Source organism: Panthera uncia, chromosome X (genome assembly GCF_023721935.1).
Source record: "Panthera uncia isolate 11264 chromosome X, Puncia_PCG_1.0, whole genome shotgun sequence".
Lineage (NCBI taxonomy): Eukaryota > Metazoa > Chordata > Mammalia > Carnivora > Felidae > Panthera > Panthera uncia.
Genome location: NC_064817.1, coordinates 100,206,795 through 100,278,883, shown reverse-complemented (window position 1 = coordinate 100,278,883; position 72,089 = coordinate 100,206,795).

The window sequence follows — 72,089 nt, the reverse complement described above, 5'->3', positions numbered from 1 at the left end:
AAATAATTTAAGACTTGGAAATGTACATTTTATGTGAACTAGAAATAGTGAATCTTCAGAATTTGAAATAGGGATTCAGTCCCCAGAGGAATATTTGATTTTTTTAAAAAGTTCTTTTTTTGTGTTTCTATCTGGACTTTTATTTCCCACTGTAAACATAAAACAAATTTATGATTCATTTAAAGTATTAACAGATGAACCAGTGTCTCAATATTAAAATGGGCCACAGGAATTGTATTATTCTCTATAAAAATGACTCTGATAAAGTACTGTCTGGGGAAAATCATAAAGTATACAAATTATATCATTTTGTGTGGTGTATCCTTATTTTCTAGAGTAGAAAAATCATTTTAATTTCACTGGGAGCCTCTCATACTTGAAATAAAAGGTTCCATTCCTTTTGTTTTTGAGACAGAGTGTGTGAGCAGGAAAGAGGGGCAGCATGAGAGAGAATCTTAAGCAGGCTCCACACTCAGCATGGAACCTGATATGGAGCTAGATTCCACCACCTGGGATCATGACCTGAGCTCAAATCAAGAGTTGGAAGCTCAACCGACTGAGCCACCCAGGTGCCCTTATTTAAATTAAAAAAAACAAAACAAAACAAAACATATTTTTGTTGATATGTTCTATTGTTTTTCTGGTCTCTAATTATTACTGCTCTGATCTTTGTTATTTCCTTTCTTCTGTTTACTTTGTGTTTAATGTGTTCTTCTTTGCCTAGTGACTTGTGATGTAGTTAGGTTGTTTATTTGATTTTTTTTCCTCCTTAGTGCAAATGTTTATCACTATAATCTTCCATCTAGAACTGTTATTGCTGCATCACATTCAGTTATGTTGTGTTTTCATTTTCATTTGTTTTAACTTTTTCTAAATGTCCCCTTTGATTTCTTCTTTGATCCATTGATTGATCAGAGTGTATTTAATTCCCACACATTTGTAAATTGTCCTATTTTCCTGTAATTGATACAAGTTTCATACCATTGTGATCAGAAAAGAAACTTGGTAGGACTTAAATCTTCTTAAATTTGCTTTGAATTGTTTTGTGACCATTTCGTATAATACAGAGTATTTTTGCACAATTGAGAAGAATGTGTATTCTGCTGCTATTGGATAGAATGTTCTGTATATGTCCATTAGGTAGTCTAAAATATAGTCTAAAATATAGTTCAAGTCCACTGTTCCCTTATTGGCTTTCTCTCTGCACAATCTATCATGTATTCCTGAAAGTTAGATATTGAAGTCCCCTACTATTATTGTATCGTTATCTATTTCTTCCTTCAGATCTTTAAGTACTTGCTTAATATGTTTTAGTGCTCTGATGTTAGGTGCATATATATTTATAATTGTTATATCTTTCCCTTTGTCACTGTACAGTCTTCTTTGTCTCCCTTTACAGCTTTTGACTTAAAGTCTACTTTATTTGATATAACTGTCGCTGCTCTCTTTTGTTTCCATTTGTGTGAATATCTTGTTAGATTCCTTCAATTTGATCCTATGTGTGTTCCTAAAGCAAATGTGAATCTCTTGTAAGCAGCATACTTTTTTTTTTAATCCACTTAGCCATCTATGCCTTTACAGTTAAAACACTTATTGGTAGGTAAGGACTTACTGATACCATCTTATTGCCCCCCGACTCTTTCATAGTTCTTTTGTTCCTTTCTTTCTGAGCTAATTATTTTTTATAGTGGTATGGTTTAATTTCCTTCTCTTTGTCTTTTGTGTATGTACTGCAGGTTTTTGCTTTGTGGTTACCATGACACCTATGTAATATATCCTATAGTTACATTTACAGCAGCCTATTTTCAACTATAACAACATAATTTCAAGTGCATACAAAACCTTTTCTCTTCTTCCCCATATTTTATGTTTTTGATATCCTAAATTACATCTCTTTATATAATGTATACATTAACTAATTTAGTGATATTTATTTTTAATACTTTTGTCCTTTAATCTTCATATTAGAGTGAAGTGACTACTAAAGCACCATATTACAATATTGGAGAATTCTGGATTTGACTCCATATTTATCTTTACCACTCCATTTTACATTTTCCTATGTTTCCATGTTACCAATTTGTGTCATTTCATTTTAGCTTTAAGAATTTCTTTTAGTATTTCTTTTAAGGCAGGTCTAGTGGTGATATATTATTTCATCTTTTATTTGTCTGGGAATTCCTATATATTTCTCCTTTATTTTCAAAAGATGATTTTTCAGGATTAAAGTAATTTTTGTTTTTTGAGTTTTTTGTTTTTTGTTTTTTTAATTTTTTTTCTTCCAGCACTTTGAACATATCACCCCACTGTCTTCTGGCCTACAGGGTTTCTCTTGAGGAAACCACTGATAGTTTTCTGGGAGATTGCCTTGTATGTGAAGAATTATTTTTTCTCTTGCTGCTTTTAAAATTGTCTTTCTGGGGGCGCCTGGGTGGCTCATTCGGTTGAACTTCTGACTTCAGCTCAGGTCATGATCTCACGGTTCATGAGTTCGAGCGCCATGTCAGGCTCTGTGCTGATAGCTCAAGGCCTGGAGCCTGCCTCAGATTCTGTGTCTCCCTCTCTCTCTGCTCCTCCCCTACTCACACTGTGTCTCTCTCTCAAAAATAAATAAATATTTTAAAAATAAAAAATAAAAAATAATACATAATAAATAATAAATTCTCTTTCTGGGGCACCTGAGTGGCTCAGTTGGTTAAGTATCCAACTCTTGGTTTCCACTCAGGTCATGATCTAATCCTTTGTGAGTTCAAGCCCCTTGTAGGGCTCCGTGCTTACAGCATGAAGTCTGCCTGGGATTCTTTCTCTCCCTCTCTTTGCCCTTCCCTTGTTCTCTCTCTCTCTCTCTCTCTCTCTCTCTCTCAATAAACAAATAAAAGATTTAAAAAATAAATAACAATATAATTCTCTTTCTGTCATCAGTTTTATATAGTTTTATTATAATAGGACTGTCATCAATTTTATAGTTTTTTATAATAGGACTTAATTCTCTTTGTCATCAATTTTATACAGTTTTATTAAAATAGGACTTGGAGAAGATCTTTTTGAGTTGAAACATTTTGTGGACTTATGAGCTTCATAAACTTGGATGTCCAAATCTCTTCCCATATTTCAGAACTTGTCCACTATTATTTCTTTAAGATTTCTGACTGTTTCTCCATCTCTTCTCCTTCTGGAACTCCAATAATACATAGATTATTTTTTAATGCATAGATTCTTTTTTTAAAAAAAAATTAAACATTTATTTATTTTTGAGAGAGAGAGAACATGAGTGGGTGAGGGGCAGTGAGAGAAGGAGACAGAATCCAAAGCCGGCTCCAGGCTCTGAGCTGTCAGCACAAAGCCCAATGTGAGGTTCGAACCCATGAACTGTGAGATCATGACCTGAGTCAAAGTCGGATGCTTAAACGACTGAGCCACACTAGTTGCACACTAGGTGCATTAGGCGCACCTAATGCATAGATTCTTCTAAATGATATTCTATAATTTATGTAGGCTGTCTTCACTCTTTTTTCCTTTTTTATTCTTCATTCTTTTTTCTTCTATTACTTGGTAATTTCAAATGATATGCCTTCTTCCTTATCTTGATTGAGTTTGTTGTTGAAGCCCTTTATTAAATTCTTCAGTGCAGGCAATGTGTTTTTCCATTCTAGATCATTTTTTTTAAGGTTTCTATTTCTTTGTTGAGCTTCTCATTTTGTTCATGCGTGTTTTCGTAGTTTTACTTAGTTGTCTATCTGTGTTTTCTTTTAACGCACTGAATTTCTTTAAGATGATTATTCTGAGTTATTTGTCAGTCCATAAATCTCCATGTCTTAGGGTTCATTATTCAAGCTTTGTTAGTTTCCTCAGGTAGTGTCATATTTACCTGCTTCTTTGTTGTAATCCTTGTATACTTGCATTGGTATATGCATATTTGAAGAAGCAGTCTCCAATTTCAGCCTTTTTCAGCAATTGAGTGGGGTCATTTCCTTGCTTCCCTGCCCAGGTGTGCCTTACCATGTGCTCTGCAGTTTCCCTACATCTCTGGGCAGGCTTACTGGTTTGGTTGGGAATGGAGTCTATGCTCAGAAGTTGGGAGATGCCAGTGTCTTGCTTCCCTGACCAGGCCGAATCTGAGATGGTTCACCAGCAGGGGGACCCAAACCAGGCAGAACTGCTGATTGAGCTCCCTAGGCAGATGGGACCACCAACTCAGCTCTGCAGATGAGCAAAGATGTTAGTTGTAATCTGTTAGTTCGATGCTGTCACCGACAGGAGCTCTGTTTGTCATGATCCACATTCTTGTTGCTGCAGGCTCCATTGCCCCTCCAAGTGATCCCTGTGTGGTAACACGTAGGTGGGTCTCTCAGGAAGCATCTCTGAAATTTGAGACAGCTGAATGTCTACCTTGTAATCTTCTTTTCTCGCTGGAGAAACTGTAAGCCCAAAGTGAACCCTTCAGTATAGCACTGCACTGGTATAGGGGAGAGATGAGTTGCTTAAAGTAAAACCATTCCTCTTACCTTTCTAGTAGTTTTTTTTTTTCCCTCAATTTTTGTGGTTCCAAGGGGTTGAGCCAGGCTTACTCCTGTGTTCTGGGATCTTCGTAAAGTTGTTCTATGAATAGTTGCTAGTTCTTCTTTCTGTGAGGGAGACTAAAATTGGAAATCACCTGTTTGGCTATCTTGCTGGTGTTTTTCTTCCCAGAAAGATTAAACCCTTTAATATGGCACAAAGTCACCATTAATTCCACTGGTTCTCAGGTATGAGCCTGAGTCAGGATGAACTGATGAGTTTGTTTTTTTTTTAATAGAAATTGCTAGGCCCCACCATCAGAAGATATCACTTAGGTGAGCCTTGGTTATTCATTCCATGTGATCTTGTAGTGAGAGAGGAAGCCTGGGGTGGGTTTCAATGATTTTCATGTCTAACAAGTTTTCATGTGATGTGACTACTGTTGGTCTGGAAATCACATTTAGATCCACTTGTCTAGATCTGTCAGCAACTTCTTGGCTAGCAAAGCAATGTTGATTATTCTGGTTTCAAATCCTAGTCACTGAGTTGTTATACCTCTCACTGAGTTCTCACTTTCAATCTTTCATGATTCCTCTAATTCAGTTTTTTTCCTACAATTTTTCCTAAGATAAAAACACAGGTTTGTGCTTGTTACAACACAAAATACCAAGTCCATCTCTCTGATTCAGTAAGTCTAGGGTGGTCTCAGGAATTTGTATTTTTAAGGAAGGCTTTACGTGTTTCTTTTCCTCAAGTAAATTTTAGAAACACTAAGCAAATTTTAGTTTATTTAAAGCGTAAAGCAAAAGTGAAACGACACAAAACAAACAACATAAAGAGTGAAGTGATTCCTTTACTCTAAGCCATAGTGTGATGAAACAGTTTATTGATTTCTTCCCCTTCTTCTATAGGAGGAATCCTTAACCTCTTGTCACATCATTCATCTCTTAGGCTGCTTGGGAAAACTGATAGACCCCTTTTACAGAATAATATTTTAAGATGTATAAAATGAAATACAAATGATTACAAAGAAAACCAACTACATTCAAATGCAGTTATCAAAATATTCTAAAAATAAACATGTATTATGGCAATATATGCACTTCACTATTAACACATAAAACAAAACCTCTAGTAGTGGGACTAAGAGCTAACACAATTGAAAGTAATGATGAATATAATGATTTTGGTGACATTGACAAAAAGTGTGATGTTATATAATATTTATAGTTTATATTGGTGACCAAGTTGAGATTCTGGTAAAAGCACTTTGAATTATTGCCAACAATAACTTAGGGAAATGATGAATTTCAATGAAAGATTAGTGAAAATCAGATGTATTTTTTAATCCAAGTTCAAGGACTTATTAACCCTAACTTTAAGAAATTTCACTTTAGATTTTCTTCTTGTAATCATTCAGATTATCATAGAAAGGTAGGGCTACAGAACGTTAGTAGGATTTAGAAGAGAGATTGAGTAAATTAAACCATAACCTCAGGGAAGGATGTGTGGGCTTGTACCAAATACAGTGTCAATGACTGATAATTTTTTTGATTGTGCGTTCTCACTGGGTGTTTCTGGGGTCCAGTCACCTAGAGAAGGAAGAGTCTGGATTGGAATCAGGAACCACTAGCACCACTGTTTTCTTGAATTATTTGGTTCTGCCTGAATTTCTTTTTAAAGCTTTTGCAAATTTATTCCCATATTTTATCTTCTTTTTCTGGACCTGACTATCTTCTTCATAGCCTGAACTGCAAAGCTGTTTATGCGTTAAAGTGACATAGATTGGGGACTGTCCTCTAAGCTTATATATTTTCTTTGCCGAAGAAGGCAAATAAGTTCTAGCTGGATCGTCAATTTTTGAAATCACGGGTCAACTCAGGTGATCTTCCAGCTCATCCCTGGCCTACAAAAACGTAATTTCCGGGGAAGTTGGGGTAAATCTAGAATTCTCTCTCTTTATCTTTCTCCACTCATCCATGGGGCAATGCATTTATTTTCAGTCATAAATAAATTATAGAAACAGCAGATGAAGAAAATTTCCTAACTTACCATATATTATAATCATATTTTAAAAGTATTTGTAAGAATGAGGAAAGAACCATGATAATGAGCAAAACTGTTCCTGCATCTCTACATTTTATTCATAATACTACTCCTATACAAGGTGTTTTTTTGAATGAGAAGATTCAAAAGGTACTTTCTTTGTACATTTAGGATACTGACCCTTATCTAATATGCCATTTTCAAATATCTTCTCCCATTCATTAGCTTGACTTTTCATTGTTGGCGGTTTCCTTCACTCTAGAAAAGCTTTTTATTTTGGTGCAGTCACAGTAGTTCATTTTTGCTTCTGTTTCCTTTGCATGAGGAGACATATCTAGAAAAATGTTGCTAAGGTCAATAATAAAGAGATTACTGCCTATGTTTTGTTCTAGGAGTTGCATCGTTTCAGGTCTCACATAAAGACCTTTAAATCATTTTGAGTGTATTCTTGTGTATACTATAGAGATCAACACACCAAACCCACAAATAACCCAATTAAAAATGGGCAGAAGATCTGAATAGACATTTTTCCAAGAATATATACAAAAGACCACCTGACACATGAAAAGACACTCAACATTACTAATCATCAGGGAAATGCAAATCAAAACCACAAGGAGATGTCACCCTATACCTGTCAAAATGGCTAGAATCAAAAAGACAAGAAATAACAAGTGTTGGCAAGGATGTGGAGAAAAGGGAACCTTCATGTACTCTTGGTGGGAATTTAAATTGGTGCAGCCACTGTGAAAACCAGTATGGAGTCTCCTCAGGAAGTTAAAAATAGAATTACTATATGATCCCGTAATTCTACTTCAGGGCATTTACCCAAGGAAAATAAAAATACTAATTTAAAAAGATATATGCACCTGTATCTTCATTGCTGCATTATTTATAGTAGCCAAGATATGGAAGTAACTCAAGTGTTCATCCATAGTTTAATGGATAAAGAAGATGTGGTGTATATATATATATATATATATATCCAATGGAATATTATTGAGGCACAAAAAACAATGAGATCTTGGCATTTGCAACTAGACCTAGAAGGTGTTATGTTAAATAAGCCAGACAGAGAAAGGCAAATACCATATGATTTCACTTATATGTGGAATCTAGGAGAAAAAAAAAAACAAAACACCTGAACAAAGAATCAAAGAAAAACAGACTATTAAATACAGAGAAAAAAACTGCTTGTTGCCAGCAGGGAAATTGGTGGTGGGATGAGTGAAATAGACAAAGAGGATTAAGAGGTACAAACTTCGAGTTATAAAATAAGTAAGTCATGTATATAAAATGCCCAGCATAAGGAATATAGTCAATAATATTGTAATAATGTTATATGGTGACAGATGATGACTACAATTATCATGGTGAGCATTGAGTAATGTATAGAATTATTGAATCAATATGTTGTACACCTGAAGCTAATACAATATTATGTTCATTATATATCAATGAAAACAAAAACAAGACAAAACAAAAGACACTTTCTTGAGGCTCTTCACCAAAATAAATCTTTTTACATTATATTGCATCAATTATACAGAGACATCACCCTTTCAGATACAGGCAAATTTATTTTTTAAGTGTTCCCCCCACCAATATATGTATATTGGCATCTTAGGGACATCTTGAATAGGGAGTGTGTTCAATTTAGACCAAGGAGTGCATTTTGTTAAACTGTTGAAATAGAATGTGCATTCTTTTCTTCTAAGAGCCTGGCTGGGCAGTAATCCGACTGGAAACTGTCAACAAATGCTGCCCTGTAACATTCTACACAACTCGGTTGCCATGGCAACTGGATCTCTATTGACAAGAAAGACAGAGAAACATATGGTTGGGTAACAGTCTTACTTCACAAAACCTAAAACCTATTTTAGGGTCATCATTCTTTCTGACAGAAATAAGATACTCAAAACCAAAGGTAGCTTTAATCAAATATTCCAATGGACTGTTGAAAATGTTATTTTTTGCATTAATATAAAAAATAGCAACAAAAAGGTTGGACTGTAACATTATCAGAATGTTTTATTTATTTTCAAAAAACTACATAAACCAAGTAAAAGTCCATTTACAATCAAAATGCATTGCACATTACATACTTATTCTTATTGTCTATTAAAAAGTATTCATGTGACATTTATGAAGTATCCACCGTGTGTATTACAAGATACTAGGCTCTCTGGTTCAAAATAAAGTCCTTGTTATTCAATTGCTTATGAGTTATTAGAAGAGGTAAATGCATAAACAGATAACTACTGAAGATGAAGGATAAAGAATATGTGATATAATAAAGTGTAAAGAGTAATATAGCAGCACAGAAAAAGAACTATTAATTAGATGATCTTTTTTCTAAGTTTCCATTGAGCCTGGTCCACTCTTCCAGCAGCAGTTACTACACTGTATTACAGTGCCTTATACATGGCGTTTGACTATTAAATGTATGCTGCTTACTAACCATTTCATTGATCTTTTTATATATCTGTTTTTGCTCATTAGACTATAATCAAATTATACTCTAGGTATATGGAGCTAGGGCCTAGCATTGTGCCTAATACATCACAGACCTTCAGTTAAAAAAAAATTAAATGTGTGAATCATTTTCAAGGTTGAATTTTTATCTGGGACTTTAAGAATCAATACTTCTACCTGTATAAGTAGGATATAGATGGGGTGCCTGAGTGGCTCAGTTGGTCAAGCATCCAACTCTTGATTTCAGCTCAGGTCATGATCTCACAGTTCGTGAGATTGAGCCCCACATCGGGATCCACGTTGACAGCATGGATTCTGCTTGGGATTCTCTCTCTCTCTCTCTCTCTCTCCCCTGCCCCCACTGTCTCAAAATAAATAATTGCACTTTTAAAAAATAAAATAGAGGGACCTGGGTAGCTCAGTCAGATAAGCGTCCTACTTTTGATTTCAGCTCAGGTCATGATCTCACCCTTCATGAGATTGAACCCCGTGTCAGGCTCCATGTTGACAGTAAGGAGCCTGCTTGAGATTATCTCTTTCCCTCTCTCTCTATGTCTGCCCCACTCATGCTCTCTCTCTCTCAAAATAAATTAATAAACTTAAAAAAATAAAATAATCAGGATATAGATAGATTGTTAATTATTTTCTATTTCTTTTTTTTTTATTTTTTTTAACGTTTATTTATTTTTGAGATAGAGAGAGAGACAGAGCATGAATGGGGGAGGAGCAGAGACAGAGGGAGACACAGAATCGGAAGCAGCCTCCAGGCTCTGAGCCATCAGCCCAGAGCCGACGCGGGGCTCGAACTCACGGACCGCGAGATCGCGAGATCGTGACCTGAGCTGAAGTCGGACGCTCAACCGACTGAGCCACCCAGGAGCCCCATTTATTTTCTATTTCAATCAACTCTGAATTTTCCAACAGATTAAATGGGTAAATTTGTAAATTTCTATTCAAGTTCATTACTTCTTGTCAAAATTTTCAGCATATTTGAATATCCAAAGAATAGTGAAAATGATCCCTTTAATAAAAAGTCTAGCCACCTGAGTGGCTCAGTTGGTTAAATGTCCAACTTTGGATCCGGTCATGATCTCTCGGCCCGTGTGTTTGAGTCCCATGTCAGGCTCTGTGCTGATAACTCAGAGCCTGGACCCTGCTTTGGAATCTGTGTGTGTGTGTGTGTGTGTGTGTGTGTGTGTCTGCACCTCCTCCCCTCGCACTCTGTCTCTCTCTCTCAAAAATCAATAAATACTAAAAAAATAATAAAAAATAGAATTTCTAAAGGTTTTATCAACAAACTATACACAATATATTCATGGCATAGCTACTAACAAAATAAGTCTTTGGTGTCGTATGGGGAGAAACATAAGAATGGCAAGGATTTTACTAATTGATACCAAAATCAAGAATGAAACTAAGGTATTTCCGTTCTTGGTTCTATTAATAATATCAATAACATTTAAAATCCAAATTTTGTTTGCAAGACTTTCCTCACCTTTTAGCCTTAGTATCCTTTTTTTCCAAAATGGAAGTTTTGAATCACTAATGTTTTGCACAACTCTGATGGACTGTGGCTTAGATTCAAGTTAAACTTAAAAATTGTGTAGAATTAAAAAATTTAAAATGCATCATTTGTTTATGTGCCATCACTAAATGCTGCTATTTAATACACGTTTTTTTCTTTAAAGCATAATTACTGGATTAGAGCTTGGCTAGGTTTTAACACTGTGATATCTTTAAATAAACATTAAAAAAAGTGAGGACTCCTGGGTGGCTCAGTTGGTTAAGTGACTCTAGATTTCAGCACAGGTGATGATCTCACAGTCGTGAGAGCAAGCCCTGCATGGAGCATGCTTTGGATTCTCTCTCTGCCTCTCCCTCTCTGCCACTTCCCAGTTCATGCTCTCTCTCTCTCTCTCTCTCTCAAAATAAATAAACATTTATAAAAAGGCACTGTGATAACTATGAATAAAAGTTTTGCTAAATAAAGGTATAAATAAGTTTGTTGGGAGAACTAAGACTATTTAGAGTAGCACTGTCCAACAAAATCCCTCACCCCTATACTCATACATCCATGTGTTTTTTGACTGGTAAATTCACACACCTTTCAAGTTCCAACTGAAATGCTACCTTCTGTCTATACAGTAGCCCTGTACTGTAGAATTTTTTATGACATGGGAAATGTTCTATATCTCTACTGTAAAATTTAGTAGCCTGTAAAATAGAGTAGTACTGTAAAATAAAACATTGCTATCGAGCACTGGAAATGTAGTTAATATAAATGAAGAATTTAATTTTGTTCTTAAGTTTTATTAATTTTAATATAAGTAACCACATGTGGCAACCACAGCTCAATTTTAGACTTTCAAGAGGAGAAATATTTCAATGACCTTAATAAACATTTCCCTTTACAATGAAATGTTAATTATAAATTATTCTTAACCATTCATTATACTGGTCAATAAGGTGTAAACCTAGTGTGAATTACTTCCTACACTTGAAAATAATCAAATTGTATTACCTTAAAATTATTTAGAATTTATAACTTTTGCTATTTCTTAATTGTTTTCCCCAAATTCAATTAAAAATAATCTCATATTCAGGTATTTTACTTAACAGCTTTAAATACATGATTATATTTTGAATTTCATATGATGTTCATAACAACCTATGAAAACGGGCAAGTAAAACATTTTCTTGATTTTACATATGAGGAAATTAAGAACCAGGAAAGGTTGTGTCCTACAATAAGACTTCAATATGCAAAGCCCAAATCATACTTCAGGGCTTCCAAATTTTGAAACTCAGAATTTTTTGTATTACTATCTGAAAGTAAAGTAGTTAGTGTGTTGGTGAAACTCCACTTAAAATTCATTAGGACTTTCTTTCATTAAATTTCTATCAAGGGTGTTTGGATGTTAGGTAGCTGTTTGCCACACTAATCAGTAATTGCAAAATTGAGCTTCTCAGAGTAAAGAAAGAATGAGAGTGAGATATTTTAAATTATTCTAGCAGATATTTATTCCCATTAGTTATGAATGAGGTTGTTAGACAAAGCAAAATAGTGCAGTAACATCTTTGTGTTTTTTGATTTAGGCAATACTATATTTTTCAAGTACATTTTCAGAATGGCAGTAAGAATACTATGGGAAGTACTTATATTTTGCAATTGAGATTTTACAAGTTTTTAGACAGGATTTAACACCAAGTAGTGTTGCTTGCTACATTCATTTGCTTGGGAATGTGGAGGGTAGAAAAATAATATACTATTGAGTGGGTCAGAAGTACGTGTTTGCTCATTTTGAATTTCATATGGAAAACACACTACAGAAATCTAATTTTATTTCATTCATACAAATGGTACCTTCACTGACAGTTACAAAGCTTTGCATTATTATTAACCTGTGGAGTGCTCCCTTAGGAATCTGCTTCCCCAAGATGTGGTATTTTGGTTTCCCTTGATAGACTAAAGTGACAGATATGTCTTTGTACCACCTTCTGCTCCTGGAAGGATTTTTGAAAGTTATGTTGGTTCCTCACTCTTAGTGCAAGAATAGCATATGAAAGCAATGGATAGTTCAGAAAAGTACAGTTTTCTAGAGTTACTGATAGAAAATTTTTGAAATACAAGTGGACAAATTTCTAGAAAACAGAGGAGGCACAATTTCCAAAGTAGTTTAATTGATCAGAATTTCAAATTCCATTTTTAGAGGTATACCAATTAAAGAAATATTTGCTAAAATGATTAGATAAGACATAATTTCAAAGATGTGAAAAACAATCCTAGCTTAAGTCATTGGCATTAGTTTTATAACAATACTGTCCCCACATTTGTCTGAAATTCTTGTGAACTGCCACAAATGTTTAATTGGCGTGTTCAGGGTCTTTTTGGATTGGTGAGTTATGACACTTGTTCTGTAAAATGAAGATTTTAATACATTCTTAAACACTTGCTGTGAGGACTAATACATCCTTAAATACTTGCTAAATATGTTGTAGGTTCTTATTAGCTGTCATTATTCAGAGTAGCTCAACTGAAGTAGGTTTCATGAATAGATATTCAATAATAAAAATATGCTGCCATATAGAATATAAGGCAGAAAATTGACTTAATATATAGTTTTTAAAACATTTTGCCAAATGTTCAGATGCTTTTTATCATGTGCTTCATTGAAATTTTTATTCCCCAAGATTTTATTTACAGCCATTAGTGGGCCAAAAGCTTTACTGTATTTGTTTTTATAATTGTTGATGGAATCATTGGGTTAGACTCTCTTTCCTCTTACCTCCAGCTTAAATAATTGTGTCATTACTAAAAGCCAGAAGCACTGAAAAATATTGGAAAACAAGTCCCAGTAAATCATATAGAAAATTTCATTCTCCTACTGTCCTATGCAGATTTGGTACAAGATAATACTTTTCAATCTTGTGTTTTCTATTAATTGTGACTCTCATTGGTGTTTTTATTTTTCTTTTTAGATCAGGAGGCAGTTCAATGTGAAATCAGTCAGGCCCAGGTTCTGGTCGCTGCTGCATACATCTGCCTCCTGTATTGCCTTGGAAAGTTGCATATTAGTTGAACTTCAGTTTCCTAATCTAAAATAGAGGGAGGGTAATAAAACCTATCTCATAGGATTTTTGTGAAGATAAATATACATGTGAATCTCATAGCACAGTACCTGGCAATTGATAAGTGGTAACAGTTATTACTCAATGGAAAACAAACCATATGGTTCATATGTTGTAATTCATTTTTGTATAATATTTCAAGAAATAATCCCTTTTACTCAATCAGCTTTCAGTGGGTACTCACAATATATGAAATATTTTTGTTGGTTGCAACAGAAATAAAGAAAGATGAGTCATACCTGGTTCCTTTCCTCAAAGTGTATACTGGTATTTACTTTGGTAAAATTAAATAAAAGTTCCATACATGTTTCATGGTTCTTTGTCTGGGATACACATTTGAATATTCAAGAAGAGAAAAACATATGAGTTTAGAGGATAAAGGAGAAAATATCTTATAGGCTTATTTGGTTTGTATTTGCTTATGTCTAATTTTCCACATGCAGAAGAAGTCTGGAGACCTAAATTAAAGTACTGTATCTGTCACTTATTTGATGTAGTGACCTTATACAAGTTATTGCTTACTTTAGACCTGTTTAGTCATACGTAAAACAGTGATTTTGGACTAGAAATCTTTAAGACCTTCTCTCTCTTCTAGATGAATTTCAAGCACATTCCACCTGAAAAAACATAATAATATTGGACTGGAAAAGAATATATCCTTTAAAAATAAGGAATATTTCCATTGGAAGCATAGCTTTATAGCCAACCAACAGAAAAAAAGAATACATGTATGTATATATGTGTGTAGCTCTGTGTGTGTATTTGTATACTGCATTTTGTATCTCTAGAAATGGAAATATGAACTGAATCAGCCAAAGCCTTTTCAGCACAGTCCCCATGGGAAAATGTCCAAGAATATTATATTAACAATATTACATATTGTTGTCTCTAAGTCCCCTGAAGTCATAAAATGTCTCTGGTCATAGTTGCTTCCAACTACCTTTCACATCATTCTAGTCAGTCCTCCCAAGTTTCAGTAGCTTGTGATGCATTTTATAATGTCAAAGGGCTTCCCAAATCCCTGTTTGTTTTCTTATTTTTATCTTATTTCCTCCACCATTTGACTGAAGGCAATTTTGACCATCATAAAACTTATATGTTAATAACCAGCTTAATAGTTTTTTCCCTTGGGACTGTCCTAATACTATTGCTTTAAATGCTTTTATCAAAACTGTTGACCAGAACCTAAAATAAAGGGTACAAAGGCCACAGTAGAGTAAACATGGCACATTGCAGTGCATACTTAACTCAGGATAGTGAGATAGAGTGCACTTGGCAGTATACTGTTTTTAACAGTTAATGATCAGAATAATGCAAACAGTATGGTTGGCTACACTAGCTCTCATTCTTGAGTATGTATGAGAGAACTCAAAGAATTTAGTAGAGAGAGAGAGAGGGAGAGAGAGAGAGAGAGAGAGAGAGGCAGAGAAGCAGAGGCAGAGAACATCTGTAATAGATCACTCAGGACTTTGGTGTGTCCAAAACTTGGGTGTGAAGTCAATCTTGGGGCCTTTGCATTTCACTCAATCCCTAGGTGATCACATCAACTTTGCATGGTTTTAAAATACCATTTTATCTCATCTCATTGTTTATAACTTTGTTTCCTCTGCCTGTAGTGCTCTTCCTCCAAATAGTTGCTTATACAGCTCTCTCAAATTTCAAATATTTCCTCAACTTTTACCTTACTGAAGCTTGTGTTGAATATTTTATTTAAAATATCAGCCCTCTCTACTTCTTTCTTGCTTAATTTTTCTTTGTAGTATTTATCATTACTTATCATGCCACATGTTTTAATTCCTTATTTATTTATTGTATGTTTCTCCCAATGAAAGTATTTTTGTTGGGTTTGTTGCTAGCTCTATCCTCAATACCTAATTCAGTACTCTTGTGAGTAAATTAATATGTAACACACACACACACACACACACACACACAGAAGCTATTTCAGAAAAAATGGCATTGTAATAAATCAGCATTACGTACTTAAGCAATGCCTTTATCTTAAATTGAAGACTTGTGGTTGATTAAATCAGTAAACAAATCAAGAAATATCTGAGTTCCTACTAATATAAGGTACTGTTCTAATTGTTATACTTTATGAGATACTCACGTTGGATTTTAAGGGACAAAAAGTAAGAATTTCCCTAAATTTATTCCCTATATGAGTCTAGTTAGGGAAAGCAATGTGCCCAGATTGTTGTATAGAAAAGCTCTTTAGGTACCACTTTCCCTTCAAATATAGCTCTAATATACTATACTATCAGTGACTGTCTCTGATTCTCTGATATCTCTGTCTTCCTCTGTGATCTCTCCATTGCTTCTCTATGTAAGGTTTGCCTTAGTATATTCCACTGAGTTTATCATCCTCAGTGTTTTGGCTTATAAGATTAGGTCTGGCTTAATGGATCTTTGGTACAATAAGACAAAAGTATTAATGACACCAAAATGCTTGCAGTAGTGAGTATTAACAACTGCATCATTGTATCAAAGCCTCATATAAAAATTTTTAATCTTTTTTAATTAAAAAAATTTTAAGTCTTTATTATTTTAATAGAGTTCTACCTAAATATAATATTGATTTTTCTTGCCATAATACCTAATCATAAACATACAAATGCAAAATTGTATTCATTATCATTACTAAATAGTACGTACAGAAGTCCCTTAATTTCAATGGAGAAAAAAAGACACTTTCTTTTTAGTGTTAACTCTGTTAGATGTTTTTTTTTAAATTATATATCCTTTGTCTTTTATATATTGTAGTGTGTTGTTGTTTTAATTCCCATAGTCCAAAAATACATCTGTTGTACTGGCACATTGTTTGCCGTTCAACTGTTCCTTACAGACTGATAACACCTCTGCCAATTTTGAGATCTCATGTCCTTAAGGAATATTCCTTTTCCAATTTAAAAGCTTTCCCTTTACATCTCTTTTTGCCAACAATCAATTATGTGCACGCTAAACAGCCAGGTGGCTATCATTTATATTTTGAACTGTCTTGAAGGGAGCCAACATGGTCTTTGGCAGAAAGTTAAAGTAAATTGAAGACTCATTGAATCTCAGAAATTGAATGAGTTATTTTTAGTTAGTTATTTTCAGAAAGATATCTAAACAGCTTAAGTTAATGATTTAGGTAATTACTGATTAACAATTAAAAATGAACCTGAAATTGAATAATATTTAAGGAGGGATACCTGGGTGGCTCAGTTAGTTAAGCATCTGACTCTTGATCTCGGCTCAGGTCATGATCTCATGGTTTGTGAGTTCAAGCCCCAAGTTGGGTTCTACATTGACCGTGCACAATTTGTTTTGGATCTCTCTCTCCCTCTCTCTCTCTCTTAAAATAAATAAAGAAACTTAAAAAAAGAAAGACCATTTAAGGAAATAATTGAATACTGTTGCCATCATTATCATTATTAATCTTTAGATGCAGGTTTGGTTTTGTACCATGCATATATAAAGAGAGAAAACTATGAATTACTTACATGGGTTAGTGTGAAATGATGATTGAAATAAATAGTGCCTTTGGTTTTGAAGGTTTTCAACTTTTTGTCAAGAAATAGATACAATGCACAATAAATGGATACCATCTACACATGTGTAGATCTTTTCCCCATAGCATAACATCTTGTGGAATCATTCAAAGTGGTTTTTCTTCAATGATGAACAAATAAGATCATATTAAAATATGGCTTGAAAAAAAATTCAAGGCACAAATACCTTGTCATCTAGTAAATGTTCTTTCTTTTATTTTTTAATGTTTATTTTTGAGAAAGAGAGAGACAGAGCATGAATGGGATAGGGAGAAAGAGAGAGGGAAACACAATCTGAAGCAAGCTCCAGGTTCTGAGCTGTCAGCACAGAGACCTATGTGGGGCTCAAACCCATGAACTGGGAGATCATGACCTGAACCAAAGTCAGACACTTAACAGACTGTGCCACCAGAAGCCCCTAGATGTTCTGATCATATCATTTTACTGTGCATCTAAACTTCTCCCACAATATTCAAGCGAACCTGCAGAGTTGAAACAGGTTCTGGTTTCTCTATAAGAACTTCTTTATCATGCTTCCTATCCAGAATTTGTCTGCAGTATATGATTTGGTTAGTCTAACACATTGTGCTATTTTATTATCAAAAGTGTCAAAAGGAGTTTTGAAGTGAATGTGCTACATGTGGAATATTTACATTCATTTTTAAGATTCACAGTAATGTAGGTATTTAAATGGAGAAATAAAATTGTTCTGTATATATGTAAGCCACTTTAGATTTGAAATGTTCATTCTTGAGAATACTGTTTGCTGTTGTCTTGAAAACATTCTATTCTTCAATAGTTTTCAAATAGTTCCCAAAGAACAGCAGAATAAATACATCTTTCTCCCCAATTCCTTTGTATGTCAGAACAAATTATTTTCTTAACAAATAATAAATAAATTTATTTGTCTTAATCTTTACTTCTCATGCCACAGGTAAAATATGTTACCTTGTGTTGTTTGCCTTTAGAGAGTCACAAATAAGGACCACTGACTCAAATAATATCCTTTCAAATATCATTAATCTGTACAAGAATGAGGTGTAGATACTCATCAACTTTATATCAGCATTTTTTTAAGTTTTTGTTTTAATTCCAGTTAGTTAACATACACTGTTATGTTAGTTTCAGATGTACAATATAGTAATTTGATATTTCCATACATCACCCTGTGTTCATTACAAGTGCACTCCTTAATCACCATCACCTGTTTAACCCACCCCTCCACCCACCTTCCCTCTAGTAACTACCAGTTTTTTCCCTATAGTTGAAAATCTGTTTCTTGGTTTACCTCTCACTCTTTTTTCCTCCCCCTACTTGTTTGTTTTGTTTCTTAAATTCCACATATGAGTGAAATCATATGGTATTTGTCTTTCACTGACTGACTTGTTTTACTTAGCAAAATACTCTCTAGATCCAGCCACATCATTGCAAACAGCAAGATTCCATTCTTCTTTATGGCTAATATTCCAGTGTGTGTGTGTGTGTGTGTGTGTGTGTGTCTCACCTCCTCTTTATTCATCAGCCAACACTTGGACTATTTCCATAATTTGGCTATTGAAGATCATGTTGTTATAGACATTGGAGTGTGTGTATCCTTTGAATTACTATTTTTGCACTCTTTAGGTAAATACCCAGTAATGTGATTCCTGGATTGCAAAATAGTTTGATTTTTCACTTTTTGTGGAACCTCCATACAGTTTTCCATAGTGGCTGTAGCAATTTGCATTCCTACCAACAGTGCAAGAGGATTCCCTTTCCTCCATATCCTCACCCACATCTGTTGTTTCTGGTGTTGTTAATTTTAGCCATTCTGACAGGTTGAGGTCATATCTCATTGTAGTTTTGATTTGTATTTCCCTGGTGATAAGTGATGTTGAACATCTTTTCATGTGTATGTCTTCTTTGCAAAAATGTCTCTTCATGTCTTCTGCCCATTTTTTAATTGTACTATTTATTTTTGGGATGTTGGGTTTTGTATCAGCATTATTGTATTTGTTTATTCACTCACAAAGCTCTGTAGGGACAATCATCTACTATTAGATGATTAGCTAGAAATGAAGCGCTCCAAACACACATATCACTAGAGGCAACATTTAGGTTTGAAGTTCTTGAGGAACATAATCAGAATAGATCATTACATCTCTTTAACAAAGAACCACTAAACTTAACATAAACTAACATATTCTTCAGAGTTAGTGAACCAAATTAGGAGCCTTCTGACATGATGCTTTAGTGTTCTATCACTTTGAGAAAGCATAGTGACTAATTAAATGCCTTTAAGTTTTCTCAATAATTATGTTAGGGTCTGTTTACAGCAAAGTTTTTAACCTAAAGGAAATACAGCTATTTGGTCTCTTGATGCTTTAGATAACCTTAAGGTCAGACAATTTGTATGAAATATAGGCAAATGGCCAAAGTCTTTGTCTTTATAGTAACTTTTAATTAATGTTAGACTGTGACCTTTATATGTAGACTTGCAGGCAATTTTGCTTAGAACAATTAGATGATATTTTGTTAGTGAACTTAAGCACAACATAATTATTCCTAAAAGTCATACTTAGTATAGATGAGCACAGAATTAGGAATTTCAGATTTATATATATTTTATTCATATTTAAATGGATTAATGCAACAACAGTAGATAATGGAATCTACCATGAAAAGGGGAAAAGTACTTTCATAGATCACTTTTTAGTACCATCTTTCAAAAAGCTGTGTGGGGATGCTGGGTGGCTCAGTCGGTTCAGTGTCTGATGTCAGTTCAGGTTATGATCTTACAGTTCATCACTCAATCCCTAAGTTGGGTTCTGTGCTGACAGTTCAGAGCCTGGAGTTTGCTTAGGATTCTGTCTCCCTCTCTCTCTACCCCTCTCCCACCTGCGCTTTGTCTCTTTCTCTCTCTCTCAAAAATAAATAAACATTTAAAAATAAAAATTAAAAAAAGCTGTACATGCCCTGTTGCTCTACAAGCATAAAATTAAGTCCATGGAGAGGCACTAAAAAAAGTAAACAAAATTTATTTTTAATAAAATATTAAATGGAATATTTTTTAAGAGAGAGAGAGAGCAGGAGAGGGGAAGACAGAGAGGGAGACAGGGGATCTGAAGAAGGTTCAGTGCTAAAAGTGGAGACCCAGATATGAGCTCAAACTCATGAATCGTGAGATTATTACCTGAGCTGAAGTCAGACACTTAACCGACTGAGCTACCTAGGTGCCCTTAAATGGAATACTTTGAGTAATCTCTGGATATGATTTAAAGTAAACTTACTGGGGCACCTGGGTGGCTCAGTAGGTTGGGTGTCTGACTTTGGCTCAGGTCATGATCTCACGGTTTGTGGGTTCAAGCCCTGCATCGGGCTCTGTGCTGACAGCTCAGAGCCTAGAGCCTGTTTCTGATTCTGTGTCTCCCTCTCTCTCTGCCCCTCCCCAACCTGTGCTCTGTCTCTCAAAAATAAATAAACATTAAATTTTTTTAAGTAAGCATTACTACACCACAAATATTTATAAAAGGAGAAAGTAGGTGTGGGAATTGGGTGACCTGAGACAAAATTAGTGCTACAAGGAAATGATGAGTTCTTAGAGATACTGATAAACTTCAGACACTTGAGAGTATATGATGGTTGACGAAATGATAGAGGAGAAATGAAGATAATTTCTTCTATTCCTATTTGGCCAACACATGGCCTAGATTTGATTTCATTCCAGAAAAGTAGTTTCTCAGTCTTGATCACAAAATTCATCTTAGCTCCGTGCTGCTTAAAAAGTGGTCTGTGGACTATCAGCATTGGTATCATCTGGAAACTGGTTATAAATGCAGAATTTTAGGACTCAGATCTACTTACTGAACACAATCCTGCATTTTACCAAATCCCCAGGTGATTCCTATACACATTAAAGTTTGAGAAGCATTGATCTGATTTGTTTCATGAAGTATTATTTATATAGTAATAACTATGATTCTACAATATGGGTAAAAATTCTTTAATTGTAGTCTTCATTGGGATTGTTTAAAAAGAAATATCCATTTTTGTTTGTATTTTATTGTTAAATATTTACCTGGAAGGAGTATGTCATTGTGAGTGGTAAGTGGTTCTGAGTGGGCTTTTTCTCTTTAATAAAAATGCTTAGGAAGAACCTGGCAACATGGCTGAGTAGAAGGATCCCAAGCTCACCTGGTCACACAGATACACCTAGATAACAGCCACATCAGTGAAACTAAATCAGATAATAATGTGAATACAGGTAGAACAGGCTCTCTACAGCTAATCATAGAGAAGAGGCTACAGATAAATGGTAGGAGGCATAGAGAATGGATTAGGAACTAAACTCCCAGAGAGACTAATCACAAACAGGAGGGACACCAAAAACACAGAGAAGGGAGAATAATAGACCCCGCCAACAGGCAACTTAGACATGTGGGACCTGCACTAGGAAGACAAGTTCCCATAACATTTGGCTTTGAAAGCCAGTGGGACTTAAGTCCCACTTCATAAGTTTTTTAAATCAGTGAGCCTTCCTAAGTTTTTTAAATCAGTGAGACCTAACTCTGGGCACTTTAAAAATCAGTAGGCTTAGCTCTGGGAGATCCAGAGGGCAATAGGAAACTGAATCTCAGCCCTTAAAGTGACAGCATAACAAGCAACCCCACCAATATACACCGTAAAAGCAGTTTGAAAGGTGTCTGGGGTATACCAGAAGGAGATTTATTTACTAGTATCAGAATAAGCACTGGAGGGGCAGGGCTTTAGACTTTTGCAAGGACAAAAGAACTTGCAGGTGCATTCCTCTCCCTTGGTCCCCAGCCTAGATACTCAGACTCCTGCCAGAAGGAATTCCAATATTTTACACATTGCTAACACAGGACCCACCCCCCCTGTTATCCTGCAGACCTGCCCCCACCCAACCCAATCCACTTGGCAGGAGGCCTTCCAAAGCTGCACCTAGCTCATTCTGCAAGCAGCTTCAACAGTGACCAGTAACACTCCAAAGTGATTCTTGCCCTGTGGAGAGCAAAAGATAAACACATACACACCAGTGTGACTGCAGCTCCAGAAATGAGCTGGAGGCAGCTATCTGATCTGACTGCCAGTCCCACCCACCAACAGTAAACATCACAATGGTCAGCACAAAGAGAGAGCCTTGTAGGTCAGGGTCATTGCATCTCAACGAATGGACTCGCAGCAGACATCTCGTCTGAGTGCAGACCCTGCCCACCAGCAAAAACCTCTTAGGGGACAACACAAGGTAAGCACTTTACAGTTTAGAGTAACTGAAGCCCCCCAAAATGGTCTGAGGGTAGGCATCTGGTCTGACCGAACTATGATAGGAAAAGTTAGGATTCAGCAGGCAGAGAGGGAAAGATTAGGACCTGAGGTCCCTGGGTGGGGAAAAACACATATTTTGGGAAAATGCTGTGAGTGTCTGACCAGAGCAAATCCCCTCAGGTGTAAGGTTCCTCCTAAAAGTGTAACAGACACCACCTACTCCCCCTCAGATTTCTCTCAGGAATTTGGCAAAAGACCTAACGAAAAATAAGTAGTAGACCATAAAATGTTTGACCCACAAGGAATGATATGGCCATAGACCACCTTTCATACAATGGAATCCAGCTGATCAGGAATGGACAATCCAGCACATAGAGTCATCAAGCCAATAAGGGTAGCACCTGAGAAGGAATGAGGGGGAAGGGAAGAGATCACAGATAAATACAAATATAATAAAAGTAGATTAATTGCTTACAAAATCAGTACAGAGGTTAAAGTATAAAAGCTATAAAATAAATTATATCTATAACAATCACTTAAGGGATTCACAAAATAAAAGGATGTGAAGTATGACATCATATACATAAAATGTTTGAGGGGGAGTAAAAAATTTATTGCTTTTAAAACCGATTCAAACTTAAGTGATAATCAATTTAATTTAGACTGTTATATGAATAGGACATTACAACTTAATATAGACTGTTATATAAATAAGGAGTTATATATAAAACTAATAGTAAATACATACCAAAAATCAGAAAAAAGTAAAAAGGAATCCAAGCATATCACTAAAGAAAGCCATCAGACCACAAAGAAGAGCAAGAGAAGAAAGGAACAGAGAATACAAGAACACCCATAAAACAAGTAACAAAATGGGAATAAGTTCATACTTATGAATAATTACTTCGAATGTAAATAGACTAAATGTGCCAATCAGAAGACATAAGGTCACTAAATCACTAAAAAGGCAAGACTCTTCTATATGCTCCTTACAAGAAACTCAATTCAAACTTAAAGACAAAAAAGATAACTTATTCTATGACACCTGCATTACCCTATTACCAAACTCAATAAAGACACTACAAAAAAAAAAAGTAAGAGCCATTATCTCTGATGAACATTGATGTAAAGATCCTCAACAGAATATTAGCAAATCAAATCCAACCATACACTGAAAAAATAATTTGCCACAATCAAGTTGGATTTATTCCAGAGATACAAGGGTGGTTCAATATTTACAAATCAATCAATGTGATATATCACATTTACAAGAAAAAAATGATAAAAAACATGAGATTATCTCAATAGATGCAGAGAAAGCATTCAACAAATAACAACATCCATGTATGATAAAACTCTCAACAAAGTAGATTTGGAGGGAACATAGCTCAACTTAACAAAAGCCGTATATGAAAAACTCACAGCTAACATTATACTCAATAGTGAAAAACCTGGAGCTTTTCCTTTAAGATTAGGAACAAGACAAGGATGCCCACTCTCACCACTTTTATTCAAAATAGTATTGGAAGTCCTAACCACAGCAATCAAATAAGAAAAACAAATATAGGCATCCAAATTTGTAAGGATGAAGTAAAAGTGTCACTATTTGCAGATGACACAATATGCTATATAGAAAATCCTGAAGACTACCAAAATATCTACTAGAACTGATAAATGAATTCAGTAAAATAATAGAATACAAAATGAATATACAGAAATCTGTTGCATTTCTATACACAAATAATGAAGTAACTGAAAGAGAAATTTAAAAAAAATCTATGATTGCACCAAAAAGAAAAAAAAATACCTAGGAATAAACCTAAACAAGGATGTGAAAGACCTGCACTCTGAAAACTATATAACATTGATGAAATAAATCAATGATTAATACAAAAAAAATGGAAATATATTCCATTCTCATGAATTGGGAGAAACAATATGCCCATACTACCCAAAGTAATCTACATGTTCAATGCAATCTTTATCAAAATACCAACAGCATTTTTCACAGAACTAGAACAAATAATCCTAAAATTTGTATGGAATCACGAAAGACCCTAAATAACCAGAGCAATCCTGAAAGAAAAGAAAAGGGACGCATGGGTGGCTCAGTCAGTTTAGGCATCTGACTTCAGGTCATGATCTCATGGTTCATGAGTTCGAGCCCAGTGTCAGACTCTGTGCTGACAGCTCAGAGCCAGGATTATGATTTGGATTTTGTGTCTCCCTCTCTCTGCCCCTTCCCTACTTGTGTTCTGTTTCTCTCTCTCTCTCTCTCAAAAATAAACATACATTAAAAAAAAGAAAAAGAACAAAACTGAAAGTATCACAAGAGGGGAAGTGGGTGGTGGGATGGATGAAATAGGTGATGGGAATTAAAGATTCCCCTTATGATGAGCACTGAGTAATGTATACAATTATTTAATCAGTATGTTGTACACCTGAAACTAATATAATGTTGTATGTTAATTATACTGGAAAAATTTTAAATAATTTTAAAAATCAAAAAATTAAAGAAAAAACCTAAGTTATCACAATACCAGATTTCATGATATAGTTCAAAGGTTGGGGCACCTGGGTGTCTCAGTCGGTTGAGCACCCAACTCTTGATTTTGGCTCAGGTCGTGATCCCAGGGTCATGGGATGGAGCCCCATTCCAGGCTCAGTCCTGACCATGAAGCCTGCTTGAGATTCTCTCCCTTTGTCCTTCTCTCTCTCTATCTCTGTCTCTCTCTCTCTCATTCAAATAAAAATAAAAAAGAATAAAGTTTCATATTTAAAAAAATATAATACAAAGCTTTAGCAATAAAAACAGTATAGTACTGGAACAAAAGTAGACACATCAATGGAACAGAAATAAACCCACATGTTTTTGGTCAATTAATCTACAACAAAAAAAGTCAACAACATACAGTGGGAAAAAGACAGTTTCTTCAACAAATGGTGTTGAAAAAACTGGACAGCTACATATAAAGGAATGAAACTGGACCACTTTGTTGCACCATTCTCAGAAATAAACACAAAGTGAATTAAAGACCTAAATATGAGACCTGAAACTATGAAATTCCTAGAAGAAAACATAAGCAGTAATCTCTTAGATGTAAGATGTGAAAACATTTTTCTATGTATGTCTCCTTTGGAAAGGGAAACAAAAGCAAAATTAAACTATTGGTATCACACCAAAACAGAAATGCTCTGTACAGTGAAGGAAACAATCAACAAAATAAAAAGACATCCTACAAATTGGAGAAGATATTGCCAAATGATACATCTGTTAAGAGGTTAATATCCAAAGTATATAAGGAATTTATACATGTCAACACCAAAAAAATAAATAATTCAAGTTAAAAATGGGCAGAGGACCTGAATGTTTCTAAAGAAGACATCTAGATGTCCAAAAGACACATTAAAAGATGCTCAACATCACTAATAATTCGGGTAATGCAAATCAAAACCACAAAGAGATATTACCTACACCTCTCCAAATGGCTAAAATAAAAAAAGACAAAAAATAACAAGTGTTGGCAAGGATATGGATAAAAAGGAACACTCATGCACTGTTGGTGGGAATGAAAGCTGGTATAGCCACTGTGGAAGACAGTATGAAGGTTCCTCAAAAATTTGAAAAAAGAATTATGATATGATCCAGTAATTCCACTCCTTGGTATTGACTCAACCCAAAACACTAACTTGAGAAGATATGTGGGTCACTATGTTGATTGCAGCACTATTTATAATAATTATATATGTGTGTATATACATATATACATATACACACAATGGAATATTACACGTTAGACATAATCTATTCACCATTTTTATTTTCCTTTATAGTTGTATAATACTTTAACATTCTGTGCTTTACATGTGTGATCTCATTTGATTGAATATACTATTCCATTTTATTTTATTTTATTTTTTAATGTTTGTTTATTTTAAGACAGAGAGAGCATGAGCAGGGGGAGACAGAGAGAGGGAGAGATATGATCCCAAGCAGGTTTCATGCTCAGCACAGAGCTTGATGTGGGGCTCAATCCCACAACCATGAGATCATGACCCAAGCCAAAATCAAGAGTCAGATGCTCAATTGACTGAGATACCCAGTCACCTCAATATACTACTCCATTTTAAAAAAGGAAATAAGATCAGAAAAGCTAGAGATAAGCTAAAAATTATATAGGTCTTAAGTGGGTTGCTAAAACATGAAACATGACATTGAGCTTCTAATGCAGGGTGGTTTCTCCCCTCAATATAACACATGATTTTAAAGTAATAGGAAGAGGGGCACATGGGTGGCTCAGTCAAACATTTGACTCTTGATCTTAGCTCAGGTCATGATTTCATCATTCATGAGCTCAAGACCTGCATCAGGCTCTGCACTGATGGCATGGAGCCTGCTTGGGATTCTGTCTCTCCTTCTCTCTGCCCTTCACCTGCTTGTTCTCTCTCTCTCTCTCTCCCTCTCAAAATAAATAAACTGAAAAAAATAGTAGGAAGACCCTAGCCATTGGGTTCAGACAGACCTGAGTTCTAATATTAACTCCTTTACTTAACAGTGATGTAAAGCCAAGCAAGTTATTTCACCTCTCTGAGACTCAGTTTTCTTGTAATAGTCGTTAGAGTGTGAATTACATTAGTAGTTACTTCAGAATATTGATAAGAGTACTAAATAAAATTCATATAAAGTAGTTATAGGCATTCACTAAATCCCTCCTTGTTATTATCATCATTGCTGTGATGACTGAAGATTGAAAATATAAAGCGTTTAATGCAGTGCTTGGAAACTAAGTGGGTGGAAAAATATTAGGCATAAGACATTACTATAACTAAAATAAATCTTTTCATGAATAAAAAAATCTAAAATTGATGCAAATCAAATAGAGTAGCCTGAACCCTTGAACAACATGGGGTTTAAGTGTGTGGGTCCACTTATATGTGGATTTTTTATAGTTGCAGTACTGTAAATTAATTTCTTCTTCCTTACAATTTTCTTAATAACATTTTATTTTCTTTAGCTTACTTTATTGTAAGAATAACAGAATATAGTATATGTAACATACAAAATATGCTGTTTATTTTATCAATAAGGCTTCTAGTCAGTAGGAGGCTATGAATAAATTTTTGAGGAGTAAAAATTTATACATGGATTTTCAGCTATGTGGGGGGTTGACACCCCTTACCCCACATTATTTAAGGTCACCTGTACTTCTTTCTTACATATACTATAAAATGTATAAAGCTTATTAACCTTAGTAGTAGGAATAGAAAAATCAGTTGACTTATACAGGATCAGATATTACTTCACAGTTATTCAGGAAAACTAGAAATTATCATGATTTTTTTTCTGGCCCTTGATATATAAAAGATAATTGTCTCTTTCTTTAATATACATTTGTGCTGTAAAAAAAGGCAAAATTCTGACTAGGCATTCTAATATTTTAGTAAGGAAGAATGGAGAGGCAGTTTTGAGACTATTTAACTGGATCCTTAATGAATTTCCTTGGTTACTACTTAGAGCTGCCTAAACCAAATTCCACATATATCTATGATCCTTTGGGATACACATAGACTGTGGTATGATTTCAAAAACTACTTGGTAATTTTCTTTCCAAAGGACAAATAAATTAGAAATCATGAACTTCCAAAATGATTCACAAAATCCCAGAGGTATAGAAGTGTGATTCTTACCCTGTTGTATTTTTTCTTTGTCTAGAGGAATAAAAAAAAGAGGCAATGGTTAGCTTTAAACACATATTTCTTAAGCACAAGAAAAACTGAAAATACCTGGTTAATTGAACTTACTTTTGCAGCATAGAATTTAAAATTCAGTATAGAATCAATAAGATTTGCTAACTACATAAAGAACAATATTATATATTTTGTAAGTTTGCCATTCATAGTGTATGGGTAACAAATTTTTGTGCTTATATGAACTTACTGAGGTTTCCTTTCCAGTGGGTACTTAAATTTTTCAGGCCTTTGCTGTCAGTTTTTAATAAATCTGGGAATACAGTTAATGAAGATAGCTTTTGTATTCCTAAGTAGGAATAATGAAGATAATAGAAATATTGACCTCTATACATTTTATAATGAGCAGATCATTTGTGGATCAAATATATCATCTCTCCTTGCCAGTACTCCCACTGAAAATTTATCATGGCCACTCATTTGCTTTTAGCCTTTGCACTTTCTAAAAATGTGTCAGATATAGCAATATATGAGAGAATGATGAAAAGTAGAATCTACACATTTGAATTGTTAATCAACACATGCCTTAATTTCCACAGAATACCTTAGAAAGTAATAAAACTTCAAAACTAATAGTCTACTGCATGAAAATGAAGATGTTTTCATTGGCTGGAAGTGAAATTAGAAAAGCAAGGATAATGTAAGATGTTTTACATAAAACTAAACTTATTCACTTTATTTTGTTTTATTTCAGATGTTATGTCTTTCCTATTCTTTGGATGTTAAAATAGCATTTTTTTTTGTGAAATTATGTCGTAGTCAACATGTTTCTAACAACCCAATTTAGGCCCTTCTTATTTTTTTCCTTAAAAATAAATTCAAAGTAGAGAGCCTAGAAATAGGCCATCATAAATATCATCAGCTGATCTTTGACAAACAAGAGAACACAACAGAGAAAAGATAGTGTTTTCAAAAACTGGTTCTGAAACAATGGGACATTCAGATGCAAAAAAAAAAAATGAATGCAGATGCCAACCTTACATATTTCACAAAAAAATACTCAAAATGGATCACAGACCTAAACATGAAATGTAAAATATAAACCTCCCAAGAGATAACATAGGAGCAAACCTACATGACTTGGGTATGGTGATGTCTTTTTAAATACAAAGTCAAAGGCACAATCCATAAAAGAAATAACGGACAAGTTGGACTTCATTAAAATTAAAAACTTCTGCCCTGCAAAGACAATGCTAAAAGACTGAAAAGACAAGCCACAGACTGGGAATAAATATTTGCAAAGGATAGATCTGATAAAAGGTTATTATCCAAAATACACAAATAACTCTTAAAACTCAACAATAAGAAAACAATCCAATTTAAAAATGGACCAAAGACCTTCACAGACACCTTACCAAAGAAGGTATACAGATGACAATAAGCATATGAAAAGATGCTCCACATCATATGCCAATGCAAGTTAAAATAACAAATAGATGTTACCACATGACTGTTAGAACATTGGCAACACCAAATCGTGAGGAGGATGTGGTACAACAGAAACACATTTGCTTCTGGTGAGAATGAAAAATGGTATATAGACACTTTGGAAACAGTTCGTTGATGTCTTACAAAATTAAACACACTCTTACCATAAATCTAGCAATCATGCTCCCTGGTATTTACTTAAAGGAGTTGAAAACATGCACACAGATATTTATAGCAGTTTATTCATAACTGCCAAATCATGGAAGCAACCAAGATGTCTTTCAGAAGGTAAATAAATACATTTTGGTACATCTAGACAATACATTAATTTTCAGTGCAATAATGGAATTAGCTGTTAAGCCATGAAAAGATATGGAAGAAAGTTAAATGCATATTGTTAAGTGAAAAAAAGCTAATCTAAAAAGGCTATCTATTGTGTGATTCCAACTATATGGCATTCTGGAAAAGGCAAAACTATGGAGACAAAATATCTGTGGTTGTCAGGACTGAGGAGGTGAACATACTAAGCAGAGCACAGTGGATTTGGTTGCGTAGTGAAAATATTCGGTATGATATTTTAATAATAGACTTATGTCATTATACATTTATCCAAACCACAGAATGTACAAGAGTGGACCCTAAAATAAACTATGGACTTTGAGTGATTATGATGTATCAATGTGGATCCATCCTTGATAAAGAATGTACCATTCAGATGAGTGATGTTGGGGAAAGCTATGCATATGTGGGTTCAGAGAATATATGGGAAATATCTGTTCCAACCCCTCAATTTTGTTGTAAATCTAAAACTGCTCTAAAGAATAAGGTCTCAAATTCTTTAAAATATTCAACCATTCAACCATTCTACATTCAAATATTCTACATTCAACCATTATGTAGATCATAATTCACCTAAAATTTAAAAAATAAAATAAAATAAAGTAAAATAAAATAAAGTAACTGCTCAATGAAATCCAATAGCCTAGAAACCACTGGCCTAGAAAACCAAAGCTGAGAATAAAATATCTCCCCCATTTCATAATATATTATCTAGATATGTCTCGAATCTCAGTAATATAAAATATGTTCTATAACAATCAATACCTGCATCTGAATTGAGGAAAACATGCATACAAATAAAGTGAGTTAAAAGAACAGCTGGATTTGTGCAAATTCTGAACTAAACACAATTCTTAATGAAATAGAGTTTTATTACTTTCCAGTACATTAAAAACTTTAAACTCATGATAGCAAATTGTTACCAACTAGAGGAACTGTGGATCTGATTTCTATGAATAAATGACCCATTTATAATTATCATATTAATTATTCATATAAAAATGAATACTTTTTCAATTCTTGTACCAGCTAAAATATATGCCCCCTGCAGATTTATTTCCAGCTATAAACCCACATTCAAGATAATAATACTTAGGTTATGTGGTATTCTGGTTAATTGAAATTTATAATGAACTGGGAAAAATCCTAAACTCCCTTTTCTGATTCATCTTAACATTGAAAATGTTTCAGTTGAGCTCATTTTCTTTATTGTATGGGTACTATTTTTCTTATTATTTGAGTTTGAGTTTATCAGCTGTTGGTCATTATTATAGAATTTTTTTAGATACAAAAAAGGAGATACAATGTAAGATGGTGTTGACTAAGTTTAAAAAAAATTCTTTTCAAAGGCTTTTGGTTCTATTTTAAGTAATTTCCTGGTATCAGCTTGGCATGACTTAATATGCCCATCATACTAGTGAAGATGCTAATTAATTCAAATTGTGGGGTTCAACTTTGGTGATTTTATGACATACTCTGAACTTCGAAAAATGTCTGAATTGATAATTTTAATTTCTGCAAGATCTAAAATTTAGAGAACACAGGATAAAATAACAAAATTTCATTTGTCTGTCAAAATTAATGAACGCTAATATTTGTCACTTTGCTTCAGACACTTTCCATTACAAAAGTAGTAGAATATTTAAATGAAGTTGAGGAATAGAGGGAAGATGGCGGCGTAGGAGGACGCGGGGCTCACAGCGCGTCCAGCCGATCACTTAGATTCCACCTACACCTGCCTAAAGAACCCAGAAAACCGCCAGAGGATTAGCAGAAAGGAGTCTCCGGAGTCAAGCGCAGACTAGAGGCCCACGGAAGAGGGTAGGAAGGGCGGCGAGGCGGTGCGCGCTCCACGGACTGGCGGGAGGGAGCCGGGGCGGAGGGGCGGCTCGCCGGCCAAGCAGAGCCCCCGAGTCTGGCTGGCAAAAGCAGAGGGGCCGGACAGACTGTGTTCCGACAGCAAGCGCGACTTAGCGTCTGGGAGGTCATAAGTTAACAGCTCTGCTCGGAAAGCGGGAAGGCTGGAGGACAAAGGGAGGGAGAGCTGCTGAGCCCCCGGACGGCAGAGCTCAGCTTGGCGGGGAACAAAGGCGCCAGCGCCATCTCCCCCGCCCATCCCCCAGCCAAAATCCCAAAGGGAACCAGTTCCCGCCAGGGAACTTGCTCGCTCCGCGCAAACACCCAACTCTGTGCTTCTGCGGAGCCAAACCTCCGGCAGCGGATCTGACTCCCTCCCACTGCCACAGGGCTCCTCCTGAAGTGGATCACCTAAGGAGAAGCGAGCTAAGCCTGCCCCTCCAGCCCCCGTGCACCTTGCCTACCCACCCCAGCTAATACGCCAGATCCCCAGCAACACAAGCCTGGCAGTGTGCAAGTAGCCCAGACGGGACACGCCACCCCACAGTGAATCCCGCCCCTAGGAGAGGGGAAGAGAAGGCACACATCAGTCTGACTGTGGCCCCAGCGGTGGGCTGGGGGCAGACATCGGGTCGGACTGCGGCCCCGCCCACTAACTCCAGTTATACACCACAGCACAGGGGAAGTGCACTGCAGGTCCTCACCACACCAGGGACTCTCCAAAATGACCAAACGGAAGAATTCCCCTCAGAAGAATCTCCAGGAAATAACAACAGCTAATGAACTGATCAAAAAGGATTTAAATAATATAACAGAAAGTGAATTTAGAATAATAGTCATAAAATTAATCGCTGGGCTTGAAAACAGTATACAGGACAACAGAGAATCTCTTGCCATAAAGATCGAGGGACTAAGGAACAGTCACGAGGAGTTGAAAAACGCTTTAAACGAAATGCAAAACAAAATGGAAACCACAATGGCTCGGCTTGAAGAGGCAGAGGAGAGAATAGGTGAACTAGAAGATAAAGTTATGTAGAAAGAGGAAGCTGAAAGAAAGAGAGATAAAAAAATCCAGGAGTATGAGGGGAAAATTAGAGAACTAAGTGATACACTAAAAAAAAAATAATATACGCATAATTGGTATCCCAGAGGAGGAAGAGAGAGGGAAAGGTGCTGAAGGGGTACTTGAACAAATTATAGCTGAGAACTTCCCTGAACTGGGGAAGGAAAAAGGCATTGAAATCCAAGAGGCACAGAGAACTCCCTTCAGACGTAACTTGAATCGATCTTCTGCACGACATATCATAGTGAAACTGGCAAAATACAAGGATAAAGAGAAAATTCTGAAAGCAGCAAGGGATAAACGTGCCCTCACATATAAAGGGAGACCTATAAGACTCGTGACTGATCTCTCCTTTGAAACTTGGCAGGCCAGAAAGGCTTGGCACGATATCTACAGTGTGCTGAACAGAAAAAATATGCAGCCGAGAATCCTTTATCCAGCAAGTCTGTCATTTAGAATAGAAGGAGAGATAAAGGTCTTCCCAAACAAACAAAAACTGAAGGAATTTGTCACCACGAAACCAGCCCTACAAGAGATCCTAAGGGGGATCCTGTGAGACAAAGTACCAGAGACATCACTACAAGCATAAAACATACAGACATCACAATGACTCTAAACCCATATCTTTCTATAATAACACTGAATGTAAATGGATTAAATGCGCCAACTAAAAGACATAGGGTATCAGAATGGATAAAAAAACCAAGACCCATCTATTTGCTGTCTACAAGAGACTCATTTTAGATCTGAGGACACCTTTAGATTGAGAGTGAGGGGATGGAGAACTATTTATCATGCTCCTGGAAGCCAAAAGAAAGCTGGAGTAGCCATACTTATATCAGACAAACTAGACTTTAAATTAAAGGCTGTAACAAGAGATGAAGAAGGGCATTATATAATAATCACAGGGTCTATCCACCAGGAAGAGCTAACTATTATAAATGTCTATGCGCCAAATACCCGAGCCCCCAGATATATAAAACAATTACTCATAAACATAAGCAACCTTATTGATAAGAATGTGGTCATTGCAGGGGACTTTAACACCCCACTTACAGAAATGGATAGATCATCTAGACACACAGTCAATAAAGAAACAAGGACCCTGAATGATACATTGGATCAGATGGACTTGACAGATATATTTAGAACTCTGCATCCCAAAGCAACAGAATATACTTTCTTCTCGAGTGCACATGGAACATTCTCCAAGATAGATCATATACTGGGTCACAAAACAGCCCTTCATAAGTTTACAAGAATTGAAATTATACCATGCATACTTTCAGACCACAATGCTATGAAGCTTGAAATCAACCACAGGAAAAAGTCTGCAAAACCTCCAAAAGCATGGAGGTTAAAGAACACCCTACTAACGAATGAGTGGGTCAACCAGGCAATTAGAGAAGAAATTAAAATATATATGGAAACAAACGAAAATGAAAATACAACAATCCAAACGCTTTGGGATGCAGCGAAGGCAGTCCTGAGAGGAAAATACATTGCAATCCAGGCCTATCTCAAGAAACAAGAAAAATCCCAAATACAAAACCTAACAGCACACCTAAAGGAAATAGAAGCAGAACAGCAAAGGCAGCCTAAACCCAGCAGAAGAAGAGAAATAATAAAGATCAGAGCAGAAATAAACAATATAGAATCTAAAAAAACTGTAGAGCAGATCAACGAAACCAAGAGTTGGTTTTTTGAAAAAATAAACAAAATTGACAAACCTCTAGCCAGGCTTCTCAAAAAGAAAAGGGAGATGACCCAAATAGATAAAATCATGAATGAAAATGGAATGATTACAACCAATCCCTCAGAGATACAAACAATTATCAGGGAATACTATGAAAAATTATATGCCAACAAATTGGACAACCTGGAAGAAATGGACAAATTCCTAAACACCCACACTCTTCCAAAACTCAATCAGGAGGAAATAGAAAGCTTGAACAGACCCATAACCAGCGAAGAAATTGAATCGGTTATCAAAAATCTCCCAACAAATAAGAGTCCAGGACCAGATGGCTTCCCAGGGGAGTTCTACCAGACGTTTAAAGCAGAGATAATACCTATCCTTCTCAAGCTATTCCAAGAAATAGAAAGGGAAGGAAAACTTCCAGACTCATTCTATGAAGCCAGTATTACTTTGATTCCTAAACCAGACAGAGACCCAGTAAAAAAAAGAGAACTACAGGCCAATATCCCTGATGAATAGGGATGCAAAAATTCTTAATAAGATACTAGCAAATCGAATTCAACAGCATAGAAAAAGAATTCTTCACCATGATCAAGTGGGATTCATTCCTGGCATGCAGGGCTGGTTCAACATTCGCAAATCGATCAACGTGATACATCACATTAACAAAAAAAAAGAGAAGAACCATATGATCCTGTCAATCGATGCAGAAAAGGCCTTTGACAAAATCCAGCATCCTTTCTTAATAAAAACCCTTGAGAAAGTTGGGATAGAAGGAACATACTTAAAGATCATAAAGGCCATTTATGAAAAGCCCACAGCTAACATCATCCTCAACGGGGAAAAACTGAGAGCTTTTTCCCTGAGATCAGGAACACGACAGGGATGCCCACTGTCACCGCTATTGTTTAATATAGTGCTGGAAGTTCTAGCATCAGCAATCAGACAACAAAAGGAAATCAAAGGCATCCAAATTGGCAAAGATGAAGTCAAGCTTTCGCTTTTTGCAGATGACATGATATTATACATGGAAAATCCGATAGACTCCACCAAAAGTCTGCTAGAACTGATACATGAATTCAGCAAAGTTGCAGGATACAAAATCAATGTGCAGAAATCAGTTGCATTCTTATACACTAACAATGAAGCAACAGAAAGACAAATGAAGAAACTGATCCCATTCACAATTGCACCAAGAAGCATAAAATACCTAGGAATAAATCTAACCAAAGATGTAAAAGATCTGTATGCTGAAAACTATAGAAAGCTTATGCAGGTAATTGAAGAAGATATAAAGAAATGGAAAGACATTCCCTGCTCATGGATTGGAAGAATAAATATTGTCAAAATGTCAATACTACCCAAAGCTATCTACACATTCAATGCAATCCCAATGAAAATTGCGCCAGCATTCTTCTCGAAACTAGAACAAGCAATCCTAAAATTCATATGGAACCACAAAAGGCCCCGAATAGCCAAAGTAATTTTGAAGAAGAAGACCAAAGCAGGAGGCATCCCAATCCCAGACTTTAGCCTCTACTACAAAGCTGTCATCATCAAGACAGCATGGTATTGGCATAAAAACAGACACATAGACCAATGGAATAGAATAGAAACCCCAGAACTAGACCCACAAACGTATGGCCAACTCATCTTTGACAAAGCAGGAAAGAACATCCAATGGAAAAAAGACAGTCTCTTTAACAAATGGTGCTGGGAGAACTGGACAGCAACATGCAGAAGGTTGAAACTAGACCATTTCTCACACCATTCACAAAAATAAACTCAAAATGGATAAAGGACCTGAATGTGAGACAGGAAACCATCAAAACCTTAGAGGAGAAAGCAGGAAAAGACCTCTCTGACCTCAGCCGTAGCAATCTCTTACTCGGCACATCCCCAAAGGCAAGGGAATTAAAAGCAAAAGTGAATTACTGGGACCTTATGAAGATAAAAAGCTTCTGCACAGCAAAGCAAACAACCAACAAAACTAAAAGGCAACCAACGGAATGGGAAAAGATATTTGCAAATGACATATCGGACAAAGGGCTAGTATCCAAAATCTATAAAGAGCTCACCAAACTCCACACCCGAAAAACAAATAACCCAGTGAAGAAATGGGCAGAAAACATGAATAGACACTTCTCTAAAGAAGACATCCGGATGGCCAACAGGCACATGAAAAGATGCTCAACGTCGCTCCTTATCAGGGAAATACAAATCAAAACCACACTCAGATACCACCTCACGCCAGTCAGAGTGGCCAAAATGAAGAAATCAGGAGACTATAGATGCTGGAGAGGATGTGGAGAAACAGGAAACCTCTTGCACTGTTGGTGGGAATGCAAATTGGTGCAGCCGCTCTGGAAAGCAGTGTGGAGGTTCCTCAGAAAATTAAAAATAGACCTACCCTATGACCCAGCAATAGCACTGCTAGGAATTTATCCAAGGGATACAGGAGTACTGATGCATAGGGGCACCTGTACCCCAATGTTTATAGCGGCACTCTCAACAATAGCCAAATTATGGAAAGAGCCTAAATGTCCATCAACTGATGCATGGATAAAGAAATTGTGGTTTATATACACAATGGAATACTACGTGGCAATGAGAAAAAATGAAATATGGCCTTTTGTAGCAACGTGGACGGAACTGGAGAGTGTGATGCTAAGTGAAATAAGCCATACAGAGAAAGACAGATACCATATGGTTTCACTCTTATGTGGATCCTGAGAAACGTAACAGAAACCCATGGGGGAGGGGAAGGAAAGAAAAAAAAAAAAAAAAGAGGTTAGAGTGGGAGAGAGCCAAAGCATAAGAGACTGTTAAAAACTGAGAACAAACTGAGGGTTGATGGGGGGTGGGAGGGAGGGCAGGGTGGGTGATGGGTATTGAGGAGGGCACCTTTTGGGATGAGCACTGGGTGTTGTATGGAAACCAATTTGACAGTAAATTTCATATATTAAAAAAAAATTTAATAAAAAAAATTAAAAATTAAAAAAAAAATAAAAATAAATGAAGTTGAGCCTTTCACAGTTCTATTTATACTATCTGTGCATGGTTATTAACGTCATGACTAGGTGTATATCATTCTAGAATGTGTGTGTGTATATGTGTGTGTGTAGTAAAACCTTCATTTGCAAAAATAATCTGTTCCAGAAACATGCTTGTAATCCAAAGCACTTGTATATTAAGACAAATTTCCCCATAAAAAATAATGGAAACTCAGATGATTCATTCTGCAACCCAAAAATATTCATAACAAATGATTACAATATGGTAATATGATACAAAATAATAAAGAAAATACAAAATATAAAGAAAGATGAACAAATTAACCTGCAGTTACCTTTGAAAACCTTTGTGAGAGGTGTGAGGGAGACAAGAGAGAAGTGGGTTGGGGGTCAAGATGGCAGAAAAACATGGGAGGTTTATTTTGTGTATCTCGTCCCTGAAATGCAGTCAGATCAATACTAAACCATCTTGCACACTTAGAAAATTGGTTTGAGGATTAACACAACAATCTGCACAACCTGAACCACAGAACTCTGCAGGTATGCTGCATGTAGAGGAGAACTGGGGGAGAGAGAAGCTGCAGAGAGAAGGGAGCTGTTTTGCTTGCAGAAAGAAGACAGAGACAGGGTGGGGGGAGTAAGGGAAAACACCCTCCCTACAGTAGCTTGAGAGAAAAGGAAGAGTACACAACGTACTGAATGAAAAAGGGAGAAAGGAGAGGGTTTAATTTCAATTAAGACTCTATAAACAGGGGGAGCACAGAGTCTGAAATACTGCAGCTTTATACCTGCTGGTGCTCTGGTGGGAAGGGTGAATCCCCAGGAGCAAAGAGTGAGGTCTGACGGGTCTGCAAGCCACACAGGGAGTGGCAGTTCTCCTGCTGGGAGGACATTTGGGGGAGGCTGTGTGTCCCCTCGCCCCACAAGCAATGGTCCCAGTGAACCCTGGAGAACAACCAAATTCACTGGTGCCAGAACAAGGACCTTAAAGGGGAAACCTGGTGCCAGATATGTGTTGTGATTTACCATAAACCATGAAATGCTGTTGCTACAAGGTACCGTGAACTTTTTCTAGGGTGAGATGGCATCCAGCTGCAGTCTCTGGGCATTGGCAGCATCATGGTCTCTTGAATGTTCCTGGGGGCAGGCTGACACCCAACCATTGCTGGGTGAGTCCCTCCACCAGAGGGTCAGAGTGGGTCAAAACTGCAGTTCCTCAGAAATGAAAGGTTGGGAAACACAGCCACATCTGAGGTAAAACTCAGGAGGGAGGTGCTGCCCAGCATCCTGATGGATAGTCATGGACAGTGTAAAGGCAGGAAGTGGATGGAAGCCAGAAACAAAGGGGGGTGCTTGAATGCGATCAGGGAGAGCACAGAGTTCTGATACTAAAGACTTGGTAGTTGGGTGATGCCATTTTCACCCCTGGCGAACATGTGCATAGATGCCTACATGTGGGACAACAATCCAGCCCAGTAAGTTTAGCAGCGCCATCTAGTGGATAACTGAGCCGTTACACTAAGTCTGCCCAACTGGGCCAACCATGCTCTTCAGGAACACCACAAGTCTCTCTGCCTGCTTACTTTACGGACTATAAAGTACTTCATAGTTTCAATTATAAGGGAAACTGATGTAATTTAAACATATTTAGTCTGTTCACTGGTCCATGTATTCAATATATTTTTTTTATTTTTCCTTTCTTTCCTGTTCTTTTCTTAGTCATGAATACAGAAAGAGAAAAAAATATTTCTATTTTATAATTTTATTAAAAAGACTAATTCTTTCTGCTGTATTTCTTCCTTTTAAATCTATTTTACTTCCATTATTTCATTTTTTCTATTTCAATGTATTCATTTTTCAAATTTTCAAACGTTTTCCCATTTTTTTCAGTTTTTCCTTTTTTTGTTTTTCAATTTTTTTTCTTTTCTGATCTTTCCCTTTTTTCTCTAATCCATCAAACTCCTTTCAAAAACCAAACCAAAAACACCTAGGATGTAGCATCCTTTATTTTATTTTTTGTGTTATTTCTAACTTTTTAATTTTTATTTTTTTACTTCATTTCCTTTCTCCCTTCAAAATGATTAAATGAAGGCATTCACCCCAAAAGAAAAAAACAGGAAGAAATGACAGCCAGTGACTTATCAACACAGATACAAGCAACATGTCTCAACCAGAATTTAAAACCATGATAATAAGAATACTAGCTGGGGTTGAAAATAGATTAGAATCCCTGTCCATGGAAATAAAAGAAGTAGAAGCTAGTCACGGTGAAATAAAAAATGCTATTAAGTGCTGCAATCTCGAATGGTGGCCAGGGTGGCAAGGATGGATGAAGCAGAGCAGTGAATCAATGATATAGAGGACACACTTATGGAGAACATAGAAGTGGAAAAAAAAGAGGGCGATTAAGGCAAAAGAGCACCATTTAAGGATTAGAGAAATCAATGACTCACTAAAAAGGAACAACATCAGAATCATAGGAGTCCCAGAAGATGAAGAGAGAGAAAAAAAGGTAGAGGGGTTATGTGAGCAAATCATAACAGAAAACTTTCCTAACCTGGGGAAAGAAACAGACATCAAAATCCAGGAAGCACAGAGGACTCCCATTAGATGCAACAAAAACCAACCATCAACAAGGCATATCATAGTCAAAATCACAAAATACTCAGGAAAGGAAAGAATCAGGAAAGCAGCAAGGAAAAAAAGTCCTTAACCTACAAGGGAAGACAGATCAGGTTTGCAGCAGACCTATCCATAGAAACTTGGCAAGCCTAGAAAGGAGTGGCAGGATATATACAATGTGCTGAATTGGAAAAGTATGCAGCCAAGAATTCTTTACCTAGCAAGACTCTCACTCAAAATAGAAGGAGAGATAAAAAGTTTCCCAGACAAAAAAATTACAGGAGTTTGTGACCACTAAACCAGTCCTGCAAGAACTTTTAAGGGGGACTGTCTGTGGAGAGAAAAGATGAAAACAAAAACAAAAACAAATACAAACAAAAAAACCCTAAAAAGACCAAAAGCAATAATGACTAGAAAGGACCAGAGAACACCACCAGACACTCCAGCCCTACAGGCAACATAATGGCAGTACATTCTTATCTTTCAGTACTCACTCTAAACATCAGTGGACTAAATGCTCCAATCAAAAGACATAGGGTAACAGACTAGATAAAAAAAAAACAAAACAAGATACGTCTACATACTGTTTGCAAGACACATATTTTAGAACAAAATCACTTGCAGGTTGAAACTGAGGGGATGGAAAGCTATCTATCATACTACTGGAAGTCAAAAGAAAGCTGGAGTAGCCATACTTATATCAGACAATCTAAAATTTAAAATACAGACTGTAACAAGAGAAAAGAAGGGCATTATATCATAGTTAAGGGGTCTATACACCAAGAGGACCTAACAATTTTTAACATTTTTGCTCCAAATGTAGAACACAAATATATAAATCAATTAATCACAAACATAAAGAATCTTATTGATAATAATAGCAAATATTAGGGGACTTCAACACCCCACTTACAACAATGGACAGATCGTGTAATCAAAAAATCAACAAGGAAAATGGCTTTAAAGGACAAACTGGACCAGATGGATTTAACAGATATATTCTAAACATTTCATCCTAAAGCAGCAGAATATACATTCTTCTCCAGTGCACATGGAACATTCTCCAGAATAGATCACATAGTGGGACATAAATCAGCCGTTAACAAGTACAAAAATATCGAGATCATAACATGCATATTTTCAGACCACAACACTATGAAAGTCCAAATTAACAAGAAAAAATTTGGGAAGGTAACAAGTACTTGATGACTAAAGAACATCGTACTAAAGAATGAATGGGCTAAACAAGAAGTTAGGAGGAAATTAAAAAGTACATGGAAGCCACTGTAAATGATTACACCACAACCCAAAACCTCTGGGAAGCAGCAAAGGCGGTCATAAGAGGAGAGTATATAGCAATCCAGGCCTTCCTAAAGGAGGAAGAAAGGTCTCAGATACACAACCTAACCTTACACCTTAAAGAGCTGGAAAAAGAACAGCAAATAAAACACAAAAACAGCAGATGACAGGAAATAATAAATATGAGAGCAGAAAACAATGCTATCTAAACCAAAAAAAAAAAAAAAGTAAAACAGATCCATGAAGCCAGAAGTTGGTTCTTTGAAAGAATTAACAAAATTGATAAAACCCTAGCTAATCTGATCAAAAATAAAAAGGAAAGAACCCAAATAAATAAAATCAACAATGAAAGAGGAGACATCACAACCAACACAGCAGAAATAAAAACAATAATAGAATATTATGAGCAATTATATGCCAATAAAATGGGCAATTTGAAAGAAATGGACAATTCCTAGAAACATACACACTACCAAAACTGAAACAGGAAGAAATAGAAAATTTGAACAGGCCCATAACCAGTAAAGAAATCAAATTAGTAATCAAATATCTCCCAAAAAACAAGACACCAGGGCCAGATGGCTTTCCAGGGGAATTCTACCAAAAAAATTTTTTTAAAAAGCTAATACCCATTATCGTGAAGCTGTTTCAAAAAATAAAAATGGAAGGAAATTTTCCAAAGTCTTTCTATGAAGCCAGCATTACCTTGGTTCCAAAACCAAAGACTCTACTAAAAAGGAGAACTACAGACCAATTTGCCTGATGAACATGGATGCAAAAATCTTCAACAAGACACTAGCCAACTGGATCCAACAATTCATTAAAAAAAATTTCACCATGACCAAGTGGAGTCTATACCTGGGATGCCAGACTGGTTCAATATCTGCAAAATAATCAATGTGATATATCACATCAATAAAAGAAAGGACAAGATCCACGTGATCCTCTCAATAGATGCAGAGAAAGCATTGACAAAGTACACCATCCTTTCTTCATAAAAACAACCAAGAAAATAAGGATAGAAGGATAATACCTCAAGATCATAAAAGCCATATATGAATGATCCAATGTTAAAATCATGTTCAATGGGAAAAAATTGAGAGCTTTCCCCTAAGGTAAGGAACAATACAGGGATGTCCACTCTCACCACTGTTATTCAACATAGTATTGAAAGTCTTAGCCTCAACAATCAGACAACACAAAGGAATAAAAGGCATCCAAATCAGCCAGGAGGAGGTCAAACTTTATCGCAGGTGACATGATACTCTATGTGGAAAACCCAAAAGATTCCACCAAAAATGTGCTAGAACCGATCCATGAATTCAGCAAAGTTGCAGGATATAGAATCAATGCACAGAAATCAGTTGCATTCTTATACACCAATAATGAAGTAACAGAAAGAGAAATCAAGGAATAGATTCCATTTACAATAGCACCAAAAAAAACATAAAATACCTAGGAATAAATCTAACCAAAGGGGTGAAATATCTGTACACAGAAAATATACAAAGCTTATGAAGAAAATTGAAGAAGACACAAAAAAAGAGGAAAAATACTCCATGCTCCTGGATAGGAAGAGCAAATATTATTAAAATATCAATAGTACTCAAAGTAATCTACATATTCAATCCAATACCTGTCAAAATAACACCAGCATTCTTCACAGAGCTAGAACAAGCAATCCTAAAATTTGTATGGAAATTTGTATTCGGGAAAAGACCCCAAATAGCCAAAGCAAGCTTGAAAAAGAAAACCAGGCTGGAGGGATCATGATCCTGGACCTTAAAGCTGTAATCATCAAGACAGTATGGTACTGGCACAAGAACAGACACTCAGATCAATGGAACAGAATAGAGAACCAAGAAATTGAGCTACAAACTTATGGCCAACTAACCTTTGACAAAGCAGGAAGGAACATCCAATGGAATAAAGACAGTCTCTTCAGCAAGTAGTGCTGGGAAAACTGGACAGCGACATGCAGAAAAATGAAAGCTGTAAGGACCACTTTCTTCCACAATACACAAAAATAAACTCAAAATGGATGAAATACCCCAATGTAAGACAGGAATCCATCAAAATCCTCAAGGAGGAAGCAGGCAAAAACTTCTTTGATATTGCCTGCAGCAACTTCTTAACACGTCTCCAGACGCAAGGGAAACAAAAGCAAAAATGAACTTCTGGGACCTCATCAAAATAAAAAGCTTCTGCACAGCAAAGGAAACCATCAGCAAAACTAAAAGGCAGCCAACAGAATGGGAGAAAATATTTGCATATGACATATCAGATAAAGGGTTAGTATCCAAAATTTATAAAGAACTTATCAAACTCAACATCCAAACATCAAATAATCCAGTGAAGAAATAGGCAAAAGTCATAAAGAGACACTTCTCCAAAGAAGACATCCAGATGGCCAACTGACACATGAAAAAATATTCAACATCACTCATCATCAGGCAAATACATATCAAAACCACTGAGATACCACCTCACACCTGTCAGAATGGCTAACATTAACAACTCAGGCAACAACAGATGTTGGCAAGGATGTGGAGAAAGAGGATCTCTTTTGCACTGCTGGTGGGAATGAAAACTGGTGTAGCCACTCTGGAAAACAGTATGGAGGATCCTTAAAAAATTAAAAAATAGAACTTCCCTATGACCCAGCAATTGCACTACTAGGTATTTATCCAAGAGATACAGGTATGCTCTTTTGAAGGGGCACATGCACCCCAATGTTTATAGCAGCACTATCAACAATAGCCAGAGTATGGAAAGAGCCCAAATGTCCATCGATGGATGAATGGATAAAGAAGATGTGGTATATATATACAGTGGAGTATTCCTTGGCAATCAAAAAGAATGAAATCTTGCCATTTGCAACTACATGGATGGGACTAGAGGGTATTATGCTAAGCGAAATTAGTCAGTCAGAGAAAGACAAATATCATATGACTTCACTCATATGAGGACTTTAAGATACAAAACAGATACACCTAAGGGAAGGGAAACAAAAATAATATAAAAACAGGGAGTGGAGTCAAACATAAGAGACTCTGAAATAGGAGAACAAACAGAGCGTTACTGGATGGATTGTGGGAGGGGGGATGGGCTAAATGGGTAAGGGGCATTAAGGAATCTACTCCTGAAATTATTGTGGCACTGTATGCTAACTAACTTGGATATAAATTAAATGAATTAATTTTAAAAAGAATATGTGTGGGGGCACCTGGGTGGCTCGGTCAGTTAAGCGTCCGACTTCGGCTCAGGTCACGATCTCGCGGTCCGTGGGTTCGAGCCCCGCGTCGGCTCTGGGCTGATGGCTCAGAGCCTGGAGCCTGCTTCCGATTCTGTGTCTCCCTCTCTCTCTGCCCCTCCCCCGTTCATGCTCTGTCTCTCTCTGTCTCAAAAATAAATAAACGTTAAAAAAAATTAAAAAAAAAAAAGAATATGTGTGTATATAATATATTATATTATAATAAAATATAGTATGATAATATATAATGGAATATTATTCTTTGATAAAAGGAGGAAATCTTGCCATTTGTTACAACATGGATGAAACAGAAGGAAGGGGGAATTAAGATGGTGGAGGAATAGAGTGGTCCTAAACTTGCCTTCTCCCTAGAAAACAGCTAGAGAAATATCAAATAATTCTGACGCCAAAGAAATTGATGTGTGGGCTGAGAGAACAAAGCTGCACATCTATAAGCAGAAAAAATGGCTCCCTATGGCAGATAGGAGCTGCAGAGAGTTGATACAGGAGAGAAAAGAGCCACAGATGCTGTGAAGGAGAGGGATCCCTGTTGCAGAGAGAGAAGCAAGAGAGGAAGAGGAAGAAAGAAGGAGTGAAAAAAGAAGGAAAATACCTGCAGGGAATTGCACAAGAAAACTTTTCCCTAAAACCTTTGGGTGGGAGAAGGATAGGGTTTAAATACTGCAAGTTAGTTTATAAACAGCAGAGCACAGAATCTGGTCTCAGAGGTCAGTGCCATCGCCAGGATTGTGCCTGTCAGCATTTAGTGGTGCTCCACTGGGGAGGAAGAGCAGAGATCTTGGAGTGGGCAACATGGTCTGAGGATCCCCTGGGTTGCACAGGGAGAAACAGTTTCCCTGCATGGAGTGTATTTGGTAAAGGTGGTATGGCCCCTCCAGGTGCAAAATACCCTATAGGCACCATTGAGCTGCCCCAATCACAAGCATAGGAATAAAGAAGCCGGCTGAGGGCAGCAAACCTTGGTGTCCACTTTGATTTGCCATAAACTCCAAACCACTGTGCAGGTGCCCTACCATTTTCTGGGACAAACCAACAAGAGCAACAGCACTAAAAGAACCTCCCCAAGAGGATCAATGCAGGTCTGTGCCTCAGGAGTCTCTGAAGTTTGAGGTTTTTGTAACAGTGCAGAGCCTGAGATAAAATACAGGAGTGCTGTGTTGCCTGGCAGGTGACAACTTGGATACAGGCAGGGTGAAAGCAGGGATCTGATGGAAGCCAGGGACACAGGAAAGATGACTGTTTGCTAATCTGTGAGGGCTTCCTGAGGAGTGGCGGATGTGTGCTCCACACTCTGGAGATGAGAGAGCAGGGCAAAGCCATTATCACACCCTGCCCAACACCACTGATGACCTCAGTGAGAAAAACAGCACCACCAACTGGAAGCTGGAGCCACTTACACAAATCATCACCCCCTTGCACCCTAAGGGGCATCTCTACTAGGACAAGTTAGCCTGAGGATCAGAGCAATAGACCCCTCCCTCAGAAGACCAGTGCAAACTCCTCGCACACACCGAGTCTACTGATCAGAGAGTCCTTCAAACCTTAAGTTCTAGAGGAAACAGGATCTAGATTCCTTTGTGCTTTTTTGATACAGAAAAGCAATTTAATTTAATTTAATTTAATTTATTATTATTATTATTATTTCTATTTTTTATTTTTAATTATTTTTTTGAATCAAGCTTCTCTTAACAAGCAGACCAAAACACACACCTAGAATCTACCTTACTTTTTTTTTTAATCTCCAAAATGACAAGACAGAGGAATTCATCTGAAAAGAAAGAACAGGAAAAAGTGATGGCCAGGGTTTTAACCATTACAGACATAAGTAAGATGTCTGAACTAGAATTTAAAACAACAATTATAAGATAATAGCTGAGCTTGAAAAAAAGCATACAATACACTAGATAACCCTTCCTGCAGAGATAAAAATCTAAAAACTAGTCATGCCAAAATTAAAAATGATAGAAGTGAGATTCAAACCCAAAAGGATACAACTACAGTGAGGATGGATGAAACAGAGAAACAAATTAGTGATATACAAGATATAGTTATGGAAAATACTAAAGCTGAAAAGAAGAGGGAAAGATAGGTATTGGATCACGAATGTAGACTTAGGGAACTCAGTAACATCTTAAATCACAATAATATTCCTACCAAGGAGCCCCAAAAGATGAAGAGAGAAAAAAAGGGGCATCAAAATCCAAGAAGCCCAGAGAACTCCCATTAAATTCATCAAAAGCTGGCCATCAAGAAGACGTATCATAATTAAATTCAGAAATCACAGACAAGGAAAGAATCCTGAAAACAGCAAGGGGGAAAAATATCCTTAACCTACAGGAAAGACAGATCAGGATCGCAACATATCTGTCTACAAAATAGTGGCAAAGGCAGAAGGGAGTGGTGTGATATATTCAACATGCTGAATGGAAAAAATATGCAACCAATAATATTTACCCAGCAAGGCTATATTCAGAATAGAAAGAGAGATAAATAATTTCACAAACAAAAACTAAAGCAGTTCATTACTCTAAACCAACCCTTCAAAAGATATTGTAGGAGAGTTTTTGACTCTTTTGTGCCAAAAGCAACAAAATCTAGAAAGGAACAGAGAACATCAGCAGAAACATTAATTCTATAGGTAACCCAATGGCACTAAATTCATAACTATAAAAAATCACTCTGAATGTTAAATGGAGTAAATGCTCCAATCAAAAGACACAGGGTAACAGAACGGTAGAAAGAAAGAAAGAAAGAAAGAAAGAAAGAAAGAAAGAAAATGAAAGAAAAGAAAAGGAAAGAAAAACCATCTATATGCTGCCAAAAAGAGACGTCTTACACCTAAAGACACCTGAAATTTGTGAGGGGATGGATAAACCTCTATCATTCAAATGGTTGTAAATAGAAAAAATGGAGTAGTCATACTTGTATCACACAAACTAGATTTTAAACCAAAGACTGTAACTGAGATAAAGAAAGGCAATCCATCATAATTAAGGGGTCTATCCAACAAGAAGATTAACAACTGTAAATATTTATGCCCCCAATTTGGTATGGCCCAAATCTATAAATATTAACAACCAGCATAAAAAAACTCATTGATAATAATACACTAAGAGTAGGGGGTTTAAACACCCCACTGACAGCAATGGAGAGATCACTTAAGCAGAATATCAACAAGGAAACAATGGTTTTGAATGACACACTGGACCAGATGGACTTCAGAGACATATTCAGAAGATTTCATCCTAAAGCGACAGAATACAGATTCTTCTCAAGTGCACATGGAAAATTCTCCAGAATAGATCACATACTGGGACACAAATCAGGCCTCAACAAGTATAAAAATATTGACATCATACCATGCATATTTTTAGACCAAAATGCTATGAAAATTGAAATCAATCACAAAAGTTTGGAAAGACCACAAATAGATGGAGGTTAGAGAACATCTACTAAAAAATGAATGGGTTACCCAGGAAATTAGGGAGGAAATTTAAAAAAATACATGGAAGCAAATGAAAATTTAAAAAGCACTGTCAAAAACCCTTGAGATGCAGCAAAGGCAATCCTAAGATAGAAGACCTAACAGGTCTACACAAGAAGCAAGAAAAGTCTCAAATACATAGCTTAACTGTACACCTAAAGAAGCTAGAAAATGAACAGCAAATAAAGGCTAAAGCCATTGTAAGAAGGAAAATAATAAAGATTATAGCAAAAATAAATTATATGGAAACAAAAATACCACAATAGAACAGATCAATGAAACTAACAGGTGGTTCTTTGATAAACTTGATACATCCCTAGCCATATTTAACAAAAAGAAAAGAGAAAGGATCTAAATAAATAAAATAACATATGAAAAAAGAGACATCACAACCAAAACCACAGAATTACAAAAGAATATTATGAAATATTATATGCCAAAAACTAGTCAATCTGGAAGAAATAGACACAATCCTAGAAACATAAAAACTGCCAAAACTGAGACAGGAAGAAATAGGAAATTCGAATAGACCCATAACCAGAAAAGAAATTGAATTAGAAATTAAAAATCTCCCAACAAACAAAAGTCCAGAGTTATGTGGCTTCCCAGGGAAATGCTACCAGACATTTAAGAAGAGTTAATACCTATTCTTTTCAAACTGTTAAAAAAAAAAATAGAAATGGAAGGAAAAATTCCAATCTCCTTCTAAGAGGCCAGCAATGCCTTGATTCAAAAACCAGACAAAGAACCCACTAAAAAGGAGAATTTCAGGCAAATATTTCTGAAGAACACTGATGCAAAAATCCTAAATAAGTTATTAGCAAACCCAATCTAAAGGTACATCAAAAGAATTATTAAACATGATCTAGTGGGATTTATTCCTGGGATGCAGAGGTGGTTCAATTCACAAATCAATCAATGTGACACACCACAGTAATAAAACAAAGGATAAGAAACATGATCCTGGGAGGGAGCCAAGATGGTGGAACAGCATGGAAGTTTTTTGTGTGTCTCACGTCCATGAAATAAGCCAGACCAAAACTAAACCATCCTGCACATATAGAAAATTGACGTGGGGATTAAAACAACATTCTGCACAACCTGAATCACAGAATTCAGCAGGTATGCGGCATGGAGAGGTGAACTTGGGGAGAGAGAAGCTGCGGAGGTCAGGGAGGTGCTTTTGCATGTGGAGAGAGGGCAGAGACAGTGGGAAGAATACAGGAAAAGCACCTCTCCCCAAAAGCAGCTGGAGAGAAAGTGGAAAATAGGAAACAGCCACAGGGAGTGAACTAAAAAGGGAGAAAGGAGAGGGTTTAAATTCCATTAAGACTGTAAACAGGGGGAACACAGAGAGTCTGCAACTCTGCAGCTAGATGCCTGACAGTGCTTTGGTGGGAAGGGCAAATCCTCAGGAGCAGAGTGGGGTCAGGGAGGTTCTCAGGCCACATGGGGAGAAGTGGTTCCACTGATGGAAGGACATTTGGTAGAGGTTGTGAGGCAACCTGGGCCCAGCCGACCACAAAGAAGGGCCACATTCACTGGTGCTGGAACAAGGTCATTAAGGGTGAAGCCTGGTGCCAGATGTGTTGTGATTCTCCATAATCCCTGAAACGCTGCTGCTACAGTACCTTGTGAATTTTTCTCAGGCAGGATGTCACCTGATTGCAATCTCTGGGCTTCACCAGCAGCATGATCCTGCGAACTTTCCTGGGTGCAGCTGGCATGAGGCTATTGCTTGGTGAGACAGGCAGAATGGGTCAAAGCATCAGTCCCTCAGAAGTAAGGGGCCGGGGAAAACAGCTGTATCTGAGACAAAACTTGGGAGAGAGGTACTAACTGGAGCTTGGTCACGGACAGTGTAAAAGCAGGGAGTGGACGAAAGCTGAAGACAAAGGACAGGGGCGCGATTGCTGACCAGGGAAAACAGAGTTCTGATACTAGAGACCACGTAGCTGGGTGGCGCCATTTTCACCGCTCTTGTGCATGCACATACCCACCTACAATCACCACAACCCACCCCGGTAAACTAGCAGCGCCATCTAGTGGACTATGGAGCTGTTACAGTAAGCCCCGCCCAAATGGGCCACACTCACTCTTCAAGAACACAAGTCTAACCACCTGCTTACTTTATGGACTATAAAGCGTTTCATAATCTGACTTCTAGAGGAAAAAGAAGTAATTTCAGTTGTATTTCACTCTGTTAGCAGGTCCATCAATTCAATTTTCTTTTTTTTCATTTTTTTCGTTTTTGCTCTTTTTTATTTCTTTTCTTTTTCTTGAATACAGAAAGAGAAAAAATTCATTCTTATTTTAAATTTTTATGAAAAATATTTTTCTTTAATTTTTTACTATGTTTTTTTCTTTTGTGTAAATTTTTTCAAATCCTATTTTACTTCCTTTATTTTAGTCTACTTCAGTGTATTCATTTTTTCAAATTTTCAAATGATTTTTTTCTTTTTTCTTCTTTCTCCTTTTTTCTCTAATCTATCAACACACAGACCAAAACACACCTAGGATCTAGCATCATTTATTCCATATCTAGCATCATTTATTCCATTTTTTGTGTGTGTTTTTAATTTTAATTTTAATATTTTTTTAATTTTAATTTTTTTATTTCAATTTTTCTACCTCATTAATTCCTTTTCTCCCTTCAAATGACGAAACAAAGGAATTCACCCCAAAAGAAAGTGCAGGAAGAAACGACAGCCAGGGATTTAACCAACACAGATACAAGCAAGATGGTTCAACCAGAATTTAGAACCATGATGATAAGAATACAAGCTGGAATCAAAAATAAATTAGAATCCCTTTCTGAAGAGATAAAAGAAGTAAAAGCTAGTCAGGATGAAATAAAAAATCTTATAACTGAGCTGCAATCACAGATGGATACTGCGGCAGCAAGGATGGATGAGGAAGAACAGAGAATCGGCAATAAGAGGACAAAGTTACGGAGAATAACAAAGCAGGAAAAAAGAGGGAGATGAAGGCAAAAAAGCACGATTTAAGAATTAGAGAAATCAGTGACTCATTAAAAAGGAACAATATCAGAATTATAGGTATCCCAGAAGAGGAAGAGAGAGAAATAGGGGTAGAAGGATTATGTGAGCAGATCATAGCGAGAAACTTTCCTAACCTGGGGAAAGACATAGATATCAAAATCCAGGAAACACAGAGGACCTCCATTAGCTTCAACAAAAACTGACCATTAACAAGGCATATCATAGTCAAATTCACAAAATACTCAGGCAAGGAGAGAATCATGAAAGCAGCAAGGGAGAAAAGTCCCTAAACTACAAGGGAAGACAGATCAGGTTTGCAGCAGACCTGTCCACAGAAACTTGGCAGGCCAGAAAGGAGTGGCAGGATATATTCAATGTGCTGAATCGGAAAAATATGCAGCCAAGAATTCTTTATCCAGCAAGGCTGTCATTCAAAATAGAAGGAGAGATAAAAAGTTTCCCAGACAAACAAAAATTAAAGGAATTTGTGACCACTAAACCAGACCTGCAAGAAATTGTAAGGGGGACTCTCTGATGGGAGAAAAGGTGAATATATATATATATATATATATATACATATATATATATATACATATATACATATATATACATATATAATATCAAAAATATATATATACATATATACATATATATACATATATATAATATCAAAAAAATATATAATATATACATATATATAATATCAAAAGCAAAAAAGATTGGAAAGAACCAGAGAATACCACCAGAAACTCCAACTCTACAAGCATCATATTGGCAATAAGTTCATTTTTTCCTATAATCACTCTAAAGGTCAATGGACTCAATGATCCAATCAAAAGAGATAGGGTAACAGAACGGATAAGAAAAAAAGAGCCATCTACATGTTGTTTACAAGAGACCCACTTTAGACCTAAAGACACCTTCAGCCTGAAAATAAGGGGATGGAGAACCATCTATCATGCTAATGTTCAACAAAAGAAAGCCAGAGTAGCCATACTTATATCAGACAATCTAGACTTTAAAATAAGTACTGAATCAAGAGACACAGAAGGGCTTTATGTCATAATCAAGGGGTTTATCCACCACGAAGACCTAAAAATTGTAAATATTTATGCACCAAATGTGGTGGCACCCAAATATATATATATATATCAATTAATCACAAACAAAGAAACTCATCAATAGTAATACCATAATAGTACGAGACTTCAACTCCCCACTCACAACAATGGACAGATCATCTAATCAAAAAAATCAACAAGGAAAAATTAGCTTTGAATGATACACTGGACCAGATGGACTTAACAGATATATTCAGAACATTTCATCCTAAAGCAGCAGAATATACATTCTTCTCCAGGCACATGGAATGTTCTCCAGAATAGACCATATACTGAGACACAAATCAGCCCTAAGTAAGTACAAAAAGATCAAGATCATACCGTGCATATTTTCAGACCACAATGCTATGAAACTTGAAATAAACCAGAAGAAAAAATTTGCAAAGGTAACAAATACTTGGAGACTGAAGAACATCCTATTAAGGAATGAATGGGCAAACCAAGAAGTTAAAGAGGAAATTAAAAAGTATATGGAAGTCATTGAAAATGGTAACACCACAAACCAAAACCTCTGCGACGCAGCCAAAGTAGTCATAAGAGGAAAGTATATAGCAATCCAGGCCTTCCTAAAGAAGGAAGAAAGATATCAGATACACACCTTAACCTTATGCCTTAAGGATCTGGAAACAGAACAGCAAATAAAACCCAAACCAGCAGAAGACAGGAAATAATAAAGATTAGAGCAGAAATTAATGATACTGAAACCAAAAAAACAGTAGATCATATCAATAAAACCAGAAGCTGGTCTTTGAAAGAATTAACAAAATTGATACATCACTAGCCAGTTTGATCAAGAAGGAAAAGGAAAGGACTCAAACAAATAAAATCAAGAATGAAAGAGGAGAGATCACAACCAACACAACAGAAATAAAAACAATAATAAGAGAATATTATGAGCAATTAAATGACAATAAAATGGGCAATCCAGAAGAAATTGATAAATCCTAGAAACATATACACTACCAAAACTGAAACACGAAGAAATAGAAAATTTGACCAGACCCATAACCAGTGGGAAATCGAATTAGTAATCAAAAATCTGCCAAAAAACAAGAGTCCAGGGCCAGATGGCTTTCCGGGGAAATCTACCAAACATTTAAGGAAGAGTTAACACCTATTCTCTTGAAACTGTTCCAAAAGATAGAAGTGGAAGGAAAACTTCCAAACCCTTTCTATGAAGCCAAAATTACCTTCATTCCAAAACCAGAGACCCCACTATAAAGAACTATAGACCAATTTCTCTGATGAACATGGATGCAAAAATCCTCAACAAGATATTAGCCAATCGGCTCCAACAATACATTAAAAAAATTATTCACCACTACCAAGTGGGATTTATACCTGGGATGCAGGGCTGGTTCAATATCTGCAAAACAATTAACGTGATTCATCACATCAATAAAACAAAGGACAAGAACTGTATGATTCTCTCAATAGATGCAGAGAAAGCATTTGACAAAATACAACATCCTTTCTTGATAAAAACTCTCAAGAAAGTAGGGATAGAAGGAGCATACCTCGAGATCATAAAACCATTTATGAATGACCCGACGCTAATTTCATCCTCAATGGGGAAAAACAGAGTGCTTTCCCCCTAAGGTCAGGAATAAGACAGGGATGTCCACTCTCATCACTGTTATTCAACATAGTATTGGAAGTCTTACCTTCTGCTATCAGACAATACAAAGAAATAAAAGGCATCCAAATTGGCCAGCATGAGGTCAAACTTTCACTCTTCGCAGATGACATGATACTCTATATGGAAAACCCAAAAGATTCCACCAAAAAACTGCTACAAACGATTCATGAATTCAGCAATATAAAATCAACACACAGAAATCGGTTGCATTCCTATACACCAACAATGAAGCAACAGAAAAAGAACTCAAGGAATCTATCCCATTTACAATTGCCCCCAAACCATAAAATACCTAGGAATAAATCTAACCAAAGAGGTGAAAAAACTATACACTGAAAATGATAGAAAGCTTATGAAAGAAATCGAAGAAGACACAAAAAAAATGGAAAAAGATTCCATGCTCCTGGATAGGAAGAAGAAATATTGTTAAAATGTTGATACTACCCAAAGCAAACTACATATTCAATGCAATCCCTATCAAAATAACACCAACATTTTTCACAGAGCTAGAACAAATAATCCTAAAATTTGTATAGAACCAGAAAATCCCTGAATAGCCAAAGCAAGCTTGAAAAAGACATCCAAAGCAGGAGGCATCACAATCCCGGACTTCAAGCTATACTACAAAGCTGTAATCATCACGACAGTATGATACTGGCACGAGAACAGACACTCAGATCAATGGAACAGAATAGAGAACACAGAAATGGACCCACAAACGTATGGCCAACTAATCTTTAACAAAGCAGAAAAGAATATCCAATGGAATAAAGACAGTGTCTTCAGCAAGGGGTGCTGGGAAACCTGGACAGCGACATGCAGAAGAATGAACCTGGACCACTTTCTTACATCATACACAAAAATGAACTCAAAATGATGAAAAACCTCAATGTAAGACAGGAAGCCATCAAAATCCTCGAGGAGACATTAGGCAAAGACCTCTTTGATCTTGCCCGCGGCAACTTATTACTCAACACATATCCGGAGGCAATGGAAACAAAAGCAAAAATGACTAGTGGTACCTCATCAAAACAAAAAGCTTCTGCACAGGGAAGGAAACCATCAGGAAAACTAAAATGCAACTGACAGAATTGGAGGAGATATTTGTAACCGACATATTAGATAAAGATTTAGTATCCAAAATCTATAAAGAACTTCTCAAACTGAACACCCAAAAAACAAATAATCTAGTTAAGAAATGGGCAAAATATATGAATAGGCACTTCTCCAAAAGAGACATCCAGATGGCCAACTGACATGAAAAATGCTCAACATCAGTCGTCATCAGGGAAATACAAATCAAAACCACAATGAGATATCACCTCACAACTGTCAGAATGGCTAACATTAACAACTCAGGCAACAACAGATGTTGGTGAGGATTCTGAGAAAGAGAATCTCTTTTGCATTGTTGGTGTGAATTGAACCTGCTGCATCCACTCTGGAAAACAGTATGGAGGTGCCTCAAAAAACTAAAAATAGAACTACCTTATGACCCAGCAATTGCACTAGTAGGTATTTATCCAAGGGATATAGGTGTGCTGTTTCAAAGGGACACATGCAACCCAATGTTTATAACAGCACTATCAACAATAGCTAAAGTATGGAAAGAGCCCAAATGTCCATTGATGGATGAATGGATAAAGATGTGAGATATATATATATATATGTGTGTGTGTGTGTGTGTGTGTGTGTGTATGTATGTATATATACATATATATAGCATGGAGTATTACTCGGTAATCAACAAGAATGAAATCTTGCCATTTGCAACTATGTGGATGGAACTGGAGGATATTATGCTAAGTGAAATTAGTCAGAGAAAGACAAGTATCATATGACTTCACTCATATGAGGACTTTAACAGACAAAAAAGATGAACATAACAGAAGGGAAACAAAAATAATATAAAAACAGGGAGGGTGACAAAGCATTAGAGACTCAAAAATATGGAGAAGAAACAGAGGGTCACTGGAGGAGGTGTGGGTGGGGAGATTAGCTAAATGGTTAAAGGGTATTAAGGAATCTACTCCTGAAATCATTGTTGCACTATATGTTAAGTAATTTGGATATAAATTTTAAAAAATAAAATTAAATATTATGATGAAAAATTAAAATTAAAATTAAAAATAAAAATAAAAATAAATAAAAAGAAACATATGATCCTGTCAGTAGCTGCAGAAAAGTCATTTGACATAATATAGCAATCTTTCTTGATGAAAATCCTCAACAAAGTAAGGATACAGGGAACGTACCTCAACATCATAAAATCCATATATGAAAGACTCACAGTGAATATCATCCACAATGGGGAAAAACTGTCAAGAACAAAACAGGAATGTCCACTATCATCATTACCATAAAACATAGTACTGGAAGTGTTAGCCTCAGCCCTCAGAGAACAAAAATTAAAAAAAAAAAAAAGATCTCCAATTTGGCAAGGAAGAATTCAAACTTTAAGTATTTGCAAACAACAGGATATTCTATGTAGAAAACCCACGACTCCACCAAAAAATTGCAAGAACTAATAAACGAATTCAGCAATATTGCAGGATATAAAATCAATGTACGGAAATCTTTGCATTTTATACACCAATAATAAAGCAGCAGAAAAAGAAGTCAAGGAATTGATCACACTTGCAATTGCACTGAATCCCATAATATACCTAGGGGTAAACCTAACCCAAGAGGTAAAATACTTGTAGACTGAAAACTATAGAACACTTTTGAATGAAATTGAAGAGTACACAAAGAAATGAAAAAATACTTCGTGATCATGGATTGGAAGAAAAAACACTTTTAAGTTGCCCATATTACCCAAAGCAATCTACACATTTAATGCAATCTCTATCAAAATACCAAGAGCATTTTTCACAGAACTAGAGCAATCTTAAAATTTGTGTGGAACAACAAAAGACCCCAAACAGACAAAGCAATCCTGAAAAAGAAAAGAAAATCTGGAGGCATCACAATGCAGGATATCAAGCTATATTACAACACTGTAGTTATCAAGACAGTATGGTACTGGCACAAATACAGGCACATAAATCAATGGAACAGAAGAGAAAACCCAGAACTGGACCCACAACTATATGGTCAACTAATCTTCAACAAAGCAGTAAAGAATATGAAAAAAAAGACCATCTCTTTAAACAATGATGTTGGGAAAACTGGACAGCAACATGCAGAAGAAAATAACTGGCTCACTTTCTTACACCATAAACAAAAATAAATCCAAGATGGAGGAAAGACCTAAATGTGAGACAGGAAACCATCAATATCTTAGAGGAGAACACAGGAAGAAACCTCTTTGACCTCAACTGTAACAACTTCTTACTAGACACATCACCAGAGGCAAGTGAAACAAAAGCAAACATGAGCTATTGGTCCTTCATCAAGAATAAAAGATTCTGGGGAAAAAAAGAACAAAAGCTTCCACACAGTGAAAGAAACAATCAACAAAACTAAAAGGCAACCTTCAAAATGAGAAAATATATTTGCAAACGACATATCAGATAAAAGGTTAATACCCCAAATCTATAAAGAAATTAACAAACTCAACGCTCAAAAGACAAATAATCCAGTGAAGAAGTGGGCAGAAGACGTGATTAAACACTTCTCCAAAGAAGACATTCAGCTGACCAACAGACACATGAAAAGATGTTCAACATCACCCATAATCAGGGAAATACAAATCAAAACCACGATGAGATACCACCTCACACCTGTCAGAATGGCTAAAATTAACACAGGAAAGAACAGGTGTTGGCAAGGATGCTGAGAAAGGGGAACACACTTGCACTGTTGGTGGGAATGCAAACTGGTGCAGCCACTATGTAAAATCGCATGAAGTTTCCTCAAAAAGTTAAAAACAGAACTATTCTGCAACCCAGCAATTGCACTGCTAGTGTATTTAACAAAAGGATACAAAAATACAAAATCAAAGCAGTATATGAACCCCAATGTTTATAGCTGCATTATCAACAAGAGCCAAAGTATGAAAGTGCACAAATGGCCATCAACTGATGAATGGATGATAAAGTGTTTTATTATTACGTACATATTTATAAAGTAAGATCTACCCCCTCTGGGGCTTAAACTGACAATCCCAAGATGAAAAGTCACATTCTCTACCTACTGAACCAGTCAGGTACCCTATGGATATTATAGTTTAAATATATTTACCACAATAAAAAAAATTGGTGAAAAAGTAATCATGGGTAAAACTGATAAGATCTTAGCACAAATCCAGGCAAGCTTACCAAACTACCATTGTAATAGTCATTTTAACTTTCACTGTTGCACACTCACAGTAAATATATAAATAATTTAAAGCCAAAAATAAAAAAAAAAATAAGCTGGAGGGTATATGTCAAGTAAAATAAGCCAGAGAAAGACAACGCTTGGTATCAGTTATATGTGGAATCTAAAAAGAGAACAAAAAATTCATAGAAACAGAGACTTACAATAGTGATTGTCAGGATCTTGAAGAGAGGGAACTAGAAAATATAGGTCAAAGGGTACAAGCTTCCAGTTATAAAAACGATAAGTATTAGAGATTTAATGCATAGCATGGTGACTGTACTTAACAATATGGTATAATAGATTTGTAAGTTGCTAAGAGTAGACTTTAGGCATTCTTACCACACACACACAGAGAAGATTTAAGTATAGGGGTGCCTGGGTGGCTCAGTTGGTTAAGCTTCAGACTTTGGCTCAGGTCATGATCTCCCAGTTTCTGAGTTCGAGCCCTGCATCAGGCTCTATGCTGACAGCTGGAAGCCTGGAGCTGCTTTGGATTCTGTGCCTCCCTCCCTCTATGCCCCTCCCCTGCTTGCACTCTGTCCCTCTCTCTTTCTTAAAAATAAACAAACATTGAACAAGTTAAAAAAATAATATATAGTTCATTTGAATAAAAGTTTTATTGAAGTATAATTAACATTAAAATTTACATTAGTTTGAGCTGTACAAAACATTGATTTAACAATTCTATACACAATTCTTTAGTTAAATAAGCTTCTTTAGTGAAAAAAGTGAGTCCATTTGTTAAATTAGTTTTTTTTTGTCTCATTGTTATAATGTATAATGATATTTTCTGCATGTCAGTCATTTATCAGAGATATATGTTAGCAAATGCTTTTTCCATTTCTGGCTTACATTTTTCATTTCATTTCACTAACTATGCCCTTTGAAATGCAAAATTAATAATTTTGTATAAATCTCAATTTATTTATTTATTTATTTTTAGAGAGAGAGAGTGTGAGCAGGGGAGACAGGCATAGAAAGAGAGAGAGAGAGAATATTAAGTAGGCTCCACACGGAGCCCAACAAAGGGCTCAATCTCATGAGAGTGAGATCATGACCTGAGCCGAAATCAAGAATAGGATGCATAACTAACTGAGCCACCCAAATTCCCATCAATCTCAATGTATTGATTTATTTTCTTTGATTCATAATTCTTGTTTCTTTTATAAACCTATCCCTATACCAAATGCCAAGAAATTTCTTTCTATGTTAACTTAAAGGGGTAGTGTATTTTTATTTTGGGGTAGTACACTTTTACTTCTATCATCATTTTTATGACCCATTTCAGATTAATTTGTAAATAATTTCATGCAAAATTTGAGATACTCCATTATTCTTTTAATTTAATTTTACTTTGTTTCATAAAGATACTTTTTTTTAGAAAATTTGGTTTAAATTAATACTCTTTTCCTCTTGAAGAATTTCAGCTATTTTATTGACAATGAATTGACAATTTTCAAACAAACAATAAAATAATGTTTGTGGGTGCCTGGGTAGCTCAGTCAGTTTAAGCATCCAGCTCTTGATTTTGGCTCAGGTCATGATCTCACAGTTTGTGATATTGAGCCCTGTGTTAGGCTCTGAGTTGACAGAGCAGAGCCTGCTTGGGACCCTCTCTCTGTCTCTCTGTCTCTCTGTCTCTCTGTCTCTCTGTCTCTCTCTGTCCCTCCCCTGCTTGTTTTCTCTCTCAAAATGAATAAACATTTTAAAACTTTGGGTTTTTTATTTATATGCATATGGAATCTATGAAATCCATTACCTCTGACCTCATCTTCATGAAGTTATAAAGGTTATACAAAGTGTTCATTTGCCTCAATTTTTTTTAGTCCTCATATTCTGTCCTGCACTGTTATACAAGTGTATGCCTTCAACGTCCTAGTGTTTTCTTTATCTTAATTTTAAGCCTTGCAAAAACTAATAACCTAAGGGGACATTTAAGTAGAGGAAAATATACTTGTCTATATTGAGTGAAATTGCTGATAGAGTTCAAAGATTTCTGTTGGGACTCCTATAGGCTTCCAAGTAATTTTCACAATGCAAAATCCCACTTTAAACTAATTTTTCTCTGAGTCTAAGGAATGTGTTCTAAGAGGGTTTCTGTACCAAAACAAAAATAAATAAATCAAGTACATATAAAGTTTAAGTAAAATACAAGTTGATCTTTTGTTTGTTTAATACCATAAAGACTTAAAACATATATACCTAAAGAAAAACAGTTTAATACCTGGTTTAAGGATACATGATAAAAATTTGTACTCAACAAAATACTGTACAACAGTAGCAACAAGAAAAAAAATATTGTTTCAGTAAATTCAAACTATGTCTCTCTGACAATTATTAAATGGAAGTTATAAAAATCAGGAATTGGGGGGAATGTTTGCCTAGTTTAACTTTCACTATGGTAAAGAAAATATTACCCAGATGTAGTAAAGAAAACCTGTCCAAGATCACATAATACAAAATGTGACTTATAGCCACCTAGCTCAGAGTTGCGTATCTGAGGCCAATTTCCTTTTATTCAATGTCAGACCTGAATATCCAGGCTGTCATTTGGTTTGCTTTCATTTTGGCATTGAATTATGGGGTATCGTCTGGGGAGATAATTTTTTTTTCTTTTCTGTTCTCTTTCATTCTCATTTCAGTAAAAGGGCATGTGGAGGAATATCTACTGTTGTAAAGTGATAGTAACATAGATATGAGAACTTATTGTAGAAATTGGTGATCTTTGAGCTTTGGGGGGGAAATGACTTCTTTTTGGTAGATTGTTTTGGGTTTGGATTTGAGGTCAGATTTAGAAGTGAGGAAATCGGTCATCTTAGAATTGGGAGGGGGTCATTATATTCTCCTGAGAAGTCTATTCAATATATATATATATATATATATATAGAGAGAGAGAGAGAGAGAGAGTTCTCCTTTGACAAAAAGAAAAAAAAAGGAAATAAGAAAGAGAAATGCTAATAATAATGACAACTTGTTTTTACTGAGCACTTGATCTGTTCTAAAAGATTCACAATTATTTTTATATTATCTAATTTCTCAATTTGTATTAATTTTTTAATGTTTTTATTTATTTTTGAGACAGAGAGTGACAGAGCATGAGCAGGGGAGGGGCAGATACAGAAGGAGACACAGAATCCAAAGCAGGCTTCAGGCTCTGAGCTGTCAAGCACAGAGCCTGACGCGGGGGTCAAACCCATGAGCTGTGAGATCATGACCTGAGCTGAAGTCAGACGCTCAACCGACTGAGCCACCCAGGCGCCCCTCAATTTGTATTTTTGAGACAGAAAGAGAGAGGCAGAGCATGAGAGGTAGAGGGGCACAGGAAGAGAGAATCTTAAGCAGGCTCCACTCTCATCGTGGAGCCCATCGTGGGGCTTAATCCCATGACCCTGGAATCATGACCTGAGCTGAAATCAAGAGTTGGACATTCAACTGACTGAGCCACCAAGGCGCCTCTTATCCAAATTTTACAAAAGAAGTGTCACAAAACAATAAAGTAACTTGCCCAAGGTCACACAGCTAAAATGTAAAAACATCTGAATTCAAACTCAGTAGGCATAACTCCAAAGGTCTTGCTCTTAAACTCTATTCTATAATACCTTCCAGAGAATAACCATTAGTTGAAATGCATATTTATGATTCAGGTTTTAAAATACATTATGAAATACATCAAAATACCATTGTTATAAAAGGAAGAAAATATGGTTTCTTTGTATATTACAAGTTTCTCCTTGGGTGATAATGTATGTAGTACTAAATGTCTAATTTTTGGTACATTTATTTTATTTTATTATTTTTTTGTTTGTTATTTTTTAAAATTTAAATTCAAGTCACTTAAATAGTGTAGTCTTGGCTTCAGGAGTAGAACCCAGTGATTCATCTCTTACATGACACCAGTGCTTATTCCAAATAGTGCCCTCCTTAATGCCCATCACCCATTTAACCCATCCACTCACCCACTTTCCCTCCAGCAACCTTCTGTTTGTTCTCTGCATTTAAGAGTCTTTTATGGTTTGCCTCCCTCTCTGTTTTTATCTTATTTTTCTTTCCCTTCCTTCCCCCTGCGGTCATCTATTTTGTTTCTCAAATTCCACACATGGGTGAAATCATATGATATCTTTCTCTGACACACTTAATTTCACTTAGCATAATACACTGTAGAACTAAAGTGTATTTTATTATTTTTTAATTTAAATTTTAGTTACCCAACATACAGTGCAATATTGGTTTCAAATTTTTGGTACATTTAATGCTAAATGTGGGGCATCAATCTAGCTAGAAATTGTGAAATTTATGATATTTTTTCTGATTATCAGTAGTTATAGCATAGTCATGTGTAATAGCTTTTGCTGAAAATATTTTCTGTTAAACATTTACTAAGTTCAGTCTACAAAAAGGAAAATTTATTAATGTCACTTAATCAAAATAAAAACTTTAGCACTTTTAATGACACCATTAAGAAAAAAATATCAAATTATACACAGAATGGAAGAAAATATTTATCATGTATCTAAAAAAAATGACATACCCAGAACATATAAAGAACATTTTCAACTCAATTATAAGAAGTCAAATAACTGCAATAAAAGATGGATAAAAAATATGAATAAACATTTTTCCAAAAAAAAATATTTGATTGGCCAATAAGCACATGTAAAGACACTCATCATCATTAGTTATTAAGAAAATATAAAACAATATCAAAATGAGATAACACCACATACACACTAAAACTACTATAATCAAAATGATGGGTAATAACAAGTGTTGGTGGAGATGTGGAGAAATTAGCACACTCACACATTGTCTGTGGGAAGGTAAAATGATACAGTCACCTTCAAAGATAGTTTGGCACTTCTCCAAGGGGTTAAACACAGTTATCATATAATTGAGCAATTCTGCCCTAAGGTATCTACCCCCCCTCAAAAAAAAAGAAAGAAAATATATCTATATAAAAATATTCACATGAATGTTCACAGAATCACTGCTCACAATATACCCAAAGTGGAAAGAACCCAAAATGTCCATTAAGTAGTGAATGGATAAACAAAATGTCGTATATCCACACAATGGAACATTATTCAGCCATAAGAAGAAATGAAGTACTGATGCATACTACAACATGGATGGACCTCAGAAATATGTTAAGAAGCCAGACACAAATTTCCACATATTATATTACTGCATTTGTTTGAAATGTCCAGAAAAGGCAAATTTATAGAGATAGAAAATAGATTAGTATTGCCTGGGTCTGGGAGTAGGAGTAGTGATCAACTGTACCTTGGCATAAGGAATATACATGATGGAAATGTTCTAAAATTAGATTGTGTTGATGGATGTATAACTCTGTATATTTGCCAAAACATATTAAATTGTACTCTTAAGACGTGAATTTCATGGAGTTCAACTTATGTTAATATATTAATTTTATTTACTTATGTATTTATCTTCCACTAACTTCTGATCTTTGACACCATCTCTCAATGAACACACTTGAGGAGAGGGACGGTAAATGTCTTGTCCTTGAGAATATCCCCAGTATCTAGATCAGTATCTGGAACAAAGTAGGCATATAAAATGTACGGATATACATGTGTATGACTCTACACAGCAATATCTCTCTATATTTTCCTAATCAAAAAGGTTGTTTATATTTCCCAACTTTTTATTATTATGAAAATTTTTACACAGAATAGTACAATGAATACCTTTAAACTTACCATCTAAATTCAACAATTGTCAACATTTTGCCATAGTTTATTTACCTTTCCATTTGTGTATGTTACTGAACCATTTGAATATAAACTGCCTATATCTTAATAGTCCTCCCCTAATTACTTCCACACGCATCTCCTTCCTAGCCATAATTTCATTTCCTCTAAGAAAATAACAATAATTCCCTAATATTATCTACTATCCAATCTATATTCAATATTTCCCAATTGGTCATGAAATATTTCCATTTTTTAAAAACCAGCATCTGACCAAGATTCACATATTCTATTTGGCTGTTATCTCTCCTTCATATCTTATAATCTAAAATAGCTCCTCAGTTTTTTCATGATAATAAACTTATGAAGAAACCAGAGAAGTTGCCCTATATTTTGTCAAACATTCTAGATTTCTTCTTTTTCTTTGTGGTACATTTAAGTTGCTCCTCTATCTCATCCATTTCCTCTTAAGTAAAAGTTGCTTCTAAAGTTTTGATTAAATTAAATTTAATCTTTTTGCATTGGATACTTTATAAGTTATGTTTTGTGGCTCAGTTAAATATTTTAATGAATAAATTTTATCCTGATTTTGAGTGAGAAAATGGAATAAACAAGACAAAAGGACTTTCAAGAAAAAAAATTAATATAACGCATTTTCACTTTTAAAAATTTTGGATAGGGTAGACAATACTTAAAAACAGTTTTTAGACGTTGTATTTTTGAGTGTATCAAATTTGCCTTTTTCTGAATATGGGCTATGATTACTTTTCTGAAAAAAATTCTCTTTTTTTTAAACAAAAACATTGAAAGTTTTTTTTAACTTGGGCTTTTTTTCTTAGCATAAATTCAAGCTTTTATTCTGCATTTTAATTTCATATGTGCAGTAAAAGACCATAGTCATCTTCACTGAGGGAAAAGAACTAGTAAAAAAAAAAGACCATTTATGAGCCATAGTATCTATTTCAACACTGTTGATTTCCCCTTCATCTTTTTCCTTTTTACTCATTTTATATTATTATTTTTTCATTGAAAAGAAGATACCCATGAGTAGTCTTTCCCAGTGTCATCAATTGTGCTAAATAATTGTCTTGTCTTTGAATAGTCCTGACCTCTTTAGGAGTATACTCTGAGTTTATACATAGCTAGGGCTCTGCCTCCATGTTAAGTACCTCGGACAGTGGCTTTGTCTGTGACAATCCCTGATTTTCTTTAGCAAATTATTGGATTGTAAAACCTAAGGCTCTGCAAAATTTTGATTATTTAAAATCTGCCTAAGTATAATTGGATAATTTAGAAAATGTTTATTGAACACTTTATATATAAAAAACATTGGGAGAGTATAATTTTCTTTGTGCACTTAAAATGATTTTTTTTTTGTAGATTTGTCCTCTATGTACCTCTCTGTCTTTCTTTACTTATATTTCATATATGCTTCAGGGAAGTTATTGGAATACACAAAAATGATGTTCTCTGAATTGTGTGAAGAATGCTATTCTTATAAATTTCATTATCAAGTTTGATAGCCAGAACAGATCTAATGGAGCTGGAGATCAATGATAGCAACTTGTTCAGAAAAAGAACTAAACCAATAGCTGGTAGGCTTGGCTTTAAAATACTTTTTTGGGGACGCCTGCATGTCTCAGTTGGTTAAGCGTCTGACTTCAACTCAGGTCATGATCTCGCGGTTAGTGAGTTCAAGCTTTGTGACAGACCCTGTGCTAACAGCTCAGAGACTGGAGCCTGCTTCAGATTCTGTGTCTCCCTCTTTCTCTCCCCCATTCACACTCTGGCTCTCTCTCAAAAAACTAAAAAATAATAATAATATTAAATACTTTTTAAACTCTGTCAGTGTCTCATTACAGGTACAGGGATTAATAGTGGTTTGATTTTTATAATAACCCAAAGGGATCAAACTGAGGGTCTGAGAGAAATATTGAGCCCGTATTTTAGTGTGAGAAAAGAGAAATAATTTAGTTAATAATAGAGTTAGCATTTTTTTTGGTTTAGATTTATATTATCTCAGTGTTCTCTATCCTCCTTAGACAGTATATGAGAAGTAGGCTGTATTCATGTCAATAGAAGAGTTGATGAAATAATAAGGAACACTGATCACACCAATTTATTATAACATTTGTAATGCAATTAGTTCATTTTTCAGCTTTAGGAGTTTTAATTAATGTAGTTTAGCTTCAACTAGATCTTCTCTTACCTTTTATTGATTCCTTCTGAGATGAGTCTACTTCTTTATCTAGCACAAATGTATGAAATTGAAAACAATTTAAGAGAGTTTGACCAGTTAAATTATGCCTAAACAGTTATTAGCATTTTATTTTGTTGCATTATGGAGAAGGGTTGTTCTGCATTTCCCCCCTTACTTTCATTCTCATATAGCTTCATAATGGCTTAATGGTCCATCTGGATCATTTCTTCTACAAGAGTTTAATTCTATTTACTAGTGTTGTCATCTGTAGATTTACAATTTAAATATTTAGAAACATCATATGATGTCATCTTGCTTAAGTGGTTTAGTGTAATTGTCTTGAAAGCATGAAAAAACATGTATCATATCTTATTTATACAAAATTTAAATGGAATTTAATGTATTCAGAAGAATAATGAAACCCCTGCAGATATATGTATCATTCATATATTATCCTGCTCTGCATGGGACATCAAACATGAACAACTGAAAAATGTGTCTTCCCTTTACCCTGCTTATGTTAGATTTAAGATTTGTGCATAATATGGCTCATCTTACACAATTGTTTCCTAATTATATACTCTAGGAAGATAGGAAACTCAAGAATATTAAATGTCATATGTTTCTTGGATATTTCTGGAAAATGGGATGAAAGTCACATTTAAAAGTAGTAATAAAAATGCTCACTCACATTTCTTGCTGTACTATGAAGATAAATAAGCCTTCATCAAGGAAACATTATCTCCTGGGCCTAGGAAAATCCAGAAAATAATCCAACTCTGATGTATTAATTCTAACAATTTGAAATAGGGTGTATGTGATTAAATACAGTAAGGCATTAATGAAAGAGAGATATGGTAGTTGCCCTCAAGTATTTAAAAGTTGTTCTGTACACATAGACCAATGGAATAGAATAGAAACCCCAGAACTAGACCCACAAACGTATGGCCAACTAATCTTTGACAAAGCAGGAAAGAACATCCAATGGAAAAAAGACAGTCTCTTTAACAAATGGTGCTGGAAGAACTGGACAGCAACATGCAGAAGGTTGAAACTAGACCACTTTCTCACACCATTCACAAAAATAAACTCAAAATGGATAAAGGACCTGAATGTGAGACAGGAAACCATCAAAACCTTAGAGGAGAAAGCAGGAAAAGACCTCTCTGACCTCAGCCGTAGCAATCTCTTACTCGGCACATCCCCAAAGGCAAGGGAATTAAAAGCAAAAGTGAATTACTGGGACCTTATGAAGATAAAAAGCTTCTGCACAGCAAAGGAAACAACCAACAAAACTAAAAGGCAACCAACGGAATGGGAAAAGATATTTGCAAATGACATATCGGACAAAGGGCTAGTATCCAAAATCTATAAAGAGCTCACCAAACTCCACACCCGAAAAACAAATAACCCAGTGAAGAAATGGGCAGAAAACATGAATAGACACTTCTCTAAAGAAGACATCCGGATGGCCAACAGGCACATGAAAAGATGTTCAATGTCGCTCCTTATCAGGGAAATACAAATCAAAACCACACTCAGATATCACCTCACGCCAGTCAGAGTGGCCAAAATGAACAAATCAGGAGACTATAGATGCTGGACAGGATGTGGAGAAACGGGAACCCTCTTGCACTGTTGGTGGGAATGCAAATTGGTGCAGCCGCTCTGGAAAGCAGTGTGGAGGTTCCTCAGAAAATTAAAAATAGACCTACCTGGGGCGCCTGGGTGGCTCAGTCGGTTGGGCGGCCGACTTCAGCTCAGGTCACGATCTCACGGTCCGTGAGCTCGAGCCCCACGTCGGGCTCTGGGCTGATGGCTCAGGGCCTGGAGCCTGCTTCCGATTCTGTGTCTCCCTCTCTCTCTGCCCCTCCCCCGTTCATGCTCTGTCTCTCTCTGTCTCAAAAATAAATAAACGTTAAAAAAAAAATTAAGAAAAAAATAGACCTACCCTATGACCCAGCAATAGCACTGCTAGGAATTTATCCAAGGGATACAGGAGTACTGATGCATAGGGGCACTTGTACCCCAATGTTTATAGCAGCACTCTCAACAATAGCCAAATTATGGAAAGAGCCTAAATGTCCAACAACTGATGAATGGATAAAGAAATTGTGGTTTATATACACAATGGAATACTATGTGGCAATGAGAAAAAATGAAATATGGCCTTTTGTAGCAACGTGGATGGAACTGGAGAGTGTGATGCTAAGTGAAATAAGCCATCCAGAGAAAGACAGATACCATATGGTTTCACTCTTATGTGGATCCTGAGAAACGTAACAGAAACCCATGGGGGAGGGGAAGGAAAAAAAAAAAGAGGTTAGAGTGGGAGAGAGCCAAAGCATAAGAGACTGTTAAAAACTGAGAACAAACTGAGGGTTGATGGGGGGTGGGAGGGAGGGCAGTGTGGGTGATGGGTATTGAGGAGGGCACCTTTTGGGATGAGCACTGGGTGTTGTATGGAAACCAATTTGACAGTAATTTTCATATATTAAAAAATAAAAATAAAAATAAAAATAAAAAAATAAAAAAATAAAAAATAAAAAAATAAAAGTTGTTCTGTAGAAGGAATTAGACTATTTTCTAATTCTCTCAATGGCAGAAATAGAAGCAGCTGGTCACAGATAAGCAGAAAAATGTTGACTTTTTTAAGGAAAATGCTTTCAGTGGCATGAATTTCCAAGAATGAATTGACGTTCTGCAGAAGGGATTGACTGTACATTGCTGAATCTGTCTAACTAGAGACTTAATTCCCTCATAGTAGGCAGCTGTATAGAAATTCATGTATTTGGAGAAGATTGGACCAGATGATCTCTAATATGTTCCTCCAACCTAGAGAATCCATGATTTTTTACTCCTAAAAACAACCAAGAAAAACAAACAAAAAGCAGGATCCTTCAGAGAGGAGATCCCATGCAATACCTACTGGGACACTCACCTTTGACCTGTTTATACTGATATTGGGAAGTCAAACATCTGCCTTTAAATATCTCCTTATCTGGCTTGCTTCAATGCATAGGATTTTTATCATAGTGTTTACCTCTTTGAAAACTTCTAGATGTATGCACATTTGAAATGGATACAGGAGGAAGAATTTCTATGTGAATTATGGAACCATTCTAAAGGTTTTAGTTTACTTTATGAAAATCCTGCCTATTATCCCTCACCACAAAGTTGAGCATGACACCTTACATAGTGCCATATAATTAATTCCCCATTCTCCACAGATAAGTACAAACCACTTTGATGTGATTTCACAGACCTTTATAACCTGATTTGAATTTATATCTCAAACCTCAACTACTGTTGTTGAATCCATATGTTCTAGGTCAAGCTACTTGTCATTCCTCCAAAACTTCTTGTCCTTCCATATTTCTGAGGTTACATACACACTATTCCCCCTTCCAGGAATGCCAATTTACCTCTTTATTTGCTAAGTAAATGACTGTTATTCTCAAAAACTTTCTTCAAATACAAAATTTGCTCTGACGACTTTTCCAATCTTCTCGCTAAACTTAGTCATTTCCTCTTCTATTCTCCCATGGCATTTTGTAATAGTTCAGCTATAACAGCTGTTATATTGGATGACATCTGCCTGTTTTTTAGTTTCTGTTATACTAAGTTTCTTCAATGAACTGTGTTTTGGTCATCCTCTATATCTCCAGTGTTTAGTACATAGACTTACAGAGAATTGATAGTGAATTTTTGTTGAATACTGCATGTGTGATGTGAACAATCTAATTGATAAATTGGTTAATTGACTATAACACACACATCTCTGTAAGGCATAAATGTATGGACATGTCAAGTGCATTATTTCCAACTGAAATTCTGGCTGTATCTGAAAAATAGAGTGATTATACTGGAAAAATAACTGGGAATGGAATAAAGTGGAAAGTGAGGACCAAAAGAAAGCTTAGAAAGGGAACACTAAAATGAAGAGTTTATTAAGGGAATACCATAGAATAAGAATTTGGGCATGACCAGCTCTTAAGAACTAGTTTTTTGAGAAGGTTTTAACTAGAAGACTTTTGAATTTCTTCATTCAAGAAGAAAGGTATACCATTTATACCTGGTTGGGAAATTGACTCACTTGATTTCTGCGTACCTATAGTTCTAAATTCAGGACTTCTTTAAGAACTATGATGAAGTGCTGAAGTTAAATTGAAATTATAATTCTGTTTTGCCTATCTCACAGTCATACTTTTTGATTCCTAGTCTAGTAGTGACTAAGCAACTAAGCCAGAGATCAACGCTGTTAAAACACAATGCCATCAGAGTTGTTTTTCTATTCAAATCTAAGCTAACATGTTTTATTTATTTATTTTATTCTTTTCAAAATTTTATTTAAATTCTAGTTAGTTCACATACAGTGTAGTATTGGTTTCAGAGTAGAATTCAGTGACTCATCACTTACATACAACACCCAGTGCTCATCACAAGTTCCCTCCTTAATAACCATCACCCATCCGGCCCATTCCCCATACCCAACTCTCCAGCAACCCTCAATTTGTTCTCTATCAAGAATCTCTTATGGTTTGGGGCATCTGGGTGGCTCAGTTGGTTAAGCATCAAACTCTTGATTTTGGCTCAGGTCATGATTTTACGGTTCCTGAGTTTGAGCTCCCTTTGGGCTTGGGATTCACTCTCTGCCTCTCTCTCTGTTACTGATATCTCTCTCACAAAAATATATATACATTAAAAAAGAGTCTCTTATGGATTGGATTGTTTCCTTCTCTCTTTCTGTTTTCCTTCTCATATGTTCATCTGTTTTGTTTCTTAAACTCCACATATGAGTAAAATCAAATGTCATTTTTCTTTCTCTGACTGACTTACTTCACTTAACATAATACACTCTACCACCATAAATGTCATTGCAAATGGCAACATTTTGTTCTTTGGGATGTCTGAGTAATATTCCAAATATATCTGTTCATCAGTTGATGAACATTTGGGCTTTTCCATATTTTGGCTAGTGTTGATAATGATGCTATACATATTGGGGTGCACATACACCTTAAGATCTGTATTTTTGTATACTTTGGATAAATACCTAGTAGCACAATTGCTGGATAATAATGTAGTTCTATTTTTAACTTTTTAAGGAATCTCCATACTTTTGTCCAGAGTGGCTGCACCAGTTTGCATTCCCATCAACAGTGCAAGAATGTTCCCCCTTATCTGCATCCTTGCCAACATTTGTTGTTTCTTGTGTTGTTAATTTTAGCCATTCTAATAGGTGTGAGGTAATATCTCATCGTGCTTTTGATTTGTATATTCCTGAACATGAATAATGTTAAGCATTTTTCATGTGTTTGTTGACCATCTGAATGTCTTCTTCAGAAAAATGTCTATTCATAACTTATGCCCATTTCTTAACTGGATTATTTGTCTTTTGAGTGTCAAGTCGACAAGTTCTTTATAGATTTTCAATACTAATGTTTTAGCACATATGTCAGTTACAAATATCTTCTCCCATTCTGAAGGTTGCCTTTTACTTTTGTTTATTGTTTATTTCTCTGTGCATATTTTTATCTTGAAGAAGTCTCAACAGTTCATTTTTGCTTTTGTTTCCCTTGCCTCTGGAGGCATGTCTAATAAGAAGTTGCTATGGCTGAGGTCAGAGGTTTCTGCCTATGTCCTCCTCTAGGATTTTTATGGTTTCTTGTCTCACATTTAGGTCTTTCATCCATTTGGGATTTAATTTTGTGTATGGTCTAAGAAAGTGGTCCAGTTTCATTATTCTGTATGTTGCTGCCCAGTTTTCCCAACATCATTTATTGAAGAGACTGTCTTTTTTCTATCAGACATTCTTTCCTGATTGTCAAAGATTAGT